Raw genomic sequence first — 72,089 nt, 5'->3', positions numbered from 1 at the left:
GCACTTGTAGCTCATTATGACTTAGAGTTGTACCAAATGGACGTAAAGAGTACATTTCTTAATGTAGACACTGAATAAACAATATACATAGTGCAACCAGAAACCCTTGAGTCTCAAAATTCAAAGCACTTTGTATGGAAACTTAAGAAGTTCATATATGGTTTATAATAGGCATCTCGCCAATGGTATCAAAAGTTTTATCACGTGATAATCTCTTTGAATTTTAAGAAAAATATTGTTGATTAATGCATATATTTCAAGTTCAGGGGGGGCAACTTTATTATTCTTATGCTTTATGTAGATGACATTTTACTGGCAAGCAGAGATGTAGGTTTATTGCATGAAATTAAGAAATTTCTATATAGTAAAGTCGGAATGAAAGATCTTAGTAAGGCGTCCTTTGTTCTAGGTATAAAGATCTAAAGAAATCATACTAGAAATATACTTGAATTATTACCACTTATATCAATAAGGTGCTAAGTAGACTTGGCATGCAAAGTTGTACACCAGAAAAGAAGCCCGTGGCAAAAGATGATAAATTTAATTTGAGTTAATGTACAAATTGTTGTTCATCTTGTACTCCTAAGATACTTAGAACAAAACAGAATTTGGAAAAATAGAAAGAAGATCAAGCCCACTGAATGCACAGTGTTCCCTTAAGGAAATTATTCCCCTCTTGTATCTGAGGTTTGATTTGGAATATGTCCTCCCAAGATAGAATGATCTCAATCACCAGTGTATTGATACCCAAAACGCTGATGTCAGCGAGCCATTCAACGACAGTAAAGTACATTTAGAATACTAGATTTAGTAGTAGAAGAAGAAGTCCAGAAATTGGTTCTTTTAAAATGAGAGGAAATCGCTCAATTTATTGAAAACAGAGGGTAGTGTGAAAAGGTTCTTATTGTGCCTTACCGGAAAGGTCACAAACCTTTGAAAAGTCATAATCTTTCGGAAAGGCCACCACCTTTCATAAAAGTCACAACTTTTCATAAAAGTTGCAACTTTTCATAAAAGTCACAACTCTTCATAATAGTCGCAACTTTTCATCAAAGTCACAACTCTTCATAAAAGTCGCAACTCTTCATTTTCCATTCACATCTTTTAAAACCCAACAATCCCCCGCATGAATGGGGAATGACTCCAAGACAAAGAAACTGACAAGTATGTGTACTTTACAAGCAAGAATTAATTGCATCTGGATAAGTAGGTTTCCCCTTGGACTTTTCGTAGTGAACATATGTCGGATATACTCGGTCAATCGGTAGATGTGATATCTTTGAACCGTCGAGCTTTGGTGTATACCTAGACAACCATATGTCACACAATTAACCCTTTACCGTTTATGGTTCTTACGAATGTGTTCGTTTCAGCCATGAACACCTCCTAGTTTCATGGGTGTAGAGAGAATAAGCTTTTGACAATAATTCTCTTTGAAGCGGCTTACACTTCACACCCACATAGGTGATTTCTAACCGTGTTATCGCGTAGATACACTATTTGGTCAAATCTGCCAAACTTAGCAAATCATTAAAAACATTAAGCTTTAGTAACTCATTAACAAGCCTTAATGTTGTATCCTTGTTCCTGAGAATTGTCTTAATTATGAGAATGGATTGAGTTTGTTGACAATGCCGAACCGTCAGTCACAACTTTGTTTTCTCCTTGAATCTAGCTCTTGGGATCTCCAGTCTACTAGATAGAGTTTCCGCCATGATGACTTGTCCTAAGCCGTAAACCCATTCCCTTAGATGATCTTTAAACTTTCTCTCTAGTTAGGCCTTTTTGTAAGTGGATCCGAAACAATTATCCTTTGACTTTACATAGTCAATTGTGATAATTCCACTAGAGAGTAATTTTCTAATGGTATCATGCCTATGTTTTATATGACGAGGCATTCTGTTATACATCATGCTCCATGCCCTACCTATTGCATCTTGACTATCAAAGTGTATGCATACTGATGCCAAAGGTTTGGGCCAAAAAGAATATCTATCAAGATTCGGAGTCTTTCAACTTGTTCACCTATCTTATCTAGAGCACCTAGCTCAAAGATCATTGTAGAGCTAGCAATACATGTCTTTTTGGAAAATTTCCAAGATACTGCTCATCCACCAAGAGTAAATACATATCCACTTGTGGATTTTACTTTATTTGATTCCGGTGATCCAATTTGCATCACTATATCCTTTCAATACCGTAGGATATTTGTATAATGCAAGATATAGTTTTGAGTATGTTTTACCTTTAAATACCCCAAAAATCTTTTCATTGTCATCCGATGAGTTTAATTGGAATTATTTGTGAACCAACTCAGTTTATTAATAGCACAGGTTATATCGATCTGATCGCGTACACTTTTTGACATACATCATACTTCCCAATACTCTAGTATAATCCAATTGTGAGTCACTTTCACCTTCATTCATTTGAAGTGCAAAGTTCAGATTATTGGAGTCTTGACAATATTAAAATCCAAATATTTGAACTAGTCAAGTACCTTTTCAATGTAATGAGACCATGACAATGCTAAACATCTTGGAGTTCTAAGGATTCTTATACCTAAGATCACATCAGCAGCTCCACGATCTTTTATATCAAAGCTGCTTTCTAGCATATGTTTAGTAGCATTTATGTCATTAGAGTCTCTACTGATGATCAACATATCACCAATATACAAACAAACAATGACCTTGTGATTTCAATGTAAACAGATTTATCACGTTCATCATTCTTAAATCCATTTACCAACATAGTTTGGTCAAATTTCTTATGTCATTGTTTGGCTGTTTGTTTTAGTCCGTAAAGTGACTTAACAAGTTCGCACACTTTCTTTTCTTTACCAAGAACCACAAAACCTCTTGGGCTATTCCATGTAAATTTCTTCCTCTAATTTTCCATTTAAGAAAGTTCTTTTCACATTCATTTGATGAATTCGGAGGTCATATACCACAACTAATAATATTAGCATCCGAATGGATGCAATTCTTGTTACCGACGAGTATATATCGACAAGCTCAAGACTTTGTTTTTGTCTAAAGCCTTTGACACAAAGTCTTGCTTTATATTTGTCAACAGTTCCATCGACTTTCATTTTTCTTCTAAAGATTCACTTTGAACCCAAAGGTTTATTTTCTAGAAGAAGATCAATTAACTTTCAATATGGTTACTCAAGATTTCATCAATCTCACTATTTACACCATCTTTCCAAAAGAATGAGTCTACATAAGACACAAGAAATGTTACAAAATCATATTCAAAGGAAATAAATGTCCTTTGACATTTACTATGCCTCTGAATCTCTTTATTAAGTACATTCTCCTTTTTCCTTTCCAAGGTCTTTTAGACCCTTCACTAGACTACTCAAGTCTAATTTTACAGTCCACAGTCATAGGTCCTATTTAATCCTTTTAGAAATAGGAACTTGAACTTTGGCTAGATACCCCCACACTTTGAAATATTTCAAGTTGGATTTCCTTCCTTTCCATTTCTCATATGGAATAGATTGTGTCCTAAACAAACAAAATTGCTTTCTTTCTGAAAAGACAAAACTTTTTGTCGTTCCCTTTTGCAGTAAGGATAGTTCCTCCACACAAATTTTGTGGTAAACCCAAACTTATAAATAATGTATCCATCATTTCTTTCAACGCTCGGTTTTTCATTAGATTGAGGTGAATAGGGCAGCAGTTTGATGGATAATTCCACTTTCCAAACATATTTCTGCACAAGCAGATTTATACTCTCCATTCCTATCCTTCTTATCTTTTTCCCAACTGATTTTCAACTTCGATATTATATTGTCTAAACATTTCTGTTGTTTCATCCTTATCATTCAGCAAATAGACATAGTCATTTCTAATACAATTGTCAATGAAAGTTATAAGATACTTTTTTCCACCACGAGATGGTGTTGACTTCATATCGCAAATGTCAGTGTAAATCAACTCTAAGGGATTAGAATTCCTTTCAACAGATTTATAAGAATGCTCAGCATACTTATACTCCACACAAACATGACATTTTTATTTATTGCACTCAAAGTTAGACAAAACTTCTAAGTTGATCAGTTTTCCTTACAAGGTTTTGTAATTGACATGCCCCAAGTGTTCATGTCACAAACTTTGACTCCAGCAAGTAAGAACAAATAAAAATTTTGAGTTTGAAAAGCTCTTCGCGAGGTAGCTTTTTTCTCACTAATATTTTGTTCCTATTTCTTACAATTTTGTGTGATACAAGCATTGTTTAGAGTCATCACCTTGTCAAATGTCCTTTTCAGAGGGAACTTTCCATAACTTTCAATTTGATTGTTATAGAACTACGCATGAGCAAAGTTTCATCGGGTCCAATAAAGGCAATATAGTCCAAATGTTTCTTTTACAGAACATAACAAATGACTATTCACCAATATTCATGTCTATGCAAATACTTTTATTATAATAGACATATCTTTTCATGAAAAATCACAACATTTTAAGTGACACTTTTTCATAAAAGAACACAATTATTTTGAACAAGTATATATAGAATTTGGTAGTTTCATACTAGTCACACCATATACTAGTAATAGAGAAACTCAACAACCACAATACAAAATATACTCCAAGAATTTTGTGGGTCTAACATAATACAAAAGTATCATTGAATTTCATATCTTTTGCTCCAAAATTAAATTAGACACCAAGTCTAATTTTATGTTTATCATAAGCAAAGAACCCCCACATTTTAAATGTGATCTTAAAAATATTTTTCAAGTATTTGAAAATAGTTTTTCCACATATTTTTCCAAACTATCAAAATGTCATTGGCACTATGAAACCTCTTTTGGAAATATTATTCTACAAAAGAATTATATTGCTTCAATTCACTTTGACAATCTTTACATAGTGTCAAAGTTCATTCCATAGAGGCACAAAATCACAAACTCTAAGTCACTGGTATTTTTCCATCTATCACAAATAGACATACCACTTAGTATTTAGAATACTAACAATAAAGATAGTTTTTTGTACAATGTAGTTTCTATATAACAGTGAAGTTTATAGAAAGTCAAAAGTACAACATCGACTTATTATGTGAAGTTTTCATATTTTTCAAACCAATTGCATAGTCTGATTTATCCAGAGTAGTAAACAACAAAAGTTTTTAGCCTACAAAAATCAGACACAATCAAATTTCATATGGAGTATAAAACTACAAAAGTTTTTTCTCTCCAAACATAATTAAACATATTCTTTATCACATAGACATGTTTTTCTTTTCAAATAGTCTTCCAACTATAACATTTTGACATACTATTTTATCAAACAAAAATGTGCATCTCTCATTTTGAAAACTAAAGAATTTTAAAGGCAACACTATTTGCCAAGCAAAATTCATTCCACAACAAATGGTTTGCAGATCTTTTTCTAAAGATACACATGATAAAAATCAAAATTGTTAACTCTTAGAAACTATTTTTCTCCTTAGATAAATAATAAGAAGGTTACCTGGTGTAATCTTTAAACGGAATTGCACCAATTTTTCTGTACATTCTCATATCGACCTTGCTAAACAAAGCACCGAATTCTGGAGAAGTAATGCATTAATCTTCTATTTCCATGATCTATTTCTCTCAATCAGTAGAATACAAGAAATGCCAACAGTATAATAATTTCCTTAAGATTGTTGTTCATCTTGTATTCCTAAGATACTTAGAACAAAACAGAATTTGGAAAAACAGAAAGAAGATCAAGCCCATTGAATGCACAGTGTCCCCTTAAGGAAATTATTCCCCTCTTGTATCCGAGGTTTGATTTGGAATATGTCCTCCCAAGATAGAATGATCTCAATCACCAGTGTATTGATACCCAAAACGCTGATGTCAACGAGCCACTCAACGACAGTAAAGTACATTTAGAATACTAGATTTAGTAGTAGAAGAAGAAGTCCAGAAATTGGTTCTTTTAAAATGAGAGGAAATCGCTCAATTTATTGAAAACAGAGGGTAGTGTGAAAAGGTTCTTATTGTGCCTTACCGGAAAGGTCACAAACCTTTGAAAAGTCATAATCTTTCGGAAAGGCCACTACCTTTCATAAAAGTCACAACTTTTCATAAAAGTCACAACTCTTCATAATAGTCGCAACTTTTCATCAAAGTCACAACTTTTCATAAAAGTCGCAACTCTTCATTTTCCATTCACACCTTTTAAAACCCAACACAAATTTAGATATAGAGAATAAAAGAGATGGACAAACTCTCATGTGCATCAACAGTTAGAAGTCTCATGTATGCACATGTTTGTACGCGTTCAGATATAATGTATATAGTAAAAAATGCTGGACCGATATTTAAGTAACTCAAAAATGGATCATTGAAAAGCAGAAAAACGGATTATGAGCTATCTTCAAAGAACTAAAGATCGCATGCTCAATCATCAGGGGCCTAACAACATAGATGTTGTACGATATTTTGATTCAGATTTCGTTGGATGTCTTGAGAGTTGGAGATCCAAATTAGGTTATGTTTTCATATTGACAGGAAGAGTTGCTTCTGAAAGAGTGTGAATAAAACATTAATATCTTCTTTTACCATGGAAATCAAATTTGCAGTCTGTTATGAAGCATCAAATCAAAAAAATATGGCTAAGAAATTTTATTAGTGGAATACAAATAGTCAGCGGTGTAGAGAGACCATTGAAAATTTATTGTAATAATAAATTTGCTAAGGTATATTTCAAGAATAATCTAAATTTCTCAAAGTCAAAGCACATTTGCATTAAATCTCTAGTTGTGAGGGAAACAATTCAGAGACGTCTTATGTCGATTGATCATGTTAGTACAAACTCGATGATTGCAGATCCGCTCACGAAAGGTTTGCCGCCTAAAGTGTTTCATGTGCATGTGGCACATATAGGTTTATGATGAGTCACTTTAGTAGGAGTTTTGGATTTTATTTATGCTTTTGACATGTTAAAGTTTATTTTCTGTAAAGATTAAAGTTTTATGAAATTTTTTTTTTTTATTAATAACTTTTAAAAATAAAGATATTAACTTTCTATTGTGATATTATCTAAAGTCGAAGAAATTGATTTTGGACTATTCAAATTATAAAGTAGGACCAGTAGGAAATAGATATGACATAGATCCTTTTACACATATTTTTTATATTTGATTTATGTCACTGTATTACTGATATTTGTGATTATTGATGGGTTTAGTTACAAATATGTGTTACAAAATTTTCTTTGATCCTATATTGGTATTATGATGGACCAAATTGTTTCGAGATATTTCAATTAAGGTAGCAAAAGTTTGTGCACAGTAAAATTTCATCTATGTACGGTTCAAAAATATATGTGGTCCAAGTGAGAGATTGTTAGTAATTTATATTTTATGAATTCACATATTTCTATTTCTATTATATAGAAATGTGATGGAGAGGACGATCACTGGCAAAACAGTTATTATACCAATCGTACAAGGGCAAAAATATAATTATGATTTGTTAGCCATCATACAAAAATTTTATGTTCATTCTAGAAGCTTTACTTCACTCTAGAAGTATCTTCATCTCTCCACTCTCTCACTCTCCGCCATAAAATCTCATTACAATGTGAGTATCACTGAAACCAATCGAATTCAAACACAAACCACTACTACTCAAAATCAAACACCCAACCCCAATTAATTTTGACTTCGACTGAATCAACCCTTCAAACGAATCTCGAATCACTCATTTTTATGAAAATTCTCTAATTTTTTTAACCAAGGTATGAATTGATGCTTCCTTTTTGGGGTTCTATGGAGCAAAATTCTTTTCACTTTCTTAGTTGGATATTATGATTCTATCTTGTATTTCTTTCAATTCTATCTCTATTAATGTTTATTTTGGTCTTTATTAAGGGGATTGAAACTACATTAAAGAGTTAGTTTGATCAAGGTGGAAGAGTGTGTAAATTGACTGGAAACTACATCGGAGGAATTGCAACTGGGTAAGTATTAGTGTTTCTTCAATTTTGATGCTTTGTTTCAGATCTTTTTGAAGTGTAACCTGGTTGCTTCTTTGATGAAAATGTTTGTCCTTTCATAAAGACAATAGATACTTATTTATTCAAATTTTTATTTAGCTGTCAGAAAATTGAATTAAACAAGAAGCAATTTTTAGCCAGGTTGAACCAACAACTTGAATAGGGATTCTTCTTCATGTTCTTTTTTCACTTAAAACTTTTATAGTACTTCTTAATGTTAGTGTATGCGCTTTTAGGTCAAGAGGAATTCTGCATTCTAATCTATTTCAAAGTCCAAACGTTGCTACGGAAGCTTTGAATCTAGCAAGCTAAAGAATTTTGCATCTACATTGGCTTGAAAACATAATACGATTAGGAATAAGATAAGAGTTTTGTTTAGTGGCATATTTTGATTATATTTGAAAGTTAATTTGGTTGAAACCTTTCAAATTGCAAATGATTAACATGTCTCAGAAGTCGAGTCATCCAATTATAAAATATCAGTTTATCTCATAAACATTGATATGTTGTATTAGAGGCCTTGAACTTCTCTTTTGCAACTTGTCAATCAATGCAAACTTCTCCTAGATGAAACATATGTATCTTTAAATTTATAGCTCTCTAATTTCTATTTTTGCACTCCTCAGTTTTAGACTTCTTTAGTTGACAATTGTTGTTTTCTTGGTTTTTGAAGGTATATCTAAACGCCTCGCTGCTATATGGTTTCTGAGATAACAAAAAGTTGACTATTAAGTTAGGTATTGTATCTCCAACACATTTGAAATGATAGATAAAAAAGACTTTGGATTTTGAAGTTTCGAAATGGAGTTATATGTCATTATTCATTGTAGAGAAATTAGAAACTATTGTTTTACGAAGGGGAAGAGCTTGTAAATAAGTTGGCAAAGTTGGAAAGGGATGTCAAAGAATGAGAAGGCGCAAGAATTGACGCTGCGACATTTTTAAAAACTGTAAGCTCTTGAACTCTTTTTGATATTTTTTATCCTAAATAGCAGTAGATTTCTTAATATTTGTTTAGGGTACTTCATTTTTGCAACTGATCGTTGAAATAAATCTCTTATATCTCAACCGCTTGCTGATTATTTGATTTTTATGGCTCTCATTGTTAATATTGTCTTTGTGAATTATGTTGTTCCTCTCTTTTATAATTGAAGATATTGAGAGTGGTAATCAAACTTGTTATAAATTGTATCTCACAATCTTTTCTTTGATCTCATATGACTAGTTCTCCTTTGCACTTTATCGGGTGTGGTTCTCCTTGTAGAAAACTGATATGTTTTTAACAATGTGACCGATAAAAACAACTTTAGTACACTGGATAGACAACATGCAAAATTATAAGTTACCTATTAGAGATACTGCTTCTCTTCCCTTCAAATCTATTGTCCAAAAATTTAATTTTATCCAATTTCTATTGTATAACTAAAAAGAATATTTCAGGAAGTTCCTTCAAGTATAAGAACACTCAGTTATTACAAGTGTTATTCGACAACTTTGAGTTAACAATGCATAATGCATGTGCACAAAGGATATGGGAGTTTTCCTTGCTTAATGTTTGAGTACATTTTCTTTTTGATACACGAGAATGAAATTCAAGCATAAATCTGATTATAATCTAACAAACACTATATTATTTTTGTTTCCCCAAATCTAAAGGCAATTCCTGATATGGGCTATAAGAGTTGTAAACATCTATTTCACAATTTTTCTTTGTTTCATTTAGAAGAAAACTTTGAATCTTTAGCACATGAAATTAGTAACTGCGATACTTGTAATGTAACAAAATATGCTTCAAACTATTCGGTGTATGTCTATACAAAAGGCTATCAATCACTTAATGCTATTAAATTTTTGTCCATTATCATTGTGAGTTTCACCCACACAAGTGAAATGCTTCAATTTAATGGTTAGTCTGAGGTAAAATATATTTCTGATGTCTTGCTTGAATTTATAATGCTTTTAAAATAATTTTTTCCACAGTCAATCACAGTACAATTGTCTTTAATGTAAAATGTAGACATGGTTAGCATTTTGAGGTGAAACCTTTTTATTTTGATGTTGATGCTATATACTTATATTCATAGAAGACTTATCAATGAGAGACTTGATTATATCTCTAAACTTCCAACCTTTCTTGGCCATGACTTCAAAATTATTGGATAGAAGTGTTTTTTGGGCATGCAGTGATAAAAGAGAAGAATAAACATAAAGCTTGATTCAGTGTCTTTACACAAAAGTAACACATCTTTTAATTATATAGTGATATTTCTAAATCTTTTAAAATTACTATTGATTTAACATTTTAGTTTGTTTTCACATAATAAAAGAAAATTTTGGATATCAAAATTTGATCTGACTTCATGCTTGCCATAAGAAAATGTAGGCAATAATAAGTTATAAGTATTGAACATTATCTTGGGATAGAATGTTTGGTTACTCTACTATACAACTACATCAATGAGTTTGTCTTTGAACACAAATTTGATGACCTTATTTAACAAGAAAGTGATGAGATTAAGAGCCTATTTGATTTAGCTAAATGTTTGTTGATAATAATAGCAGTTTGTAGTTATATTTATATAAAAAAAACCCGTAAAGCACAACTTTACCCTTGGTCATTCCACTCTTCATGTTTCTATATAGTAGAAAAGTCCTCTGTTAAACTTTACTAGCCTGTGCAAATTCTATACTTATAAACTAAATTTCTGAAATAGTTTATATCCATATTTTTGAAAAATAGTAACCTGACATGATACCTTAGTCACAGGGATTATCGGAGAGTTTCATTTTATTGTTGAGTTAGACATATCATGTAAATTACACTTCGACAAAGATACTATAATCTTATGTAGCCATATTCTTTTTATTTGATAAGTTGAAAGTGATGTAAGTGAATCTTTTCGTTGGATCTCGATATGCGAGCTATATTTGTACTATATAGAACGATGAGATTAGTTACATGTTTGTTAAAAGTGAATAATTTATAATGAGGGCATTTTAGACTTATACTACGTGTCTTTTCAGATGCGCAGAGTAAGAATGTAGCTATGAGCTCTTTTGGAGTATGATGCGTCTGCTCGGCATTTTATAGGAACAAAAGGACTTTCACCAACTCTTGATTTTTAATGGATAATCTAGAAAATTGTTGGCAGGTAAGAACTGTAGCTTTAGTAAATAAATCTTTTTTGTTCATATCTTATTATGTTTCTAATATTTGAATCTTGTTTTGTGTTGGTGTCTTCACTGTTTCTTATTTCTCTTCGAGTGTATTTTTATGAACTGATTTTATTTTCAAGTTTTTATTCCTTTCCATGAAATATTAAAGCTGGAGTAAGTAGTTCGCGTTGAATGAAAGAAATTTTTCAGCTTATCAAGACAACTGCAACCACTTAAGGATACCAACTTCTATTCTTTTGGAATATACATAGAGCATCTGCTTAAATTTACTGGTAATGATTCGAGGCATTAATAGATTTTAGAAAATGAATTTTGTCATATTTGATGCGCTATCAACTTCTATTCTAATGAGAAATACAGGGAGCATTTGCTCGAAGTTATCATTGGAAAATTTGATGTTGTTTCTAATATTCTCAGTCTGATCCCACAAGTTGGGAATGTGGAGGATGAGGCGTACGCAGATCCTACCTCTATCTTTGCAGGATAGAGATGTTGTTTCCGGTAGATCCTCGGCTCAAAAAAAGCATTTTTAAGAACAGGTTTGATAAATACAAGAGTAAAAAGGCTATGCTAAAAATCATTGTATTCGTTCTTCATGTGTACTATGTTCTCTTCTTTGAACTACAATATCAAAGTAGTTGTTCTCTGTGATGTCTGGATTATTGATTAATCTTAATAAACCGTTAAATGACTAGAAGCCAAAAAATTTCAGTTGATTAAAATGAAACTAAAAAAATTGTTTAGGTAGGACAAACAAAAATATGGATGAAGTACATATTGTTTCTAAATTTTTTGGTTAGCCTAATTTAGAGAGTAGCATTGAGAATCACTCTCTTCTAGCAGCTGAAAGGTGGTTACAACTGTATGATTTTTTCTTTTGCAATTTGTGACAATTTACTTTGGTAAATGACATACCATTGTTAAATGAAAGTGTTGATATGTTACTATTTGAAACTGAATATGATGAGGCATAAAATCTTTTGAATTTTAGTCTTTAGTTTGCTCAGACATCTGTAATAGATTTATTTATCTTCATGATATATTTGCATCAAATTGGTAACTCAGTAATTTAATTTCAAGGGCTTGCTGAATACTTGCAGAAATGTCCACGTGTTATGTCTAGATTAAGTTTAAAATACCGTGGAATCAAACTGTACAAATATGCATGATAGGAGGTCTGAAAAGGGCAGTAGCTCAGAAAGAAGTGAGATATCACTTATCCCTCCCTATAGCTTAAACATATCCTATATTATCTTTTGTTTTTGTTTTTATTGCAGCTTTGAAACTTTCTTCGAATGGTATTGCTAATGGAAATGCGGCTTTCATTCCATGGAATAGTAACACAATAAGAATTTCCCATTCAATGTCATTTGGCAATGATGATGAATCGTGGAGGTAACTTCATGGTTGAACAGTTTGTCAGGCTTCATGGTGAAGACATATTGCAAGTTCATGACTTTATCCTCTCCTCGGGATCCAGTTTCAAAATGTATAGAGGTTGTTGATGTACTTAAGTTGAAACTATGATGAATTTATTTATCATGCAAGCCTAAAAAATCAAGAAGCCTAAGTTCATTTGTGAAAATATTCATTGTGTATCATTTGAGTTGAATAACTTGTATTATATGAAGACAAATAACTATTGGAAGAACCAATGAAGTTACTACTATGATACAATGTTATGTTAAGAAATTGCAGCAAAAGCTTGTGATATATTTTTTACTTCTGACTGTAAGTTCTTATTTCCTATTTCTTGTTGCTTCAGTAAGTAGTAAACTATATATATACCAGTAGGATAAATTCTCTGATAAACAGAAGCTTATCTATTTCACATATTTTTTTTTTAGTTTTATTATAAAATGAAGCTTATAAGTTGTTTGGAAAGTTGTATAATGGAGATAGAGATAATAACAGAAAATTAGAAAAACTAAAGCCAAAGTGATTATTGGAAATATTGTAAAATATAAATGTTGTGCCTGTGCTCAGCACAGGCCATACCCTATCTAGTATTAATATATTTGTATATAGATATGTCATCATTTAATGGAACCGATTTTATAATCTAATAAAGTGTTAAACTATTTGAGGCTAAAAGTAAATTTCAATGAATATAGGGGTTAATTTAAATTAGAATAAACTCATAAACTTTTTCATATGTCTAATGGAGATTTATTGAAATGTGTCTTTTTAACTTGAAAAAGAATGGTCCCTAAATTGGAAGAACGTTTTTTTTTTTTCTCCTCTCTCCATCTCTAAAAAGAACAACTAAAGAAAACAATCTTCAAGGTTTAGAAAATCAAATTCTTCAATAAAGTAATTACAATGGAACACGGTTAGTTCACTTTTCATTCTTATATATTAATATTTATATTTAGTGATTCACTTGAGATCTTGGATAAATTGCTTAAAATTATCTAACACGTTTATACTATATTTAATCCATTGCTGATGTGAGTTTCACTAAAATGCATATCATCTAATTAGCTATGTATTACTATTATCTATGTTCTTTTGGTAATTTAATACTTAGGTGTCATGGAAGTTGTTGATGCCACATGCTTGATTTCTACCATGTAGATTTGCTTTGCTATAAAGGTTGTAAGTATAATTTTTATTACTAATACAATTTTGACACAAATGTAATTTTTTGTCTAAATGTCTTCAGTTAATATAGTTTGGCTATAGCCGGTGCTTCAAATTAATTTTTAATATTAAAATTATTTTAAAAAGAGAAGCTATTTTATTATAAAGAATTAAATAAATTTTATTTTTATTAAATTAAAATATACATATTCAATTTTTTAACAATCTTATACACAAATAAATAATAATAATAATTAAATATTGATATAATCCCGCAAAAATATTATTGTTATCTTTTTGTTTCTTATCCTGCAAAATAAATAATATGTAAGCATAAAAATAAAAAAAATTATGAAAAAATAAGAAAAAAATCTTAAATGAAACTTAACCACACTTATGAGATATTTTAATTAATTAATAAGGAATCAATTGGTGTATATATATATATATATGGAAGAGATATTTTGATATCGAATAAAATAATTTTCTAGTTTTGTTTCCACTTTTTTGAAAAAAGTAAAAATATTTAGCTTCATCCCAACAATAAAAAAATTATTTAGCTTTCATTTAAAAATGATTTTACTGATTTATCTGACACATTAATTTTTTATTTTTTTGTAATTTTCTTTTAACTGTTTTCAATGTCAAACAAACTCTTAATATTGATGTCATAGCAAAGGAAGAAGGGCAGTCAATAGCAACACAAGCATTAACGGCTAGATATGACCGTAAACGACGAGTACAAGTAAATATTTTCTTATAATTCTCTTTTTTTTCCTTTCCATGTCATTTTTACGATATAATGTAAAAATAGGATTTATTTCTCAAACCTATATATGTTTCTTTCTCTTATTTCTGCAGAACAATATACGTTTTTAAATGTTTAAATTGTTACTTGAAATATTTATCATTTCATAAATAGTACTATACTATACTTTATGTAAATGAAGTTGGAGGTATTAATTTTATATTTGATGTAAAGGTGGTGGAAGTATTTTCATTTATTAAGGTTTTGAAAACTTTTCACTTTAATATAGCTTTGTCAACTCTAATAGATCATTTTTTCACAGTAGTTTTAAGTGGCTCAAGTCATACGTAGCCCTTAAAGTTGTTCGTGTAATTCACTTAGATACTTTAATTAGGACTAGTACCTATTGATCACCTCTACTTATTTAGATTTGAATTTTTTGAACACTTTTTTGACAATCAGCTAAAAAATATAAATGTGTGTAATACACTTGTGCTGACATGACAAATTGACAAATCAGTGACGTACATGTGACCTTTTGAGGAAAAAAAAAGAAGAAATGAAGGAAAACAGAAGTTGCAGTGGAATCAACTACAAAACTAATGATGAACAACTAATTCATCTCATGTCTATGGAGTGGAGACATCAACTTATCTCTGAGCAATCAAATAATTTAACTTATTGATGATCAGTAGAGAAAGATTTACAATTCAAATGATTTAACTTATCGATGGAAATTCTTCATTTCAAAATGCCATTCCGTCCAGCCACCATTGTCGCCGTCACCTTCCAACCCTTTTAATTCAACGATTTTATTTTTCAAATCTGATTTTTCTAAAATTGAAAATTGCAAATTACATATATATAAAAATTAATCAATACATGAACCACCTATAATTTTTTAGATACCAATGAAATCATTGACTACATAATCATCTAAGCAAAGCATGGAGAAAGGTACGTAGAAGGAGAGGTTATTTCTTCTTCTTTTTTTATTATTATTTTAGATCTGATTTATTTGGGTACAAATATAAAGAAGAAAAAAAAAGAAAGGAATTTAATGAATAAGATTGGCGATGGTGGTGGCAACATCGGCGGCAGCTATGGAAAAGGTGGTGGTGTTGAAGAAGTTATGACTAATGAAGAAGGAAGAAGAAAGAGAATAAACAAGATAAATTAAAAGTACCCTTCTAACACTAAATGTAGGTGATTTGCACCTTCTTGCCATGTGAGCAAAAAGTGTTCAATAGGTATTTGTTTTGAATAATAGAAGTGTTCAATAAGAACAAGTGTTAAATAAGGTATCAAAATGAAATGTGCAGACAACTTTAAGGGGCTACGTATGACTTAAGCCTTTTAATAATTTATGGTTGAATCAAAAAGAAATTTCTAAATAGTAAAGACTAATTTCATTTTACATGTCCTTAATTAGTTAATATATTACCAATATGGATTATGGTGCAATGGTGAAACTATTTTACCCTTATTTACAGGTCTCGGGTTCGAGTCTTGAAAATCTCAAATAGACCCTGCAGTGAGCGATCCGAATATAGTCAGTGCTCCGAATACTAAATGGGAAACAAAAAAATAGTTAGTTATTGTTAGCCACACAAAATCGAGTTATTTTAATAATGAAACACCTAACCGACTTGTGACTTGTTGCAGGAAAAGAAATCCAAGAGAGACGAGTCAAGCACACAACACTTAAGGAAGGAAAGAGATAATCTGCTAACTGATACAAAAACGAGTCAAGCACACAACAACTAAGAAAGGAAAGAGAACATATGGTAAATTAATCAAGGGAGAAAATCTACTCAAATCAACCAGATAAGGAAATATATAATCTGCATCAATCAAAGGATACTCTCAACGAAGCAAGATCAACCAGAATCCAAGACTAGTAAGGGAGAAATCGAAATCAAGGGATGCAGTCAAAATAACGAGATCAGTCAAGCTTCAAGATTACAAGGAGATCATCATACAAAGGAAAAATTTGATTTGCTCAAGCACATATCTATATGGATATGACTTAGAAAATCAATTAGAATCAAATCAAAGAGTCAATCAAATATCCTTGATTCAAATACCCTTGGGTTTCTGTAAAAGAGCAAAGTCCTCCAGAGCTATATAAATCTCTCTCAGCCATAGTTGTGAAGTGCACACTTCACTTGAACTTGTACTATTATCTTCTATTTTATTTCATAAAAGCATTGTATTCTTATAAGTATACAACTGAAAAAGAAAAAAAAAAAAGAAACTGAGTGTAGGTTATACGAGTTGAGGCTATGTCAAAGTAGAAATTTTGATTTGCACATCAGACAAGATCTACAGTTGAAATACCTAATGAGTCCACAAATTGGACTCATTTAGGGCTTTATTTTAATAGAAATAGTGTCCTCAAATGCTTATTTATTCTAAATATCTGATGAAAAGACTCAAGTTTCAGGTATTTGAAGTATTAGTGGAAGCATGGACACTTAGGCGCAAAAAGGAACAAAAAGGCTGAAAAGAACAAGGAAGTTGAAGCCTGAGCATTGCCAAGCACGCTTGGCAATTGAGGATGTTATAGACGAGGCAGTGGCAAATGTTAGCCATTTAATGCGCAAAAATGAACCCCTTGAATTTGTACTTGCCAATTATGATGAATCTGAAGTTCAGGGTTACGAGGAAATGGTAGCTGCTTTATCAGGGTTACGAGAATATTCAAGGAATCTAATCAAGTTGGATATCAACCTGAAAAATAGAGAAAGTCCTCCTGCAAAGCCATCAACAGAAGAACCACCGAATTTGGAGTTAAAAGCCCTACCCTCTCATCTCAAATATGCATTCTTAGGAGCCAATAATACTTTACTGGTAATTATCGCCGCCGATCTGCTTGAAAGGCAGGTGAAATTTCTCATTGAAGTACTGCAGAAGCATATAAAAGCTATTGGATAGACAATAGCCGCTATAGTAGGAATTCCTCCTGGTATATGTACTCACAAGATTCGGCTCGACAATGAATGTAAACCTAGTGTGGAACATCAACGAAGATTGAACCCTCTAATGCAAGAAGTGGTGAAAAAGGAGATCATCAAGTGGCTAGATGCGGGAGTGATCTACCCTATTGCAGATAGTAAGTGGATAAGTCTGGTGCAATATGTACCGAAAAAGGGAGGTATAACCATAGTCCCAAATACAAAAAGAGAATTTGTGCCGACAAGACCAGTGACTAGGTGGAGAGTATGCATGGACTACCGAAAGCTTAATTCATGGACTGAGAAAGACCATTTTCCAATGCCTTTTATGGATCAGATGTTTGACCGGTTATCGAAAAGAGGGTGGTATTATTTTTTGGATGGGTACTCTGATTACAATCAAATCTCTATTGCGCCGGAAGATCAAGAGAAAACCACTTTTACTTTCCCTTATGGAACATTTGCATTCAAAAGGATTCCATTCAGGATATGTAATGCCCCAGCAACATTTCAGTGTTGCATGCTGTCTATTTTTGCATAGATGGTCGAGGACTCTATGGAGGTGTTCATGGACAACTTCTCAGTCATAGGGTACGTTCGAAGAATGCTTGACTCACTTAGGCCAGGTACTCCAAAGATGCGTGGAAATGAATCTGGTTCTGAATTGGGAGAAATGTCACTTTATGGTGAAAGAAGGTATTGTTCTTGGGCACAAGGTGTCACGAAAGAGGATGGAAGTTGACGAGGCAAAAATTGAGGTCATTGAGAAATTACCCCCCACCGATTTCAGTAAAGGGTGTTCGCAGCTTCTTGGGGCATGCAGGATTTACAAAAGGTTCATTAAAGACTTCTCAAAGATTGCACTCCCATTATGCAAACTCTTAGAGAAGGAAGTGAAATTCCACTTTAATGATGCTTGTGTGGCTGCATTTCAGTGTTTGAAAGAGAAACTAATATCCACCCTGATTATCATCAACCCTAATTGGTCTGAATCTTTTGAGTTAATTGTGATGCTAGCGGTATGACACTGGGGGTTGTGTTGGGACAAAAGCGCAACAAATTGTTTCACCCAATCTACTATGCAAGCAAGACTCTAAATAGTGCCCAACAAAATTATACAGTCACCAAACAAGAGTTGTTTGCAGTAGTCTATGCATTTGAAAAGTTTAGGGCATACTTGCTAGGCACCAAAGTAATCGTACACACTGAGCAAGATGCACTCCGTTACTTGATGGCAAATAAAGATGCAAAACCATGATTGATTAGGTGGGTACTACTATTACAAGAATTTGATTTCAAGGTAAAAGATCGAAAAGGATACGAAAATCAAGTGGCTGATCATTTATCAAGGTTGGAAGCAAAGGGGAATGTTGAGCATGAGGTTTACATAGACGAATCTTTCCCAGATGAATGCGTGTTTGCAATATCCCTCAAACATATGCCATGGTATGCAGATTTTGCAAATTACATTGTGTGTGGGCTGATGCCGGATGAGTTGACCTTTTACCAACGGAAACGATTCATGTTCGATGTTAAAAAGTACTTTTGGGACGAACCATACTTGTTCTGAGAGTGTGCTGACCATGTCATCAGAAGGTGTGTTTCGGAATAAGAAGCGGTAGAAATTCTCCATGCTTGCCATACATCTCCAGTGGGAGGTCACCATGGTGGTATTCGTACCGCCATTAAAGTTCTCCAGAGTGGATACTACTGGCTGTCACTCTACAAGGATGCACATGAGTTTGCAAAAAAATGGTCTAAATGTCAGCAGCAAGGCAGAATGTCTAGAATACACGAATTATCTCTCACTTCTATTTTAGAGGTCGAGCTATTTGATGTATGGGGGATCGATTTCATAGGCCCATTTATGAGCTCGTTTGGAAATAAATATATCTTAGTGGCTGTAGATTATGTTTCCAAATGGGTGGAAGCCATCGCACTTCCAAACAACGAAGGAAAAAAATGTTGTCCAATTTCTGAAACGCTACATCTTCGCAAGATTTGGCACTCCGAGAGCAATCATTAGCGATGGGGGATCCCACTTTTGCAATAAGTGGGTCTTAATGGCACTGAGTAAATAAGGGGTGAAACACAAAGTGGCAACCCCATATCATTCCCAAACAAGTGGCCAAGTCGAAGTGTCAAATCGGGAAATCAAAAGCATGACTGGTCTAGGAAACTCGATGATGCACTATGGACATATCGGACTGCTTACAAAATACCTATCGGGATGTCTTCATATCAGTCGGTTTATGGTAAGGCTTGTCATTTACTCATCGAGTTAGAACACAAAGCATTGTGGGCATTGAAATATTTAAATTTGGACTGGTCAAAAACTTCAACGGAGAGAGTAGAGCAGCTGAACGAACTGGATGAATTTAGACTCAGATCATATGAAATTTCAGCCATCTATAAAGAGAAGATGAAGAAATGGCATGATGCTCAGATACTCGCGACTTAGACTCTTCCCCGAAAAGCTCAAATCCAAATGGTTTGGACCGTTAAGAGTAACGCGAGTGTTCATCAACGGTGCCATCGAAGTTGAAGATCAGGAAGGACCTCCATTTACAGTGAACGGTCAACGTCTGAAGTTGTATATGGGGGATTGTCAAGAGATTTCGTTGGTTGAAGTGGTATATTTGGAAGACGCCTGAAGGCGCTGCTGCGTTGTGCCGCGACGTTAACTAAGGCGTTGTTTGGGAGGCAACCCAAAATCCCTTTAATTGCTTTATTATTATTATTATTATCATTATTTATTTCCTAGTAATAGAATGGTATGTTGTTTGTGCAGGTGAAACTACGCGAAGTGTTTGAAAAAGTGAAAAGTGATGGCAAACAAAAGAAATTGTCGGCGAGTCGCCGAAGGGGTCGGCGAGTCGCCGAAGGGGTCGGCGAATCTGACCTTATCCACCATTTGACTCAAGACATCGTCAACACTGAAGTCTGTAAAACTCGGTGAGATTTGGAGATTATTTGCGAATCGCTGACCATTTTAACGATCACGATAGTAACCGCCGTTTGGACCTTCAAAATGACTGAAGATTAGGTAAAACTCGGCGAGTTGAGTGCTCACTCAGAGAATTGCCAAGAGATTCGGCGATCAGAACTAATGTCGCCGAATGGGCGAAAAATTGGACAGTCTTTGCTAGCCAAAGGTTTAAAAGTTTCAACTTCATCACTTTTCCTCATTTTTTTTATCAGCCCGAAATCACACCTACACACTATTTTTAATATCCCTACTCTTTTAGAGTATTTCAAGTTAATCGATCTGTACGGGGAATAGGATAACACTGCTTCCTAGCATTTCAATAACCATCTGAGCAGCGCAAAAGCCTCACTTTGATTGCCTACATTGTGATATCTTGTTCTCCAATGCATCGAGTGGAGTTAATGTGCGAGGGGTACATACCTTTGGAGCAGCTCATGATTTTGATGAGATGATTAAGGCTAACCTCGTTGCAGCAGGTGAAGCAGAGAACTAGAGTCAGGAGGGGGACACACCGGGCACTGATGCCCAGACACATGGAGCGATGACTTAGTCAGGATCCCCTCCTTACCTCTCTCTGTCTTCCTTAAATTATCATGTTAGATATCTTGTCATGTGCATCTGAGGACAAATACTTTTTATTTATGGTGGGGTGAGGCCCACTTTTTGTGTGCTATTTGTGACTCGTGTTTTTGCTTATGCATTTGGGACTTTGAGCTATTATCGTGTTAAATACTGCTTTTCTCTGAATGTTTGAGCTTGAGGCTCCGCTTATTTTTAATTGCAAAATGATTTTGACCCTTTCAAAAAAAATTGTTTTTTTTGCATATTTCTGCCACTTCTCATGTGTTGAATGTGGCTGTTCTTTTGCAAAAAAATTAAGTCTCGGTTTCAATCAATACCAATGACTTAAATAGTGCTTACAATCGAACGAACATGAATGTACGGCTACAATGAGGCCAAATGAAGTTGCATAGACAATATGTAAACTCTTTACATCTCGTTGTGATTAGCCATTTATCAAATTGATTCTTTTGTCATGATCGTCACATACTAGAGAAAGTGTGTGATCTTGTTTGACTCAAGTGTCGATGCCTTGTGTGATGAGCTTACTTTGAACCTTGCATGAATAAACCTAGAATTAGCCCTGTTAGTCTGATTAATTTAGTAAGGTGTCCTCTTGAAATGATCTGAGGTAACTTTTGAAGAGTGTGAGCCAAATTTGACATATACCTCTTTTGTGGCCTACCCGTGAGCATGTGAAACTCTCTTGAACACCCTTTGAGCCTTACTTTTCTTTGGAAGAACCTTGATGCACCCTACACCTTACTTGACCCACTACCTATAATCCTTTTGATTTGTGATTTAGCGAATAGCCAACTTAGGCCAAAAGTCTAAGTTGGGAGTGTGGTGAAAAGGAAAATGATAAGTCAAGAAGTGCAAGAAAAGTCCCTCTTAACCCATGGTGTTGCAGAACAATGGAAACCCTTCAAAAAAAATTTAAAAAGTTATGGAATAAAGTACAAAAGAAATCGGGTTTCCAAGCAATCCATGAAGGTGAATAAAGAGATTACTTAGAAGCACTAGAAAAAGAATTGATAAAGAAAAATAACGGAATGCCTTGAGAACACCACATCTCATGAGGATGAAAAGTCACTGAGCCTAAATGACCATACCTTTGCACTCAGCCCCATTACAAGCCTTAGAAAGACCTTTTTGATCTTGAGTGAACCGAACCAAAGATCAATTGGAAAATAAGGGCAAGCCTATGGGTGAAAACATGCATTGTGTTCCTCTTTTTGAGTGTGAGCGTTGCATCTGATTCCTAATCTTTAATTGACTAACCTCTTTGTGTGAATAAGGAATCATTCTTTATGTGAGGGCATTTAGATACTTTTTGTTGAGCTTGAACTTGCACAAGTAGCAAGTATTGCGAGCATGAGAATCTTTGGTATTGGTGTGTCACAATTTGAATCTTTGAGTGCACAATTGATCTTTGCATGAGTAATTTGAGTCTTGTTGTGTATGTTCATGATTTAGTCTTGTGTATCACTATTTGAGACACCTTTTTCAATGGCTGAACTTGAGTTTGCTTGAGGATAAGCAAAAGTTTAAGTTGGGGGTGTTGATAAGACTACAAATTAGACTCATTTAGGACTTTATTTTAATAGAAATAGTGTCCTCAAATGCTTATTTATTCTAAATATCTGATTAAAACACTTAAGTTTCATGTATTTGAAGTTTTAGTGGAAGCATGGACACTTAGGCGCAAAATGGAACAAAAAGGTTGAAAAGAACGAAGAAGCTGAAGTCTGAGCATCGCCAAGCACGCTTGGCGATTCGCCGAAGGGACGCACTCCGCCCTTTGTTCCAGTATGCAAAGCCTTGAAGGAGAAGGATCAAAAAGGGGATGAAAGGAGCAGTTGGCATTTCACCGAATAGTTCCGCGAAGCAGTACTATGTCTCCCAATCACACAGAGCACGGCGATGTTGAAGGCTAGTGCAAGAAGGTGATCAACTACACCAAATGGTGAATCGCCGAGTTAATCGGCGATTTCGACTAACCTCGTCGAGCGATCTGCCAACACTATTTTCTGAAGTCTATAAATACTAAACTCTTTATTAATTTTAGGAGAGTCGAACCATTATTAGAATTGTTCACAATAGAATAGTACTTTTTGATATTTTTGCTCTAAGCTTGGGAGGGTTTTGGAAACTTGAAGGAAAAGAGGGTTTTCATCTTCAAGATTTGGAGTTGGGTCTCTTGAATTATTCATTCTTGGCCTGTAACAAAACTAAAATCTTCATACCCATTTGAATGCAAGCTCATTTAGGTATAAATTTCTATCTCTTGTTCATGTCTAGCTAAAACCCCCATTCTTGGGGTGTGATTTAGCAAATATGTGTTGATATTATTGTTGGGTCTTATTTTCTTGTAGGTTAGATGTATTTTAATGGTGATTTCACGTAGTGGTTGTGGTTTAATTTAATGGGTTTGTAGTTGCAAATACAAAACCACCCATGTGTTTTCGGCTTGCTCGAGAAAGAGGTGTGAAACCAAGACCGCTAGACTGATGGCCTAAGGAGTGGGTCGACATGAGGTTCAGCCCGAGAGGGTGAACCCTAGTCCCATATCCTAATACTCAGCTTGAGAGAGTGAGTGGGGTAAGGCGTAGGCTGGCTTTCATGCGGCAAATGGGTGTCCGAGAGGAACCCAATTGAAACGGGGTAAGTTGCCCGAGAGGGAACTTATTTCCATCTAAAGCTTAGCCTAGTCACTATTAGCTTGAAAATTTCCTATCGAAATCATGTACTCAACGATTGATATCAATTTATATTGCGGTCACACCCCAAGGACTTCTCCCCATACTTGCTCTCCCCTTAAATTTTGTTGTTTTTATTACACTTGTGACAAACCCCCATTTGATATTTGACACTTTTGTGTCACCCACTTTAATTTACTATGTTTTTACTCGTTAATGTCTTAAGCTATGACTAATTAGAACTAAATTTTATTTTTCTATTAATTTTCAAAACCACTCCCTTGGAACACGACCCCAACCCTTGGTTGGGTTACTACATTATCGACGATCATAGACACTCGTACCATAGGATAGTGTCGTTGGTCACGATAAGCATCAATACCTTGTACCACCCAAGTTCTATTCAAAGCTCTTAAGAAAACCCTTGAAACCCAAATGGACAGGAAGAAGGCACCACATCGGTGTTTTGAACCACTTATATAAACCTTTCTGCGTTATTTACTTAATGCATTTGTTATCTTCATATATTTGTGTTACTAACTTTCAGGTGAGTCGACTGACTAATTCACGAAGTCGACTGAAGGATTTTTATAAATTCACCCCCACCCCTTCTTTACTTTCAATTAGTACTAGAGCAGGTTTCACTAGTAAAGTGTTTAACCACACGTGAGCAAAGATCCAATGGCGCACTATCAAATTCCTAGTGCTTTACTTCAAGATGGACATTCCTCAACTCGACCACCATACTTCAATGGCCAACACTACTCCCACTGCAAAGATAGATTCAGAATTTTTGTCTCCTCAAATGACCATCAAGCAGGGATTGTGAACAAGAAGGGTCCAAAGCCCATTCCTGGACTTACATGAAAATATGCCAATGATAAGATTTGATCCCGAATCTTTTGATATCACAAAGGAGCAACAAGAGCTAATTCAAACTAATGCTAGAGTTATAAATTTGTTATATTGTGTAGTGAGTGGGGATGAATACGACAAGATCTCAACATGTGAAACTGCAAAAGAATGTGGGACAAGCTAGAAGTGACTTATGAAGGAACCAGTAAGGTAAAAAAAGCTCGGATCAGTTCACTGGTTAATGAATATGACATATTCAAAATGGCTGAAAATAAAAATGTAAAAGACATGTTCTCGAGATTTAGAAAAATTGTCTGCGAACTCAAATCTCTTGGAATGGTGTACTCAAACGGATTACAAGTTAGAAAACTAATCAAAAGTCTTCACAAAGGCTTGGGAAACTAAAGCAGTTATTCTTGAAGATGGAGATCTGCAAATAATGATGTATGATAAATTTTGTGGAAACTTGATGGCCTATGAACAAAATCATATTAACACGTACATCAAAGATGATAAAAAGAAAACGGTAGCCTTTACATTCGAGACATCTAAGGTCGGAGAAGAAGTGTATGAATATCAAGACGAAGGAATGACTCTCATAAATCGAAGAGTCAGACAAATGCTTAGACAAAGAAAGTAGAAACCTCAACAGGAATTTAAAAATAATGAATTCAAAAGAAATGATGATCGTTGCTACTATTGTGGAAAACCAGGACATATAAAACAAAATTGCCCAGAACGAAGAAGGATAAACAATCGAAGAAATGAAGATCCAAAAAAGTTTTGGATCTTGGGATCAAGGAGAAACATCCGAAGATGATCATGATGAAACTGTCAATATATGCTTCATGGCATTAGGTGAATCAAGTGAGGTAAGACCTTTTTATTGTCCTAACTGTAATGATTTACAGAACTCTTTAGACATGGTTGTTGATGAATTACAACAAGTTATTGATGAATATAATAAGATTGCTCAAGAAAAGAAAGATTGACATATTCTTCTCGAAGCAAGTCATATTGAAGTCGACTTACTAACAGAAGAACTGGAGGAAGTAAAAATGCAGTTGGAAATCTCCTAGTCATAGCTCTGTCAAATATAACATAACGACTTTCAACAGGAGAAGATCTCCTAATCATAGTTCCAACAGATCCAACAGATCTATATCTAACTCTTTCTCTCACTCTCTTAAAACTTCTGTTAAAATTACTTGCTATACTTGTGGTGAGCTTGGTCACAAATCGTTTAACTGTAGAATATTTTTTTTTGGAAAGTGGATTTGGAGACCAAAAGTTACTAATCATCAAGGACCCAAAAATACTTGGGTAGCTAAAAGAAACTAATTTCTTTGTTTTGCAGGAACAGTCTAAGAAAACCTACATAAAGGGAATATGGGTACTTGATAGTAGATGCTCCAGACACATGTGTGGAAATAAAGAAAACTTCAAAACTATCAGAAATATTGACGGAGGATTTGTAAGATTTGGGGACAATGCTAAAAGAGAAGTAACATGAGTAGGAACTATCACTCTCAGCTCATCATGTGATTTAGTTGAGGTGTATTTGGTTGAAGGACTCAAACACAACCTTCTCAGCATTAGTCAACTATGTGATGCTGGATTTCAAGTCACCTCAACAGAACAAGTTGCATCCTCAAACATCCTGAGAAAAAGATTACTCTCGTCGAATATCGAGTAAACAATATATGTGTTTTAAATAATGTTGATGTCCCTTCTATTACTTGTCTTACTGCAGTTACAAGTGATCCTTAGTTATGGCATTGAAAGCTTGGACATGCAAGCATGCATGCTCTTGAAAAACTATCTAAACTCGAACTAGTCATTGGCCTACCAAAATTAAATTTTGAGAAAAATCATATTTGTGATGCATGTCAATTTGGTAAGAAGACTCGTTCATCCTTCAAAGGAAGGATATTGTAAGTACTTCTAAACCCCTTCAGCTTCTTCATACGGATCTCTTTGGTCCTACTCGAACTGTCTGCATTGGAGGTAAAATATATGTTTTTGTAATTGTTGATGACTTCTCAAGGTTTACATGGGTAATCTTTCTCACTCACAAAAATGAGGTTGCTAACTTTGAAGTGTTTTGTAGAAAAGTTCAAAAAGAAGAGGTTATTTTATTAACTATCCACAGTGATCACGGTGGCGAATTTGAGAATAAAGCCTTTGAAGATTTTTGTGCTCAAAATGGTTTCACTAAAGATTTCTCTTCACCCAGATCACCTCAGCAAAACTGAGTAGTAAAAAGGAAAAATCGTTCATTACAGGATACAACAAAAAGATGCTGCTAGATCGAAAATCCTCCTGATCATTTTTGGGAAGAAGCTGTAAGTATTGCTTGTCATATTCTCAACAGGTGTCTCATCAGACCCATACTAAAGAAGACTCCTTATGAACTCTGGAGAGGAAAGAAACCAAACATCAGTTACTTTCATCCTTTTGGCTGCAAATGTTTCGTCCATAATAATGGTAAGAACAATCTTGGTAAGTTCGATCCAAGAAGTGACGAAAGGTAATTTCTTGGGTTATGCACCTCTTAGCAGAGCTTTTAGAGTTTTTAACAAAAGAACTTTAAGTGTTGAAGAATCTGTTCATGTGATATTTGATGACACTAATCAAGAGTACATGAAACTGAAGTTAGTGACGATGAAATTACTTCATTCAAACCAACTGAAGATATCTCAAAAGTCACAATTGAATCTAAAACTAACCAGTCACCTACTGCAGAGGTGGAGTCAATTACCCCAGCTGACAAAGCCAACATTCCTAAAGAATGGAGTCACAATGCCAGCTACCCTGAAAACTTCATTCTCGAAAAACCTAATGACAAAATCCAGACAAGATCTTCCCTCAGAAAACAAGCTTCATGGCTCTTGTATCTCAAATGGAACCCAAACGAATCAATGAAGCTATGGAAGATGAGTAATGGATACAAGCAATGAAAGAAGAGCTTGATTAATTCGAAAGAAATGAAGTGTGGACTCTTATCGAAAGACCAAAGAATTGCTCAGTAATTGAAACCAAATGGGTGTTTCGTAACAAGTTGGATGAAAATGAAAAAGTCATTCATAACAAAGCAAGGTTGGTTGCTAAAGGTTACTCCCAATAAGAGGTATTGATTACGATGAAACTCTTGCTCATGTAGCAAGGTTAGAATCCATTCAAATTTTGCTTGCATATGCATCTTTTAAGCGTTTTAAACTTTTTCAAATGAATGTAAAAAGTGACTTTTTAAATGGTGTAACACCTCGTATTCAAAAAGGCCAAATTTCAGTTTCTCCAGATGTTGCAGGTGCCAGCCACGGAGGCCAACCATGGCCCGTGGGTTGAACCACGGACTGTAGGTGGGTACGTGGGTTGGCCACCCTTCCATGCTATTTGAGGCCAAGGACCACGGCTCGACCTACAAACCGTAGGTCATACCACGGTCCGTGGTTCACTGGCCAAAAATATGATTTCTGATCACCATCGACGGACGTGCAGGATGAACCGTAGGTCAGTCCATGGTCCGTCAATGGGTGGCCGTAGGTCAGGGTCCTTTTTCCCAAAATCTCTGATAGATCGACGGTCCACCAGGACGGACCGTAGGTCAGACCACAATCCGTCGACTGGGGTCCGTCGGTCGTGGGCTGGCAGTTATTTTTAGGAGCAGTTAGGTCTTTTCCTAATTAATTCCTATACTATGTCATTTTGCCTATATTTAGGACTCCTATATAAGTTTTTTTAACCCCAAATTAGACCTCTTTACTTCATTCTTCACATTCTCAAAAGAAGATCAAATTTCCTCTGAATTATTCTCTCTCTAGAAACTTGAAGAAGAAGAAGAAGGAGGAGGATTCAACTAGGTCTCAATTCCTCCAATGTAGATAAGCAATTGGACTTGAGGTATTGTTGTTTTCATCCATGGATTCCTTTCATTCATGGAGTACCCAAATTCCTCGATTTTCAAGGTAGAATTCCCTAAACTAGCTAGGGGTTTCTTCAATTACCATGGGTTCTTTAGATTAATGTCTTAATGATTGAATTATGTTTTAATATGCTTGAACTGATATAATCCCACAAAAATATTATTGTTATCTTTTGTTTCTTATCCTGCAAAATAAATAATATGTAAACGTAAAATTAAAAAAAAAAATTATTATGAAAAAATAATTAAAAAAATCTTAAATGAAACTTAACCACACTTTATGAGATATGTTTTGATTAATTAATAAGGGATCAATTAGTAAATATGTATATATGGAAGAGATATTTTGGTATCGAATAAAGTAATTTTCTATTTTTGTTTCCACTTTTTTGAAAAAAAGTAGAAATATTTAGCTTCATCCCAACAATAGAAAAAAATGTTTTGCTTCCATTTAAAAATAATTTTACTGATTTATCCGAAACCTTAATTTCTATTTTTTTCTAATTTTTTTTACTGTTTTTCAATGTCAAGCAAACTCTTAATACTGTTGTCATAGCAAAGGAAGAAGGGCAGTCAATAGCAAAACAAGCGTTAACTTCTAGATATGACTAGAGTTGTCAAAAAGGGTCGGTCAGCCCCACTCGTTCCAAGCCTTGCAGGTCAAGAAATTCGATGAGCTAGGACGGGTCAGCCCTTCATTTGAAAGGGCCTGAAAATGCTCAACCCAACCCAATCCTAGAAATGTCGAGGGCAGGGCTAGCCCTTTTTTTAAATTTAATTTTTATTTTTTTTTCTTTTCAAACTTATAATTCTATAACATCAAGAAAATGACAAGATTTCCAAATCAAATATGACAAACAATGGTGTTATTTCAATAGTACAACATGTATCTAGGATACTAGATACGCGAGATACAGGTATCTGGTGTGATGCATCCCAGATACGCGAGTGAGATAAGAGAATGACGAGTGAAATGGGAGGAAGCCGAGGGCACTGAATTTTTCTATGTATCCTAGATACATCTTAATCCACTTGAATAGAGTATATCTAGAACAAATTAACCTAATTTTGAGCCCATGTATTATGAGATACATGTATCTGGACATACCAAAATCTAATAAGATTCAAAATATTACAACATAACACGCATTTAAGTAATTAGCTCATATACTAGTGAGTTGTTGTAAATTATCTTTAAATAAATAGTTTTGGCCCGTAGGCCGGTGCCCCTGACCCGACCCCATTCAAGCCTCAAGGGCCAAAAGCTTATATGGGTTGGGCTTATAAGCCCTAGTTTTAAATGGGTTTGAAAAATCCTATCCCAACCCTAGTCCAATAACGGATTGAGTTGGACTAGCCCCATGGCCTAAGCCCATTTTGACGGCTCTAGATATGACCGTAAACGACGAGTACAAGTAAATATTTTCTTATAATTCTTTTTTTTTTATTTTCTTTCCATATCATTTTTACGATATAATATATAAATAGGATTTATTTCTCAAACCTATACATGCTTCTTTCTTATTTCTGCAGAACAATATACGTTTTTAAATGTTAAATTGTTAGTTGAAATATTTATCATTTCATAAATAGTAGTACTATACTATACTTTTATGTAAATGAAGTTGGAGGTATTAATTTTATATTTGATGTTTCAGCTTTCATATTCAAAGTGAGTAAAGGTGGTGGAAGTATTTTCATTTATTAAGGTTTTGAAAACTTTTTACTTTAATATAGTTTTGTCAACTCTAATAGGACAGTTTTCCACCGTAGTTATAATAATTTATGGTAGAATCAAGAAGAAATTTCTAATTAGTAAAGATTAATTTCATTTTACATGTCATTAATTAGTTATTATATTGTCATCATAGATTTTGGTGCAGTGATGAGACAATTTCACTCTTAATTAGAGGCCTTGGGTTAGAGCCCTGGAAATCCCGAATGGACGCACAGTGCGCGGTCTATATATAGTCGGAGCTCCGAAAACTGAATGGAAAAAAATAGTTAGTTATTATAAATTCATTTTTTTACAAACACGCAAAGTGCGAATAATTTCCCTCTAGTTAAGTGTTATAATACAAATCCTTTTGGAATCATGAAATATTTCTTGAATTCCAACAATGGCTTCACATCAAAAGATGTTCTAATATTCCAGCACAACTTGCATGGAAGGAGATTCTGATAGTATTCAAAATGTGGCGATCACTTTTTATAGTCTTTAATATGATGACACAAAGGTTCTTATTTGTCTTTTAAGTATATAAAAATGATCCACGATAGAAGTTCTCTATGCCTTCCAACTTTAGTCTTTTGTTTTATCTTATTATTTTAGCAATATATTTTGGAATCAAAAGCTTTACATTAATTATCAAATACAAAAAAAGATCCTCCAATTGGGAATGGGATTCATATTTAGATGAGAATATACACGTGCCAGGTTCTTAAACATTCTCCATGCAACCAATGAAGATGTGAAGAGGAAGATCATACATTTGGGTTTTTGTCATTAATTTTTACATATACTCTTATTTGTTTTTTTCTTATTGGGTGCCCCATGTTTGATTTGACAAGATTCCAGCCTTCAAAATCAAGTGTTATGCAGTTTTGCACTTTTTCTGACTTGACCATTTAATGGATTTGTTTATCATCACAAAAAGGGCACTGTTTGAAGCTTCATCCCAAAAAGGAACCAAAAGCATAAAAGCCTTCATGTACTAGGGCTTCTTTTGGGGGTCAGAAAGAAATTGTTTTAGCATAAACATGTAAGAAAAAATTTAAATCTTAAGAATTCGGTTGGGTTTCGAGGAGTGTTTGGACGGACGCTTTTAAAAAGTGATTTATAAATCAAAAACTAAAAGTTATATGTTGGGACATTCAACTTTTGATTTTTAAAAAAATACTTTTTCTGCCTAAAAATGTGCTTAAAATACTTTTTGAGTTATCGAAACACTTTCAAAACTAAAAAAGAAATAGCTTAAAAGTCAAAAACCACTAAAAATATTCATCTAAAGATTATGGTTTTGGAATTATAATTTCTCGCGCGACTAATTATCTCACCTAGAAGGTGAATAAAATAACAATACCAAATTGAATTGGATATGGTGAATATTTAATTTAGAATTCAATTTGAAATAAAATTTATATTGTATTTGAAGAGATAAATCCATATTGCCTATCATATATAATATTATTTAATCACAAATTTCATCCAAAATATCTTATTTATTCCACGTATCAAATCATCCCAAATAATATATAGTAGCATACATATGTTATATTTAAAACGGGGCAAAGCTAAGTGTGAAGGCCATTGTCCTAGGAAAAGTGATTCCAACACACACACACACACACATATATATATATATGCGCGCAGCTCATTGGTTGATGAATAATTGGGATTCAGGTGAAATGAAAAAGCAGTTCATGCTGACTAGGTTGAGCACTGACCCACACAAAATTTTCTTCTATAATTTTTGTGGTTACAAGATACTATAAATCTAATATTTAAGTAAAGCTGGGTAGTGGATTTTACTTTTTAAATTTTCTGTTTTATCGATCATTTGATTTTGTTATTGCTCGGAGCTGTCAATTTTATTTTTTCTTAGGAATTTTTAAAAAGGACTACAGTTTGAACTTAACTAGAAATTCTTGGTTATAACCCATTGCGGCGCTGCGTTCACTATGCTTCATGCCCCCGACCTTCCGCGATCGTGGAGAGACTCCCACAATCACAGAGTTCATTTAACTAGTTTTTTTATAAAGGACCATCGTGAATTCAGCATTAGTTGGTTATTTTCAAATTGAGTTTTTGTGAGTTGTAGAGCTCCAAATTTGCTAATTCTTGTTGCAATTGGTACGGAAGATTTGTGTCTCCGCATTGGGGTGATCATGGAGTCACAAGGAGCATGTATTTGATATAAAATTATTCCCGAAGTGTCACGATCCTAAAGTTACACGTCGTGATGGCACCTATGTTCCCAACCGATAGGTAAGCCAACCCAATAAGTTAACTTATTCAACTTAAACTATGAAAAGGTAAGTAGCAAGCAATATCTCGAATACTAAGTCTTTTATAATAAAATGCGGAAGAAACTGAAATACCCCCCCCCCCCCCCACCCAAGATTTAGTGTCATAAGTACAAGAGCTTCTAAAGTCAATACAAGTCTCTAATTATTTAACAAGTTTAAACATAAGAAATATCTTATTAGAATACCAACACAACCTAATAAATAGAGATAGATGAAGGTATGGGCCGCAGAATATCCAAGCAGCTCACCACAGCTCCAAGATTATCCAAACTCAGACTCAAGCTCTAAGAAATGCGCTCAAATTCGAATACAATCTGCACCACAAAAGAGTGCAGCAAGTGTAGTATGAGTACGAAACCACATGTACCATATATATCTCATTGACCAACAACGAAGAAGTAGTGACAGGAGTATATAAGAAAATAATTCTTTAATTTTACAAGTCCACCTTATACTTTTCAACCAATTTTCCACCAAATATGGATAATCAAAGTCACGTAATGTTCAACACCAATAAAACACATACTCAAACAAAAATGAAAGATGTAATGAGATGCAATGCAATGTGACACCATGAAATGATACGCGTAAAATGCTCAGTATTCTCTCAATCGTCTATACATGATACTCCTCAGAAATATATCGAGAGTTCATGACCCATGGGGGACTCACGAGATCCATATACCGACACGGACGATCTCCACGTGTCTGTGCGGACGACCTCAACGCACTATCATACAATACATAATCCCAGCACAGACGATCTCCACATGCCCAACTTATAATCATAACCAATCTCAACACGGACTGTAACACCCCGCTATTTGAAAGAACTAGAATTATAAAGAAAACATTTTCTGAAAAGATCAACTTTGGAAAGTTTGGCAAGTTTTGCAAAGTGTAAGTTTTAGGTCAACTTCAAACGACCATAACTCTCAGTACATGATGAGTTAGGTGGAAAACAAGATGTAAAATGAAAGGTCTTGGAATTTTCTTTCCAACGCCGCCGAGTTTGCTAAATTTTGAGCTCGTATGAGAGAGATATGCCCATTTGAAGTTGGGTTGTCCAGTTAAGGAAAGTTACCCAGATTTAAGAGGAGTATTTTGATCTTTTCATTACCGAATTAAATCATTTCGTTTTTAGTAAGTTATTTGGGGTCTAAACTGACTTAGCTCAGTTTACGCAATTAAGAATTATGCTAGGGCTTTGAGAGAGAAGAAAAAAGGAGAAAAGTCAAGGCATTCTTGGAGATTTCTTACGGAATCAAAATCGTTTCGCCAAGGGTTGATCCCTAAAGAGGTATGTGAGACTTTCATAGATTTGGGTTCGTTCATCCACGCGCCAATCATGTTTAGTTCAACGAAATTCGTTCTAGAAAGTTGAAAGTTTGATAATCTTGAATTGTGTTCTTGAAATTGACTTTCGTTCTTGAGATTTGATGGAATTGTTGAGTTCTTGAGGAAATCATGTTGATTTTGAGTCATTTATGAATAGATTCTTGTGTACATATACTGGTTATCTGAATCTAAAGAGAATTTGAGAAAAAGAATCGAATTTAGACGAATTGAGGTTAGAAAATGCAGAAGGAAAAAGTCGGGCGAAACTAGCAACCCAGTCCGCGTCGCAGACATGCCTCCCCTTTTTACAGAAGATTTCTCCGTGTCGCAGAGATTTCTTGGACCCCTCTGCCTCAAAATTTATTTCGCGAACAAGTATTTAAATGCATCTCCGCGTCACGGACTTGCTTCCAGACAATGATTTCTTGATCGTTTCTCATGTTTAGTTATCTAAAAACACTCTTAAACATCACGAGATCTTTCCTATCACAAATCACAACCTTGACTCCATAAATTCAAATTCAAGGAAAGTTAAGAGCCACGTCTAGAGAGTTCTTAGAGTCTTTTCAAAAATCTTTTGCAAATGCTTTAAACTTGTTTTAAGACTTGAGTTTTGAGTTGAGTAAAAAGTAAACAGTAAAGTTCATTTCTTCAAAAGAGTATATGGTGACTATGTATTCCCAAAGAGTAAATGTTTTCACATTTAAACAAGAAAGAAAATACCGATTTCCAAAAGAGCCTTTGAGCTAGTTTTCAGTTAGGAGTAAATGTTTTCACATTTAAGCAAGAGAGGAAATACTGATTTCCTAGAGAGCCTTTGGGCTAGTTTTTGAGTAATTATCTCAAACCACAGAAAGAGTAATGTTTTTAAACATATGAGCTAGTTATATTTTGGGAGTAGTATTGAGCACCGATATGGGGGAGAGTTCAGAGAACTCACAGCCCACAAAAACCATGTAGCTAACATGGGTAGAAAAGAGTTATACTTTTTAGATAATTCCTTAGTGATTTTTAGCATAGACTAGTGGATCCACTTAGTAGTTAGGTTCTATACCCTCCGACAAGGTATAGGACAACCCTAGCAGCGTGAGGCAAATGGTTTATCATCATGTAGCTCATAAGTAATGGCTGTCGGTTAGAGAAACTCTCGTAGAGATATTTTGTATTCTTATATACACAGAGTTAATTGTATTTTCATATACAAACATAGTTTATATTGTATCCATGCATACAAACTGAGTTACCATTGTATTTCTAAATACAAAGAGTTGTTATCCATGTTTTAAAAGTTTTTATTGATATTACATTTACATTATTGTTTTATATTGAAATGAGTTGAGTTGAGACCAGGTATGTTCCTTCAGTTCCTTTCAAGCTATGTCTTGTTTTAGTATTCCCCTCGCATGCTCGTACTTTCAATGTACTGATGCTAATTGGCTTGTATTTTTTTATGATGCAGATTCAGGTAACCAGGATCAGTATCCAGCACATCGTTGATCCAATTGAACTTTAGAGTTGTTGGTGAGCCTCCTTGCTTCCGGAGGATCCCTTTTGTTTGCTTTATCAATTTAGTTCATTAAGATATCGTGGATCTTGTCCCGATGTCCATCTTAGTTGTTAGAGGCTTTATAGACAATTACTTGATATTAGTTCATGAGTCTTTTCCATTCAGTTATGTTGAGACTTGAGTTTCCACCTTGGCGAGTTAAACCATTCTAAGTTTTCTATTGAGCTTTTAGTTTACCTTTTTAAGTACTTTTATTAGGAGTAAGTCTTCCGCTAAGTAGTAAGCCAGGTCAAGGGTTTGTTGGGGCCAACAATGATTCTCGAGTGTCAGTTCCACCCAGGGTGTAGGCTCGGGGGGTGACAAACTTGATATCAGAGCACAAAGTTCAAGAGTCTTAGAGAGTCTATGAAGCCGTGTCTGTAGAGTCCTAGTTATTGGTGTGTAGCGTGCCACATCTATATCTAGGAGGCTGCAACACTTAGGATCTATCTCACTTCTTTTATACTCATTTCGTGTAATATTGTTTATCTCTAAAAAGTTTCTTCTAATTTGTGCTTGCGCGTGTCTTTCAGATCATGCCTCCACAAAGAGTTGTCAGAGGTCATCCTGCTAGAAGGAATGTTGAACCACGGGAACAAGGGATACCTAATGCACCTAAAGTGCAACCCTAATGAGAGGTCACTAATGCTGAGTTCTGGGAAGCTATCCGGTTGTTGAGTCAAGCTGTGACCAATCAAGTTGGACAAAAAGAAAGTTGACAGAAAGTGGATGATATTTCGAGGATCCATGAGTTTTTAAGGATTAAGTCGCCAAGCTTCACTAGTTCAAGTGTTACTGAGGATCCATTAAACTGCGTTGAAGAGCTTCAGAAGGTTTTTGAGATTATGCACATTACCATAAATGTCAAAAATTAAAAACTAATTTGAAAAAATCCTAACCTTGAATTAAAGGAGAAATTATAGACAATGGAAAGGGAGCTAGGCAACAGCTAGGGCGGCGGCAGCAGCGGCGGTGGCGGAAGGGGCGGCATCAACGTCTTTGGCGATTTTAGAGAGAAGGAAGAGAAGGAAGAATGGGAAAAATTTGCGTCTGTGTATGCAGATATTTTAAAGAAAGTGACGGACAACGTCTCTTTGTCCGTTGCTTTTCTTTTAAATGGCTGACCAACATTTTGACCAAAAAGTGATGGACTAAGCGACATTATCCGTCGCTTTTTTGAAATATTTGACCATCTATTTTGACCAAAAAGCGACGAACATAAAGATGCCGTCTGTCGCTTCTTTAAAAAATAGTTAATCAATTGATTAATAGAAAGTGACGGACATCGTAGTTATTTTTTAATTTATAAATAATTATTTTTAATAAAAAGTAACGGACAACGTCTCTACCTATATTAGATAATTAATTATAAATTATATATATATTTAGCGCAAAAATCTAGGAAAAAAGTGACGGACTAAGAGATGTTGTCGCTTTTTGTAAAAAAAATAATAATTATTTTTATTAAAAAGCGACGAACAGTATGACAATTGGCTTCGCTTTTAGGTGCAACATCGTCCGTCGCTTTTCCGTCCGTCTTTTTTTTGACAGATTTTTAGTAGTATAAGAAAACAAATGCAGTTAAGAGTTGGCCTAGATCTCTATCCCCTTCGGATATTTGATGTTTCTTGGGTTTGTCTGGTTATTATGGAAGGTTAGTTGAAGTGTTTTCTTTGATTGCTTCTCCATTGACCCAAAAGAAAGTTAAGTTCTTATGGTCGAAAGTGTGTAAGAAGAGTTTTCAAGAATTAAAAGATAGACTTACCTCCACTTTGGTGTTAACTTTACTAGTAGTATCTGATGGATTTGTTGTTTATTGTGATGTTTCAATGATTGGATTAGGGTGTGTTCTTATGCAAATTCGGAAAGTTATTGCTTATGCTCCAAGGCAACTCAAGATTTATAAAAAGAACTATCCTACACAAGATTTGGAACTAGCGGCGGTTGTTTTTGCCTTAAAGATATGGAGACATTATTTGTATGGTGTTCATGTTAATGTTTTCACCGACCACAAAAGATTTCAATATGTGTTCAAGGAAAAGGATTTAAATCTTCGCCAACGTAGGTGACTAGAACTTTCAAAGATGAATGTCCTTTATCACCTGGGCAAAGCCAATGTAGTGGTCGATGCCTTAAGGTTGTTATATATGAATAGTGTTGCACATGTTGAGGATGATAAGAAAGAGTTGGTTCGTGATGTTCACCGACTAACTCGACTAGGTGTTCGGTTGGTTGATTCAAGTGAGGGTGTTTTTGTTGTTCATAATGGTTCAAAATCATCTTTTGTGTCGGGTGTAAAAGCCAAACAAGGTCTTGATATGATTTTAGTTGAGTTAAATGAAGTGGTGCTTCAAAAGTCTGTTGAGCCTTTCTCCCAGGGGAGAGATAGTGTGCTTCGATATCAAGGTCGTTTATGTGTTTCCAATGTTGATGACTTGAGAGAGCAAATCTTATCAGAAGCCCATAGTTCTCGATATTCCATTCACCCCGGATCCACCAAGATGTACCATGACTTACGGGAGGTCTATTGGTGGGATGAGATGAAGAAGAATATTGCGAAATTTTTGGCTAAGTGTCCTAATTGTCAACATGTGAAAGTTGAGCATTAAAAGTTGGGAGGTTTGTCCCTAGATATTTGAATTCCTACTTAGAAGTGGGAAGATCTGAATATGGACTTTATTGTTGGTTTATCCTACACTTGGCGGCAACATGACTCGATTTGGGTATAGTAAACCATATGACGAAGTCGGCTCATTTCATTCCCATCAAGGTCTCTTATTCGATAAAGATTACACTAAGTTGTATCTAATAGAGGTGGTTAGGTTGCATGGAGTGCCCCTATCCATTATCTGCAATTGTGGTACCCAATTTACTTCTCAATTTTTTGTGGAAACATTGTTGTTGTTGCTTTTTTAAAATTTTAGCTTCAAATTTAGTATAATTACAAATAATTAATTATTTTAATAAATAAAAATTATTGTTTTTTGTGGTGCCGACACGTAAGCGCTATCACATCTCCTTTTATATATATATATATATATATATATATATATATATATATATATAATTATTATGGAACACAAAATCAGGTCAATCATATATATGGGCCCATATATTAAGTAATTTCAAATTATTTTAACGAAGAACTGCCTAAAATGTCCTTAAACTATGAGATTTGGTATAATATTGTCTTTTATCCACCTTATAAGTGTGAGTTGTTAGAAATAAGGGTATTTTTGAGCCAAAAGATTGACGACGGAGATATCGCGGGTCGAAAGGTGGACAAAGAATAATTTTATACCAATTCAAATAGTTGAGAAACATTTTAAACTCTTCTGGCCTTCTTTCGAATTTGGCTTTAGACCAAATTGATACATTTGAGCCGCCCGTGTAGTTGCAGGTGTTTATTTTTTCTTTCTATTCTTTAAACAATGACCTAGAAGTCTCTATCTTCTTCAAATTTGTTGAGGTCAAACTACATCCCAAACATCATATTATTTTTGTGAAGCTATTGTATCTACGTTAACAAATAGCCTTCTCAACCGCGACAATACCGCACTAGTTCTAATTATCAGAACATTATCTTTCCACCTAAAGTGGTACTGGCCTAGCCACATATAGTTCAAGATAGTTAATCTAATGCTATTTGTCGAAAAATTATATTATGTATTTAAAAAATTATATGAAATATATATCTATCAAAAAATATTTTTTCACATATATATATTAAATCTTAAATACTCTTAACGAAATTTTTGACTGCTCTACTGAAAGTAATTGTATCTTATCATTTGCCTACAAAAATAACCAATAAAATTTCAGTATTTCAAAACCAAAATATATGCGTAATACACATATTTTTTTTTCTATAAAAAATAACAAAGCAAATCTACATACTTTGGCTAGTTTGATAATGCCCCCCTCCCCCCCCCCCCCCCCCCATCATATAGGTTCCATACTCTTTAAATACATCAACAAATTATATATTAAAGAATCCTCTAGTACAGAACACCTTTGGATTTAATTAGTTTTTCTTGGAGGACCAACTTGGTATTATTTTTATTCTCCTTGTTAATAGTGGAATCCGTGTTTTTAGAGGAAAGGGGGAAGAATCCATGTTCAAGAGATGAGAGGAACAAAAGAAAAGGAGTGGTGGTGTCAACTACATTAATCCGTTATACCCAAGCCAATAATTCAGATGGTTCGAAGAATAAAAGTATAAACCTATGAATAATCAACAAAATACAATTCTAAGGATGTAGTAGTATATAGTTCATAAGTATAAAAAGTTAGTTCTATTACAAGAGACCTCTTAGCACGTTTGAATTTTGAAAGATTGGTCCTGAAACTAAAAAAATAAAATGCTCACAATGAGATTTAAAAGGAAATTTGCCACTATGCTACAACTTGCTTCTTGTTCATAAGGGGGTTCAAAATTAATATATCTACATAAATATAAAATTTTACCTTATATATACTTTGTAATAAAATCCACGTAGGTCTGCCCTTGCCAGTATCCATATTGGAGTCTGACTAAATCGAAATTTGTTTTCATATTGAAGGGTAAAACCTCCCCAAAAAAGTCGAAAAACGTTCGATTAAAGATGAAGAAGTAATTAATATGAACTCCACCATCATCAGTACAAAAGATGTGTGTTGTCTTTAACTAAGCAACAAAATTAATAACATGAAGATTGACCAGGTGTCATTAAGCCACTTGGCAACGAATATATAGCTTAGGTATGCGGTAAAGGATAAAAAAAATAGAATAGTAATTATATCCTGTGTCTCATTTTATGTGAGGTAATTTGACTTGATACAGAGTTTAAAAAAGAAATAAAGACTTTTAAAACTTGTGATAAAAAATGAATGATAGAAATTTGTGACTATAAATTATTTTATTAAAGGTAAATGAATATTTTAAAATTAAATTTTTACTTATATATATATTTTTTTGGGATTGACTAAAAAAGGAAAGTAAGTCATATAAATTAGAATACAAAATAAGATATAGAAATGAAAAGGTAAGATTCGTAGTGAGGTGGAAATTAAAGGTGGGCTAGTGTTTATTTTAATAGCAAGTGTATGGAAAAGGTAGAATTAGAATGAAAATGGGAAGTATAAAATGTTGATAGAAAGGAAGAAAGAGAGAAGTTGTGGTAAGCAAGTAAAGTAAGGTTCAGGTAGTTGAGAAGAAGAGTAGTGCAACAACCTCGAAGCTAGTTCAAACTAGTGGGAGGTTGTCTGCCAAAAAGCAGCCAACACTCAATTAAATGGCTCGTGGTAAGGTTCAAATGAAGAGGATAGAGAACCCCGTTCATCGACAGGTCACTTTCAGCAAACGCCGAGCAGGCCTTCTTAAGAAGGCGAAGGAGCTGTCCGTTTTGTGCGATGCTGAAATTGGTCTTTTCATTTTCTCCGCTCATGGAAAGCTCTATGAACTCGCTACTAAAGGGTAAACATTCTTTTTTCTCTGATTACCTACAAATATAGCTTAATCATCCATAATACTCTATTACTTTACAGTTATCAAGTTATCCGTAATACTATATATACCTTCTATATAAGAAAGTTATTTCTATAAATATCTTAAAACCTTAGATTTTGTTCTTAAGTTTTTTTTCTTTTTTCTTTCCCGTTATTCATTTTTGTGTTTTATGATGGAAGAAGCATGCAAGGACTGATTGAGAGGTACCTCAAGTCAACCAAGGGAGTTGGGGTGGCTGAGGTAGCCAAAGATACACAAGCTCTGGTAAATCTTTTTTTTCTTTAACAGTATAGTTTAATAACATGTTATACATGGGATAAATATACACATTAACAAAAAGTGTTAAAACATTTACTGACATTAAATTCAATATCATTATATGCGATAATTAATTGCTATTAAAAATATTATTTATGATGTAACGTTACTACTATTTATTATAGAGAATTTCCTATATATATATATATATTAATTTAATTGTGTAAATAAATATTTTTTCCTATAGCAATTAAAGTCTCGTTGTAATGTCAATTTTAGCATCAGATGCTGTTTGTAGTGATATATTATTGCATGCATGACACATGGAAAGTGAGAATCACAACAAGATATAATATATTCAGTCGAATAGGGAAGACAACAAAAATTAATTAAGGATTATACTCACTTTTTACAGACAAAAGTACTGCACGGGATGCTTCATGCTTTGGAATATATAATTGCATTATTAACTGGAAAGTATATTAATTTATTTATTTTATTTATATTTATATATATTGGTAATAAGTGATATGAGCCCTTCCTTTGCATTTCTTGCTTTTTGACTTGGAAACTATCTACTCATAAAAAGGTACCCTCTACAAAGAAAAAAAGATCTTGGTTCTGAGGGAAAGGAGAACTAAAAATAAATAGGTGTAGTTATTTTTTAATTATAGTTTTTATCAACAAAATAAAGAGTTGATGCACTTAACTTATGATGATTAGTACTACGTTGTCTAAATGAAAAATTGCTTTTATGCTAGGAAGTTGTATTTAGAAATAATAAAAAATACAAATAGACAATAGTTTTTTCTTATATGTTACAGTAATGAACGAAATTATGTTCTTTAGGACCCAAAAGAGGAGATCAACATGCTGAAGAATGAGATTGACGTACTCCAGAAAGGCTTAAGGTATATATTTATCATTTCTGATCTATCTAACTAATTTTTCTTTGTAGATAACATTGAACCTACCAAACAAAAATGTTGAGAACGATAAAATGACACAAGCCTTCTCTTCATTAACAAAATATTATATACAATCTCCTATGGTGCCTTGATAACTAGCGCCAACTACGATAAAACAGAAAAGATATTAATTGCCTAACATTTAATACCAGTACAACAAGAGACGGAGCTATGTGGGGGTTCGTGGGTTCGGACGAACCACTAGCTTTTCCGTAGACCTGGTATTTTGTATTAGAAAATTAAATACATACATATACCCATTAATAAGAATGATTGACTACTGATCAGTTGTAAGAATGGGCGGTGAAAATGATTTTCACACTAGTGTTGTGGGTTCGAACCCCAGTATCAACATGCTTTGCAATATTTTTCTCTTATGTCCTAAAATTTAGAACCCCCAAACACCTAATCATGGTTCAGCCTCTGAGTAGTGTGCTTGACACCAGTGAGAATTTTAGTGGTGGAGATGTGATGGAGTGAAATGAGCCCCTCGTGAAACTTACTTCCTAAGAAAGTGACAATCAACATTTTAATGCGTTTATGAAAAACAGGATAGTGAGCTATGTGTCTGGTCGATTGGCTATCACAATAAACAACAATGAAATGGTCAATTGAGTAAACAAACTGTGAAGCCAGACCAAGTCACCTACCACCTTTCTCAATGACCTATATATACTCTACTTCTGTTGAGGACAAAGAGATTGTATGTATGTTGTTTCTTTGATTTTCAACTAACAGGATTGTCCCTTAGCTTAAGAATGAGAGGGGTGGTAGTTGAGGCAATCATATTCCTTTAAAACATCCCAAACAAACTTTCTCTGTGAAATGATAACCCCTCAATCTATGCTAAGTATCTCTAGCCCCAAAAGTAGTGTAGTTTGCCAAGATCCTTGATTTTGAATGTGTTGTGCAAATAGATTTTCAGTTGTGTGACTTCTGTTGTGTTTGTCCTTGTTAATATGACATCATTAACATATATAGCTACAAACACCATCAGCAAGGTAGATTTCTTATAAATTACTGCATAATCATGGTGTGAGTGTATCTAATTGTAACGACTCAAAATTGGGAGTCGTTGTGACACCTACCCAATCCAATCATACTAAGTAAACCAATTGTCATACAAATTAAGAAAGTAAATGAAAACGGAAAGTAGAGTAAGGAAACATCTAATAACTCCAAATTAAATCATACTGCAAACTCTCATTATATCTATATAAACGAATATACACTCGATAAATTTCCAAAACCTCAGTGTCACGTGCACATGAGCTAATTAATAAAATTCCATACGTCATTGTCAAAAGTATAAATGAAAAATAAATGAAGATAGAGAGGGAAATGGGTAAGTCTCCAGAGGCTGGAGCTCACCATGAATCTAACTAGATAGACCTCGAATGAATCCAAATCACCGCTGCTAACTCGTGCAGGGATTTGCACCAGAAAAGATACAAAAAATGTAGGGTCAGTACAAATCACCAGTACTTAGTAGACATTATAGGTCGACCGAGCTTAAGCAATTACGATATCGAATAAAGAATACTAAATTTTACCCGCAGAAAATTCCCCAACAGTTTAATATACTCCTGAGATAGAATACACGACCATAGTTCATGAAATTCAATGCAATGCAATGAACAATGATCCTACCAGTATACACCCACTCAAAAGTGGAATATTGTAAGGTAGGACTTGTCACGGACCGAATCTACACCCTGGATGTGGCTGACACTCGAAAATCATTGTTGGTCCCCAAGCAAACCCTCATCCTAGCTGACTACAAGCGTAAGACTAACTCAACCATACATAAGCTTAAAACTGAAATTAAATTTCATTGAACTCAAATACTCAACCTTTTAAAAAGTCTGTACAATATTCAAAAGAAAGTAAATAGAGAAAACTTCTCAACTTTGTCTATCTATGAAGCCTCTACTATTACAGAAGGATATTGGGACAAGACCCACGACATCTCAAAACTACTAATTGTAAGGTAAAGATGAAGCCTCCAGAATATAAGAAGGCCCACCAAAGCTGACTGGAATATCACGTGACCTCAACGAAACGCCCGTTGATGATCCTGAATACCTATAACTGCATAATGAAACGATGCAGGCCAAATGACGTCAGTACATAGAATGTACGAGCATTTAAGGGGAACTCTACAACATAAGTATAATCTCAAACTGAAATAAGGAAGACATAATCACCTTGTCTCAACTCACTATGACTCAAGAATACTCAACTCGACTCAAGAATATTCAACTCAACTCAAGGATATTCAACTCAACTCTGGATACTCAACTCAAACTCAAGATACTCAACTCAAACTCAAGATACTCAACTCAAACTCAAGATACTTAACTCAACTCGAGATACTCAACTAAAACTCAAGATACTTAACTCAACTCGAGATACTCAACTCAAACTCAAGATACTCAACTCAAACTCAAAATGAAAGCAACAATAAAAGATGCTATATACATGAAGCTTTTAAAACAGTAGATAATAACTCAAATGTATATAAAAATATAATAATAAACTCATTATACTTATTTGGAAGATTCTCTAACCGACAACCATCACTGTGAGTTATGTGATGATACAAGATCTCTCCCAAGCTGCAAGAATTGTCCTATACCTTGCCGGGGTATAGGACATCCTCAACAAAGTGGATCCATTAAGCTATGCTTAAAAGGTAATAAAGAATCATCTAAAAAGTTTAACCCTTTACCCATGTTGACAAACATGGTTTATGAGGATTTTGAGTTATCTAAACTCATCCCCATATTGATACTCAATACTACTCCCAATAATATATACTTATCTCATATGTTTAAAAACATAACTCGTCCTGTGGTTTGTGATAATTGATCAAACCACCCTCTTAAAAAAGGCAATTGCTCTTGAAATATCTTTTGAACTCATAACTCATTTAGAAATCTCAGTTTCTCTTTTATCAATGCAAAAATTGATAATTTTGGAATACATAGTCCCCTTATACTCATATTCAACTCATACTTGAAAACTCTTTCTCAAAAACATATCAAAATCATATTAAAATATGATCATTGATGACTTGGGAAGTCATACTGCATAAATATTGATGGTATATCTAAATATCATACTGCTCATACATTGATGACATACTCGATTGTCATACTATTCATGTTTTAAAAACTCTTTTCTCAAAACTCATCTTTACTTTCTCAAATCTCAGTTTAAGAACTCAAGTGTTGGCTTTAAAAAGCTTCTCAAAATTCATAACTCAGCTCATAGGGTTTATGTGGAATTATGGACATGAACGACTCAACTTAGGGGTCTTAATAGAAATATAGAAACTCGGTACTCAGAACTCAAGACTCAAGAACTCGGAACTCATGACTCAACGATAGACTCCTCATCAATGATGCTCAATTCATGGAGTTCATGAGGAATTATAGGCATGAACGACTCAACTCAAAGATCTCAATAACAATGTAGACTCATGAATACAACTCATTCTCATTATCATACTCAAGTACTCAAATCTTAAAACAAGTTTTAAAAGATTGTAAAGACTTCTCTAAATGACTCAAGGAACTTCCTCAAATTTACTCTTAACTCTATCTTTAATTTGAATTATGAATTCAAGGTTATGATTTATGATATATATGATCTCTTGATGATTGAATGTACTTTGGATAATTAAAATCAGGAAGATAGTGAAGATACGCTTTAAAAGAACTCAGATGGGATGAAAAACGAAAGAAGAACGAGGGCAGGCGACCCTGGCGCATTTCAGGGTGCCAGCCCCTAAACTCCAGGACACCATTACTGACGCACTGCAAGCGTGGCGCGCCAGCCCCTCTGCTGCATCTGTGGCCCGTCGCGCCACCCCTTCCCAGAATATTCTAACGAATTTTTTTTCTCAATTTTTTATTCTAATTCACCTAGAATCGATTGTTTTCTTCCAAACTTTCTTAGATTCGTATACCCAACATAAGTAAACAAAAAACTACTCAAATTTCCTCAGGAACAACCCTCAAACTCGAAACCCTCACCTCAAGAACTCATCAATCTTTATTAATAACGAATGAAGAACAAAACTTCAAGAAACTCATCAAAAACTCAATACATGAAATCTCATGGAAAAATTCAATAAGAAAAATCATGATTGACGTGAAGGTGAACTAACCCATCACTATGAAAACTTACATACCTTGAAAGAATTAAATTCTTGGCGAAAATCCTCAAAGCTCACAAAAATCTTGAACACTCTTCTTTTCTCCTCCTGAACTCCTCTCAAAAATTCTAAGCGTGCTTAGGAATGACTAAAACTGATTCCAAGCATTTTAGACCCCTAAAAGATTAAGAAAAATGAGCTAGGCTTGTGGGGGTAAGGAAAAGACTAAAATATCCCTCCTTAAAACGGATGAATTGCCTTAACTAGACAGGCTGCACTCCAACGGGCATATCTCCTTCATTTGAACTTGGAATTTTGCAAACTCAGCGACATTGGAAAGAAGACTCATAGATCTTCGATTTGATAGATCATGGGCCATCTAAAACATTTTGTGCTGAAAGTTATGGTCGTTTGAAGTTTACCAAAGAATAATCTCATAGAGAAATTTAATTGGAAGGAAAATTCCCAACTCAACTTTATGCTATGAAGTTTTAGCGACCTTAACATCTAAGAAAATTTTGAATCACTCGGGAAAAAACTTGAGTCTTAACTTCGAAATTTTTGGGATGTTACAAGGACTCATGGAGGACTCTCGAGGTCCATATACCTATCCGGAAAAGATCCCATGGAGCCTAAAATTCTCTTTCATAAAAATATTGTTTCCATTCAATCAAGTCAAGGATCAATGAAAGGAATGATTATAAATGAGGACGATTAGAAGATGAATGCACATGCAACATATATGAATACAATGAAATTCTCAATTCAAGACACAAGCTACGAGCTTCAATATCAATAAAGTTTCTCATTTTTGCATGTAGGCCACACTTTCTCTTTCATTTTATAGAAGGAGAATACTTTCTTTATAGAATGCTCAAGTTTTATATAGGCTACTTAAGACCACTTAAGATGATTAGAATCATATATTACATCTCTATTTATAATAATAAAAATGTAAAACCAAAGGTCTTGCACAAATAACTAGGTACATGTATCACAATTTACTAGATCCATGTCTTACAAAATCCTACAAGACTTCTTGAAATAACTAAGAGACAATATTGGAAGACTAAACATTAAGGTGTGAATGCATTAATTCCAACAATGTAATGAACAATGATCCTACTAGTATACACCCACTCAAAAGTGGAATATTGTAAGGTAGGACTCATGGGGGACTCCCAAGTCCATATACCTATCCAGAAAATATCCCATCAAGCCTAAAATTCTCTTTCATAAAAATATTGGTTTCATTTAATCAAGTCAAGGATCAATGAAAGGAATGATTATGTAAGAGGACGATTAGAATATGAATGCACATGCAACATATATGAATACAATAAAATTATCAATTCAAGACACAAGCTAAGCTACTAGCTTCAATATCAATAAAGTTTCTCATTCTTTCCCATAGGCCACACTTTCTCTTTCATTTTATTTACATTCCAAATCGTGTATTCTCATTGAAAATCACCTCTCATACATAAAATAACGCATGAATCAGTCCAAGATGAAATATACGAATCAATATTTCCAAGTCTCAAGCCACTCATCGCCTTTACAGTTCAAAAAATTTATTAAGTACTTCAACCCAACAAATCGCCCACCCAATAACACACTTTACATGATAAGTCATCACCCAAACTAAGTCTGAAAAAGAGTAATCCATAACTTATATCTTTACGAATGCGGAGCACCTATAACGATCGTGAATGTGACCTGACTCAACACTTTGCAAACGCAAAGGCAAATTGTTACATGGTCCTACAACTCTTCTTTCACAAAAATTACCAAGGGTCCCACAATTGCGAGGGACATCATGGTCCTTCTTTGCGAATGCGGTGGGATCTTCATGAATAAAAAGAAGGGGATACACCAGATAGCTCATAGCAAAAACAAAAGTCATTCTAAACTCGGAATGAACCCTCAAAACTCTATCTAAGCCCTAAACACAAACCACTAGTGCAAAATGAGTCTTAAAACACATCCTCTGACCATTTAGGTCAAATGTTGATCGAGATCAACTCAAAACTTAAGGAAACTTCAAAATTCAACCAACCGACCAATCCCCCCTCCCCCCACCCCAAAAGCCTCAAGGAATAAACTAAATCCCCATCTAGGCCAATAATCTCCTAGTGGAATCATCAAAACTCAGACCTAACCTTGACAACCTCAAATGTTGACTTTGGTCAAACTTCCAAAGTCTCAGACTTAAAAGGCAAAAAGAAAATCTTCCAATACTCATTTGATCACCTTGGTAATCAGACCACACATCCCCGTAAGTCATAATTACCAATCCAAGTTTATAGGGATGGTTAATCGGGAAAAAATGAAGTGACAATCACAAAATGACCTTGAAGGTTTTTACATCCTCCACTACTAAAACATACATAGAACATAAAGAGATAGGACATACTTGAAAGCTCAAGAAGTTGGACTACTCTGCATGTCTAACTTAGTATCTCATGTGGTCCTTTCCACAAGATGATTCTTTTGAACCTTCACAGAAGTTATTATGCTTATCCAAAATAGTTATAGGCTTCTCCTTAAAAGTCAAATTCCAATCTAATTGCAACACGTCTCACTAAATCACATGGGAACTATTCGAATGATATTTCTTCTATATGGACACATAAAACACATGGTGAACACCCGAAAGACCTAGAGGTAAGTCTAACTCCTAAGCAACCTCACTAATGCGCTGAAAGATCTCGAAAGGACTAATAAACCTCAGGCTAAGCTTGATCTTCTTTCCAAAAATCATAATACCTTTCATAGGTGATACCTTGAGAAAAACCTTCTCATTAATCATTAACCCTAAACCTCAAACTATTTTATTTGTATCTTTTTGTCCTACTTTAGTTGTCAAAAGCCACTCTTGGATCAACTTCACTTTTTCCATAAAATCTCTGAACATATTACTACCCAAAGTCCTAACATTGAAGGCATCGAACCAAACCAACGGAGATCTACATCTCTTATCATACAAAGTCTCAACTGATGCCATTTGGATGCTGAAATGGAAGTTATTATTATACACAAACTCAGCTAAAGGGAAAAAAACTACTCTCAACGACCTCAAAAATTAATGACATAATCCAAAATATATCCTCAAGGACTTGAATAGTTCTCTCTGATGACCATCCGTCTATAGGTGAAATATTGTACAAAGCTCAACTCAGGTACCCAAATTCTTTTGCATCAAACTCCAAAAATGAGATATGAATTGAGTATCCCTATAAAATGATGGAAATAAGAACACTGTGAAAATGACTGATCTCTCATATGTAAATTTGCACCAACTTTTACAAATTGTAGCTAGTTTGGACTGGTATCAAGTGAACAGTTTGGCTAATCTATCAATAATTATCCAAATGCCACCAAATTTCCTTGAAGTTTGTGGTAATCCTACCAAAAAACCAATAGCTATCCACTTTTACTTCCTTTTGGGTATTGGCATCCTATAAATCAGCTCACTTGGTCTTTGGTGCCCATTTTTTACTTGCTATCAATTTAAACACTGACACACATACTCCATGAAATATTTATGCCAACACAGTTCTCTTATCCATCGTTCCAGTATTGGGCTCATCTCATAGAGGGAAAAGCCAAATATAGCCATATCTTCATCCTACACCACTAATTATGTTGCTTGAAATCATGATACATCTTCGCTGCCCCTGTATGGATAGAACACCTACAACTATGAGTCTTATCCATAATCAATTTAGTTAAGTCACACACTTTAGGAACACAAACACGACCCTTAATACTCAAAACTCCCTCCGAATCTAATACTACCTCTCTAGCTTTATACCTAAACACATTGTCTCAACCTTAAATTTTCATCCTCAAATTGTTTAGCCTTAATGAACTCCAAGAGAATAGACTAAGCCTACACTAGCAAGAACCCTCTCATGCTCGAAATATCAAGTCACATCAAATGGTTGGCTAATAACTAAATGTACAAAGCCAAAGGATGCTCCTCAACTAACAACAATGCACGACTACCCATACTTATTTCCTTCCTACCCTAGGGATTCTCTAACACATTGTCCTTATTCGAGTGATAATTTTTTTATCATATCATAGTCCTTGAGAAACTCTAACCACCTAGGTTTTCTAAAATTGAGATCCTTCTTATTGTAGCTACGATGATCGGCGAAGATCTCACAATGAACGCCATAGAGGTAATGCCTCCAAATTTTCAAAGAGAAAACTACAACTACCAACTTCAAATAATGAGAGGGGTAGCTCCGCTCTATCCATAGTATAGATCAAGATGTCATCGATGAACAAAATGATGAATGAATCTAAATGTGGTCGGAATACCCCAGTCATCAACTCATAAATGTCTCTAAGGTATTAATCAACCCAAAAACATTACTATGAATTAGTAATGTCCCAAACGAGTCTTACAGGCAATCTTAAGAATGTCTAAAGCTTGAATCTTTGACTAATGGTAGCCCGATATTAAATCAACCTTTGAAAACATGGAAGCACCCTAAAGCTCATCAAACAAGTCATCAATGAGAGGTACCATATAATTGTTCTTGATAAACAACTTATGTAAGTACCAATTGTCAATACACATCTGGGTAGAACTATCTTTCTTGTTTACAAACATACTAGGAGCAACCCAAGGGGAAACATTAGGTCTGATGAATCTATTACTCAACAAATCCTACAACTATTCTATTAACTCTAACATTGTCATCATATAGGGTGGAATGGAAATGGGTTGAGTGCTCGACTATAAATCAATGCCAAAATTGATGTCATGACCTGGTGGAATGCCTAGTAAGTCTGTTGAAAATACCTCCGCAAACTAACTCATCACATGAGCAAACTTAAATGAGGGAGTACCAACACTAGTATCCCAAATGTATTCTAAGTAAGCCAAACAACCCTTCTCTACCATTCTCTTCGCCTTTAAAAATAAAATCACCTTTTTTGGGGCATGACTAATCATACCTTTCCACACTAACTAAGGAATACCAGGCATTATTAGAGTAATGGTCTTGGCATGACAATCTAAGATAACATGATAAGGAGATAGTCAATTCGTACCTAAAATTACATCAAAATCTACTATATTAGGAATAAGGAGATCCACCCAAGTATCATACCCCTAAATATTCACAACACTAAATAGATACACTTGATCCACTACTAATGAATCACCTATATGGTTGAAACACGAATATGGACGGTAGTGAATCACACATCATAACCAGATGCATAGAAAAATAAGTAGACACATATGAATAATTAGAACCAGGATCAAATAGCACCAAAACTAAAAGATGACAAAGCGAATAGTACCTATATTGATTGCATCTAAAGCCTCGACCTCTAGTCTACCTGAAAAAATATAATATTGACTATGCCCACTCTCGTACAATGTGCATCTATTAAATATTTCAAAATCAGTATGAGCCCCACCTTTAGCATTTTGAGAACCACCTTTCCTACTATCTGAATCCCCTTTAGATAGTGGTGCTGGAAATAGATGGGTCTTAACCTATAAACCCTATTAATCCCCACTCAACTTGTTCCTAGAGCGCTCATTAGCAATGTCCCAATTCACCATAATCGAAACATTCTTTGCTTGACGTAGGCTGATGAGACAAATTAAAATGTTTGTCATGGCTTGTGAATCCAAAACGAGAACCCATAGAAATCTATCTTAAACCATAGGTGCGTGAATAACTACCATTGAAATTTTGTAGTACAGGCTGAATGGGCATACTAGTTTGTTAATCGTGACCTCTTCCCAAGAATTCCTTGCCCTAGATGATGAACTACTAAAACTACCATGTTTACAAACCTCTTGTCATTGCCTTTATAGGCATTATGGCAAATCTACTCAATACTACTCTTAGCATGATCAATCACTTCCTGAAAAGTAGCGCTAATAGTCAATAGATGTTTGATAGACAAATGGAGAGGACTAATTAATCCCTTCACAAACTTCTTAAATCTCTCCTCCTTTGTAAATATGCTCCTCAATGCATGTCTACCCAAGGCATGTAACCTAGTCTTATACTTAGTAACATTCACAATAGCCTTCTCTAGATCATTAAATTGATCCCTCAGACTCCCTCTCATACTACGAGCAAATACTTCCCCAAGAAGGCCTCAAAAAACTAAATCCAAAATATAGAAGGTGAAGTCCTATTATTTAAGAAGTAGTGAAGTATGTACCATGTAACTCAATCAAATAAACCAAGGTTATGGAACCTCTCCTAAAATCTAACCAAGAACTCATAAGCATCCTTCGCAGGTGCACCAGTGAAACAAGGAAGACCCATTCAAACAAATCTATCAAACATATTTTACTCCTCAACTATTTTCATAAGTATTTCCATAACAAGTGATATTGGAAAAACATCCATTCTAGGAGCCACATCAGCAACTGACTGTGCCTTCGGAGTATGAAAGCCTTGAACATATACCAGCTCTCGGGGTTGAACCCCAACTCTAGTATGTGAACCATCGGGGGTGATAGGTAGACTTCATGTCTAAGCCATACCCTCCAATAAACTCATAATGCACAACATAGAATTTAGTAGAACTCTAGTCGCTACGAAGCCCTGTGGAACCTGGTCTATCCCCAAACCTTCCATATGAAAATCCATATCCTCAATCTTAGGCTAAGGTTACATCTCTTTAGCACGGCCCTGAGATGGAGAAATAACACCTGCCCTATCTCTACCATGACCCTGAATTAGGACCCTAGCAGTGGGTGTGGGTGCATCATATTGTATCGCAACTGATCTCGTTCCCACCATGTGAGTGAATGAAATCAATAGATAACTAATTTCATATGATAATGAATCAAAGAATATAATTTTCCTATGAATGTCTCGTAGCTTCCTGAAGATAGATACATACATCACCGTGCCAATCCGGTGAGTAAATATCATGTCACTTGATATACCATCTGTATTAGCCATAGTACTCGTTCCCTTACAAATTTGATTACTTTGTAGTTTTAATTGCTATTGTGAGAATTACTATAGGGATAGCCATGCAATTTATAGCATTTGTCCTTGGTGCATGTGTCCATGCCTCTTATGAAAGTCATTAGTTAAGGCATTCCTACTATTACTACTTTATGAATAGTAATTGTTTCCTGTGTAGTTGTTGTTGTTTCTTGAATAATTAATTATTGTATCCCGGATATGTTGCTGGAATAATTTATCCCAAAAATCTTTCCCATTGGACTCTTATTATTGAAAGTGTTCTCATTCAATGAGGTTAATTCCATTGTCAATCGATTGAATATTTTATTAAACTCTCTTTGTTTCTCTTCTCGAATCAATAGGGAAGATGTTTGTGACATAGAATACTCTCTCTTTAGGATACCTACCTCTTCCCACTGTGTATAATTTGTTCAATTCAATAAGGAATTGAATTAGACATACTGTCATTTGCTCCACATATGCATGTGCAGTTGCAATGATTTTTGAGGCTCAAAGTACTCGGTTGGTTCCATAATTTCATCATCCTTATCTAGTAGCTAGTAATATACATAACTCCTTGTGTGTTATTGTTGATTTACTTTTGAATCTCATACAATTTTTTGTCCACTGGTTTGAGAATATCTATCGTCTAGCTCTATCCAAAGTTCCTTAAAAATTGGCTCAAAAAAGAGAATGATACCTTTCGGGGAATAATCAAACCCATGTTTGAATTGAATGTTGGAGTATAAGTTTAGTTACTTAAGTACCATGCATTCAACTAATTATTAGTTTCTTCTCTTTCTGTTCTTCTTGTTCGTCAATAATGCTATAAAGTTTAATTATCAAAAAAACGTCTCCTTAGCTACATGTATGGGGGAGGCGCTGGAACAATGACACTGGATGAACTGCATTCACTTGAAAAGTACCTAGAAATTTGGATGTATCATATTCGTTCAGCAAAGGTAATAATTTCATCAAAGCAGTATATAATTTGTTGTTGAAATTATTTATTCTAGTACTTTTATTCATGTGAAATGAGAGTTGTTTGATTTTCTAAAACTATCTTGTAGATGGATATTATGTTTCAAGAGATCCAACTGCTGAAGAATAAGGTTAGGCAATATCCAGCTTTTATATTACATTTACAGTGCATAATATGTTGAACAAAGAAGTTTACTATTGAAGAAGATGTCTTTCAATTCTATTTATTATTTTTCTTAATGGGCGTGAAATGAGCTAAGATAACACTTATCTTAGGATGAAGGTAGTATAATTCTACTCGTGTAATTATAATTAGTGAAGTTTGTTCCAATATAATGAGATTTATGGGTTTTTATTTGCGACACGACATCTTCAAACGTGATGTAAAGTTTCTAAGCATATTAGGATTTAATATTTAGTGGTAGTACTTGTTTCTTACAACCTTTAGTTTAATTACTAAAAATGTTATCATGTTTATATTAGGAAGGGATACTGGAAGCTGCAAACAAATATTTACAGGATAAGGTAAGACAACAAAGATATTTGGAATTCCAAATATTCAAACTCTTTGTTTCTCTTTTTTTTAACTTATAATACATCATAAACATTATTATTTTCATTGTGTATTTTGCAGATAGATGAGCAATACACCGTGACTAACATGACACAGAATTTGACTGACTTTCAATGCCCACTAACTGTACAAAATGAGATATTCCAGTTCTAACATATGCTCACTACATAAGCTATTCTTATTGTGAAGCATCTACGTAATTTGGTAAGAAGATGTAATAATGATGATTGAGTAATTTCACTTTGGAGACATGAACATATAAGTATGTTATTATGTTCAATTTAGGTAATATGTTTAGTGTGTGAGCCTCTTTAGTGTATCTTATCTAGTATGGTGCTACTTATTAAATATGTCATCTTATAATTTCTAAGTTGAATCCTTGTTTTGCTATTCAAATGAATCGTTGTTTTGTTATTGATTGGTTAAATGAACTTATTATTCAATTTACAATACTATTTATCATATATATATTATTTAATAAATTAAACTTTTCACCTCCTTGGTTTATTGCAAGCTAAAGAGTACTCCTAAAGAAATTATACATTGATTTAGGAAGCTAAGTAATACTTGAATCAATTATTAATTTATAATTAGGGGAAACTATATAAATAGGCAATAAAATTCAAAACAAATGCAAGTTCATACTCAAATCCAAAGTAATTCCTGAAATACATGTACATTCTCTCATATGTAATTACAGCCCATACCCCCATTTATTAAGCCTGATAATTTTCGCTTAACTGATACTAAATCAGTATCATATACTATATTGATATCATTAAGACTGATAATTTTCGCTTAACTAATACTAAATCAATATCATATATTGTATTGGTATCATTAAGGTTGATAATTTCGCTTAACTTGATACTAAGGTTGATAATTTCACAGAAATAGTTGCGCAGATCTAGGAAACTATTTCTGCCCGATCTTTTCTTCCTTTCCCAAACTCAATTTAACTCATACCCATTGAACTTCTACGGTAAAACCTCTTGAATTCTTATAACCTAGAACAATTTCAGTGAAACCCACCCAGGAACTATCAATTTACTCACTCATCAACAAGATTTTCGCCTCAAGAACTCATCCAAACATCAAAATTCAAGAATGGAGAGCAACACTTCAAGAACACCCATCAAGAACTTAAATTTCTCAATCTTTATGGATGAATTCGATAATGTAAAACATGATTGGCGTGTGGGTGAACGAATCCAACACTATGAGAACTTACATACCTCGATTTGGCAAAACAATCCCTTGATTCGCAAGCAATCTTGATCGTTCTTCCTTTTCTCCTCTTTTCTCTTCTTGAACTCTCTTCTAAAACCCTAAGCGTAATGTAAAACTGACCAAAATCTGATTTGACCCCAAAATATTACTAAAAACGTTTTTAATCCAATGGGATAAGGAAAATACCAAAATACCCCTCATTAGTTCGGGTAACTTTCTTTAACTGGACATGATAACTTTAAACGGATATATCTCCTTCATCCAAACTCGAAACTTAGCAAACTCGGTGGAGTTGGAAAGAGGATTCCAAGACCTTTCATTTGATATCTTATGGGCCACCTAACTCATTCTGTACGGAAAGTTATGGTCGTTTGAAGTTGACCAAAAACTCATAGCTTAGCATAACTTTGCAAAATTTTCAAATTAGTTATTTCCAATTTAGCGTTTTCTAAATTTAGCTCTTTCTAAGGCGGGATGTTACACAAATAAAAAATATCAAAAATGACATTGCAATTTGAACTATATCTTGAGTAAAATCATTATTAACTGCCTTTTGCTTATAAACTTAAGGGATAAGAGTCTGAAAAATACCCCAACTTTGGTCGGATTTGCTGTTGCGATACTAAACTTTCATGAGGACCTATTACCTCCCTAGACTATTTAATACCGTATTTTTTATCCCTGGACTATTTAATAGTGTATTTTTGAAGGTATATATGTGCCCACGTGGACACATTACTATTTATAATTTTGCATTATTTTTTATGTCCACGTGGGCAAAAATATATGTTTAAAATATGGTATTAAATAGTCTAGGGAGTTAATAGGTCCTCATGAAAATTTAGTATCGCAACAACAAATTCGACCAAAGTTGAAGTATTTTTCAGACCTTTATCCCTAAACTTAACTATTGTATAGTATGTCTTCAAGTTGTATTGAAATTAGCATAAGAAAAATTACCCATGGTGTTAATCTTCATCACTATCTACATAAACAAATAAGAACATTTTTTTTAAAATTAGAACAAGAAAAAATATAAGTAGGATCTACTAATTATAGATTACAAAAAACACAATTAAAAAAATGCTACTTCAACAAAATAATACATAGTCTAAAAGAGTAACTTTCAACTATTACTTATTTCTCTGAATGGTGTCCCAATTTTTCTCTGTTACAAAAGTATGAGAGATGAATCATGACCATGGAAGTTTTAAATATGAAAGGTTGATAGTCATGGGTATAAAGATGAGCTTTTGTAATAAATTAATTGTGACTTTTAAAAAAAAAAAGTCAAAATAAAGGAGAAAAAAATGAATATAACTTTGTCTAATTACAGTTACATTTGTAATATTCAGTTGTAATTAGAGTTATAGAGGAGTATTTGCAAATATTTTATAAATTAAATAAAATAAAAAAAGACAAAAAAAAAAAAGGAATCGTGGAAAGATATAAATAGTATAGTATTAATGAGGAAAGAAAAAATGCAAATGAGTCTTTTTCGTGAAATTTCAAAAAGGACAATTTATTTTGGAGGAAAAACGGAAAACAATGAAGGTAAAAGAAGAATTTTAGGAAGATATAATAGTGTAGTATTAATAAGGAAAGAGAAAATATTTAAGTTTACCTTTTCTCTGATTTTTTTAAAGAATAAATTAAGGAAAAAATCTAATATATATATATAGCTAGATAAAAAAGAGGTGATGTGGCACCTCTCAATGGTCAAGGATCTTATTTATCTTTTTGTGGTTTTTTTGACATCTTTTCTAATTTTTTTCAATTATTCTATTTTATAAAATCATCTCCTTAATTCATACCTCTTCATTTTCATAAATCCAATTCAATTCAAATCCTTATTAATTTAGTACTACCTCTGTCCATTTTTAATTGTCATAGTTTTCTTTTTTAGAGTAAAACGATAATAGCTTTGACTAACATTTTACGATATATTTTTTCATCATATTGATATGCAAAAAAAAATGGATTTTATAGTACTTTTCGTATAGTTTTTGAATAACTATTTTTAAAAAAAATAAAATGAATTAATGTAATCTAATTTAACTTTGAAAGTTAGTCAAATTGGCTTTTGAAAAACAACATGACAAATAAAAGTGGACAGAGAGAGTAATGTCTATAACTCCTAACCTTTCATATTCATAACCTTCAAATTATTTAATATACAAATTTATAAATCCTTAAAATCACACTTATAAAAACCTATTTTGAGACATGTTTGATGATTATTTTATTTTCATCTTTTTCTTATTATTCATTTTTTGTCTCTTTGGTTGGTTAATTTTATGTTTTCTTTGATCTGATTTTGCAAGAGAAAGATGTATAATGAAGAATATTAGATATTTTAGCATAGTTTGATTTTACGAGGTAAGATGATTCGACATGCATAATATAACCATCACTTTTTTTCTATTGTAATTATATATTAATGTTGTTTTTTTTGGCTTCTTGATGATACAAATCATGATTATTTTTTTAGAAATAATGATTTGATTTTTTCCTCTTTTGTTTTTCTTTGTAGTTTCTTGAGATTTTTTTCCCTTAGAGAATCTAATTATTTTTATTCTCTTATTCTCTTTGTAGGTGTCACGATCCAGACAGTCGTGAGTGGTACCCACACTAACCCTCTGGTGGGAGAACCATTACTACAAGTCAACTACACAACTTAATGAAAATATAGGCATTTAAAGATACAGAAGTAGGTTTAAATGACAAAAAAAGGGAGTCCCCATAAACTCGAAAGGTTCAACTAAAACAACGAAACATAACTAATGCGAAAATTCAACCCCTAGAACCTGAAAATCATTGTACCAAAACATCTATTAACTAGCAACTCTAAGAAAAGGGGGCGCACCCCCGTAAACTAAACAAAACACCCTAAACAAATAGTCTGAGTCTGAAAAAGTGGACTTAAACAAGAGAGATCCATGGCAGCCTGAAAGAATTGACTCACCCTTGAATCCAGTCACGCTCAAAGTCAACTAACTGAGGTCTGTCAGTAGCTGCATGAAGATGCCCTTTACTCAACAAAGAACAAACAAGTGCAGTATCAGTACACAACCACAGTGTACTGGTAGGATCATGCGACTTGATATACCGTGATTTTACGGTATTTCTAATACATTTCACTTACAAGTTGTGTGTATCTAGGGTTTTATTTGTATTAGTTTTCATGTGGTTTTATCATATTTTGCAGGAAAGATGTTTAGGCGCGGAATTAAAGAGACAACTGACAGAATTGCAGAAAAGGGCATCTACGGAGGACATCTACGGACCGTAGATCCGTTGACGCTCTGTAGATGGTAGTCGTAGACCAGCAGCCAAGGCATGGAAGGCAAATCAGGGAAATTTGACCAAGTGTGGAACCGCGGTGCCCATTGACGGTCCGTAGATTGATCTACGGACCGTACTGTTGATCCGAAGATTGATACTGCGAGGGTTTCAGTACCTGATTTTTGAAGATTCAAAGTGTGGAGCTACGGAAGGGGATTGACGGACCGTAGATCTATTTACGGTCTGTACTGCAGTTCCGTCGTTTGCTTCAGAGAAGCTGATTTTTGAAAGTTGAAATATTTTCCAAGTCCTGGCTGACGGAAGGGAATCACGGATCGTAGATCCATTGACAGTCTATGAGTCAGTCTCGTGGGATGAAGACACGTGTCTGTTACAAACTTTCCTTATTTTGTTTCCCTTTTTATTTAGGATTTGTTTTCTATAAATAGGGCATGTAAACCTCATTTTTGGGGGTTAGACATTATTATTTTATTTTAGTTTTTGACTTGTGAGATTAACTTGCAACTTTTACAATTCTTAAGTTCCAAAGTGCGTTTTGAAGATTTTGGTGTTGCAATTCAAGTTGAATTTCTGGGTTTATTATTCTTCTTACGTAAGTTCATAATTCTTTCATCTAAAACAATGAATTGTGTTCATATGATTATGGGTAACTAAACCCCACAACTAGGGTTGTGGGAACCATGAGCGATTAACAAAGTATGAATAGTAACTAAGCAATACTGGAATAGTGTCTTGCATGCATTGATAATTCTTTCGTTTAGAAGTCTTTTTAACGAGTGCACGCGTTAGAACTCGCCTTGTTGCTACTTGCCGGACCTAAAAGGTAATTAACAAGAAAATAATTATTAACATAGATTTAGTGTGATATTATCTAATAGGCTAGTGTCGATTGGTGCGAAGTAATAACTAAGACAAACATCGATTATGATGTCTATTATGAGGTAAAGGTAAGGGTTAGTAAGTTATACACACGTAGCCGGACCAAGGTGCGGGGTGAAATTCCCTAGATGCAGGACCAAGGATTTATAGATACATAACTTATCACTTTGCATGTAGTACACTAGGAAAGGATTGGTATTACTAGGATTACTGCGTTATGAGCTTGTGGGGAACACGTATACCCTAGTTATTCCTCTCATCTTGATAACAACCAAAAGTGAGTATTGATTACTGATTACTTATTAAATTCTTACTATTTGTTTCACAACCCCCCTCCCCCCTTTAATTACCTGTTTCTGGAAGTAATTTGACTAATTGAATATATTTGTTGGTTAAAGTAAAGTCTAAACCATTTTCCTCGTGGGATCGACCCCAACCTACAAGTTGGGTTCTTTACTTGATAACGATCGCTTATGCTTCTTTAGGGAGGTGTAATTTGAGCATGTTTCAATGTTGAAATGCATGGTTAGACTAGGATATTGTTGAAAATGGTCTAAGATGTGGACTTGTAAATAAAGATTAGCTGAAACCTGGCATATATTACATCCACGATACCCCTTCTACGGACCGTAGATTGGGTTCGTGGGTTGATGCACTTAAAAATCTCACCAAGTGTGAAACCACGGATGTGGACTATAGTCTGTAGATTGATCTACGGACCGTTCTGTACATCTGTGGTTTCCATCTGTGACTAATATTGTTGGCCCTCTGATCCACGGAAGGGGTCTATGGACCGTAGATCGATCCACGGACAGTAGGTCTCCTCCGTGGATAACCACTGTAGCCTCTGTCTGATTTTTTTTTTGGGTCTTTATTACTGTTCGTTTTTAGTTCTAAAGTTTTATTTTTTGAGTGTGTTCTTAGTTAGTTTTAGTACTAATATCTCTTTCACAAGTACGATGACACCCAAGAAGCTTGTCACCTACTCCAAGCAGGGCAAGTCGAAATTTGTTGCCCCTAGCTTCAGGTTGATCGATGAGGACACGGACACAGAAACAGATCCATCATACATTCCTCCAAACACAAAGACTTCTCCCACGGCACCCCGAACCACCAGAAGCACCTCCCAGAAGGTGATCAGCGACGTAGTCACTGTCTCCCAGTCTGATGAGGAGCACACACTGATTGGGTCACCAACTGGGGATGCGTCCAGTTCAGAGGAGGGGTCTATGTCCGGATACGAGTCTGCCCAAGCTTCGGGCTCTGAGTCGAGAAATGCTGCAGACTGTGCTTCAGGGTCCGAATCCTCCCATGCTGCAGGGTCTAGTGCTAAATCAGCCACAGGGTCCGGTGAGAATGATCAAGTAGCCTCGTCTGATGAGGCCACTAGCTCGGAGTCCGTACCTGCATTACAGAATGATGATCCTACTCCAGTAGCTGGCAAGCTAAATAGATGGTGCGTAGAGGGCCAATGGCAGATTTATCGGGATACCAAGATGATAAACGACAAACAGAAGATGGCCCGACTTATTACAGAGGAGCGTAGAGTCCTCACAGGGAGCTTGCACACTGTTCCGGACATCCACTGGCTGTTTAACCTTCACAAGTGTGACTGGATGGCTCGGGACCCAGGGACGTATAGCGAGGAGATTGTGCGGGAATTCTACGCCTCCTATGCTGCCACTCTCCGAGGTTCGATTTCCAAGCGGTCAAAGCCTCTAGCCCAAGATCCTCTAACTTCCACTATGGTCTGAGGTTGTCTGGTGGACATATCACCTGCCACCATCAACCGTTTTCTCTATGGTCCTACCACAGGTTACTCTTGGTCTCTAAACACAGCAGAGTTTGATTACAGATGGGACATCGTGCAGAGTGACACTTTCCAGAGGAATGCTGAACAGCGAGAGGTTGTGATACAATGGTTGGCTAGGTACATTGCTGCAGATGGCGAGCGTGCGGAATAGGTCGCCACTCTATGGTTGGGTATCCGAAAGGCCACATTAAATTTTGTGGCCAAGTTCTTCTGGTTGTTGGTGCGTAACAGGGTGTCGCCTACAAAAGCTGACAACCAACTCACATGGGACAGAGCGGTTATGGTTGCAACATTGGTAGCAGGAGTGGAGATTGACTTTGATTTTTCAATTGTGCAGGGACTCTGGAGTGCCGATCTGGCATTGTGACAGGTTAATCCACCCTACAGGGGCATTAGACATAGGCCTCATTCGAGATGAGGCAAATGTGGCGGCACCTCGCAGAGAGCCCCAGGTTGAGGTACCTCCCTTGGGTGTTGATCTTGTAGACAAAGTGGGGCAGGCCCAGGGCGGTGACCCCAATATACCAGATCACATCGATACTGTCCCGGCCTCCTCTTCTCAGGCAGCTAGTATGGCTCCTAGTTCATCCCGGTCCATACCACAGTTAGGAGCTACTGTTGTCCCGTTAGCCAGAGTACAGAAATTGGAGGCTCAGATGGTCACACTGCTGCATCACATCCAACCTTGGATGCAAAAGTCGATAGCTGAGTTCGAGGCCAGAATGGAGCGTATGATGGAGTGCATGATGGACCGGAAGGTCCAGGCAGTAAATAAGTGTCTTGATGCCTTTGAATTAGGAGTCCTCGAGCGATTAGCCCCGGCCATAGATCTATCCTCTTTGTAGGCTGAGTTAGCCAGTCTCCGGACCGACGTTGATGCCATTCTTGCCGCCCCTATAGTTGAGCCTCAGGCAGCACCTACTGCACTGGCTGATGATACAGTGCTGGATGTTTTATTTAGTGGGACCGCCGAGGAGAGGCGTGAGCCTACACATGCCAAAGGTAAGAGGCACCATTCTAATCGCACTGAGGAGGAAAAAGATCATAAGAGACAGCGTATGCAGGAGAAGGAGGCCAGGAAGGCTTCGATGTTAGATGAGGAGTTGCGCCAGCAGAGAGTGCATGAGAGTGCTGCGGGGGCATCGAGTTCTGCCCCAGTTATAGAGATCTCGCCTGTTATGAGGGACGTTGTGAGCACCACTGATGGTGATGTGATGGATATTGTAGGCACTACTGAGGGTGACCCTACTATTGTTCTAGCGGGCTCCGGGAAACCGGACCCACCTGCTCGTTCATGATTCTTCGGCGCTATGCGCCACAAGTTTGCTTCACCCATTCCACTATCTTTTACTGTTCTTGTATGCATTGGGGACAATAGCATCTATTTTTGTTGGGGGTGGGGTAAATGGATTGTGAGTGATAGGATAAAGTCTGAGTAACCCAAAAACTCATAAATTCTCTCTTGGGGTTTTCTTGCCTGTGTTCTTTTCCCCCAAGCGACTGTTTAATTTCTGTTGAACCGGCATGTGTTAGGATAGTATGTATAGAAGCATGAACATAAATGAAGCAGGATGGCTTACGAAAAATATACCCGTCCAAATTTTGACCTGTGTGCTAGAAATGGTAGGCTAAGACAAGTTGAATATGTTGGCTCTAAGTATGACATGATAATGAATCAACCTGATGGCACGACTTAAGCTGAAACTTGAATTGGGTAATCTGATAATCTGATAATGAAACTATGTGCCAAGTGTGTGTGAGAATGGTTGATTGGTCAAACAGTTTTTGTGCAAAACTAGAACTTGCCCGGTTAGTCCTGCTAAGATAATTCACTCTAGAAACTAGGAGGTGATCATAGGCCCTTGTTCTAATAAGTCCACAAATTGCCTAAATGAAGGATCCTACCAAATGAAATAAATGCTCCCTTTGATCCAAATACTTTGAGCCTAAAAATTAGACTAATTCTTTCTAAACCCCGAACTCGCCTTCCCATAAATCTACTATGTTGGCCCTGGTCCCTCCTTGGACATGTGCACCTCGACTTAGGTGAAAAGCCTAAGTTGAGGGTGGCTAATGTAAAAGGTAACTTCAATCTTGGCCCTGACCCGATATTGGGTATTGTGCACCTCGATTAATGAAAAATCCATAAGTTGAGGGTGGCTATGAAAGAGAAAACCGAAAGAAAAATGGGTATGAAAAGAGTTTGATGTTGAGAAAAAAGAGGTAAATGGATGTGACTTGTTGAAAACTAAAGAAAAAGCATAAAACGCAAGAAAGAAAAAAAAGTGACAAATGGAGAGATTTACAAAACCTAAAGTCACATCCATGGGTGAAAAAAATCAAGGGAAAGAAGGTAAAACGGTAGGAGGAAAAAAAAATAGGGCAGAAAGAGGTTGAAAGCCAATTGTAATGTCAAGGAGGGCAGAAAGTTACTAAGAAGTACCCAAATGTACCACACCTGACCCTGAGCCTACGTTACAAGCCAAGAAAATCCTATAGTGATCCTAGAGTCTAATGTGGGGCGTCTAAGCAGTGAAAATAAGGGCAAGCCTATGGTATTGAGCACTAACTGTACTTGAAGTTGTTTCTGAGAATGAGTGTTGAATGAATCGTTGTACTCAAAGTCATAAGTCATTGTGTGAAAGAAAAGGGAGTTCGTTTGAAGTAAGGGCACTAGTTGCATTTTCGAAAAGTTGGTACTTTGGTGATAGTAAAACAATGTATGTTGTGTGTTGGTTGGTCGATCGTTGTCATAGTTTGATCCTCATGAATTAGCTTGTCGAGTCTAAGAGAACAAATTTTGCACCCGGAAGTGAGTGGGATAAAGAGCCATATGATTGCTTGTGCTTGAAATGCTTGCTTCTATACAAGTGTCGTTTAGAGTCTTAGTGCGTCGCTTGAGGACAAACAACGAATTTAAGTTGAGAGTGTTGATATACCGTGAGTTTACAATATTTCTAATACATTTCACTTACAAGTTGTGTGTGTCTAGGGTTTTATTTGTATTAGTTTTCAGGTGTTATTATCATATTTTGCAGGAAAGATGTTTAGGCGCAGAATTAAAGAAACAGCTGACAGAATTGCAGAAAAGGGCATCTATGGACTGTAGATCCGTTGACGCTCCGTAGATGGTAGTCGTAGATCAGTAGCCAAGGCATGGAAGGCAAATTAGGGATATTTGACCAAGTGTGGAACCACGGTGCCCATTGATGGTCCGTAGATTGATCTACGGACCGTACTGTTGATCCGTAGATTGATACTGCGAGGGTTTCAGTACCTGATTTTTGAAGATTCAAAGTGTGGAGCTACAGAAGGGGATTGACGGACCATAGATCTATCTACGATCCGTCCTGCAGTTCCGTCGTTTGCTTCAGAGAAGCTGATTTTTGGAAGTTGAAATATTTTCCAAGTCCTGGCTGACGGAAGGGACTCACGGACCGTAAATCCATTGACGGTCCGTGAGTCAGTCTCGTGGAATGAAGACACGTGCCTGTAACAAACTTTCCTTATTTTGTTTCCCTTTTTATTTAGGATTTGTTTTCTATAAATAGGGCACGTAAACCTTGTTTTTGGGGGTTAGACATTGTTATTTTATTTTAGTTTTTGACTTGTGAGATTAACTTGCAACTTTTACAATTCTTAAGTTCCAAAGTGCGTTTTGAAGATTTTGGTGTTGCAATTCAAGTTGAATTTCTGGGTTTATTATTCTTCTTACGTAAGTTCATAATTCTTTCATCTAAAACAATGAATTGTGTTCATATGATTATGGGTAACTAAACCCCACAACTAGGGTTGTGGGAACCATGAGCGATTAACAAAGTATGAATAGTAACTAAGCAATACTGGAATAGTGTCTTGCATGCATTGATAATTCTTTCGTTTAGAAGTATTTTTAACGAGTGCACGCGTTAGAACTCGCCTTGTTGCTACTTGCCGGACCTAAAAGGTAATTAACAAGAAAAGAATTATCAACATAGATTTAGTGTGATACTATCTAATAGGCTAGTGTCGATTGGTGCGAAGTAATAACTAAGCCAAACATCGATTATGATGTCTAATATTAGGTAAAGGTAAGGGTTAGTAAGTTAGACACACGTAGCCGGACCAAGGTGCAGGGTGAAATTTTCTAGATGCCGGACCAAAGATTTAGAGATACCTAACTTATCACTTTGCATGTAGTACACTTGGAAAGGATTGCTATTACTAGGATTACTGCGTTATGAGCTTGTGGGGAACACGTATACCCTAGTTATTTCTCTCATCTTGTGAACAACCAAAAGTGAGTACTGATTACTGATTACTGATTAAATTCTTACTATTTGTTTCACAAACCCCCCCCCCCCTCCCTTTTAATTACCTGTTTCTGGAAGTAATTTGACTAATTGAATATATTTGTTGGTTAAAGTAAAGTCTAAACCATTTTCCTCGTGGGATTGACCCCAACCTACAAGTTGGATTCTTTACTTGATAACGATCGATTATGCTTCTTTAGGGAGGTGTAATTTGAGCGTATTACGGCTTAACCATTAAGCGAAACATATATAAGCAGTCACAACATAGTAAACATGACATGTACGGAATATAAACACAGTTATCATTTCAAGAGCAATGTACAAATCCACATTCTTAATAACAAGTAAATATGACAATTCAATGGTCCTCTCGTAGAACCCATATCCAAACTATTAGTGTATCAGAACGTGGTACTCGATTAGTGTGCCAGACATGACACCCGATCTTATAAATGCGTCGGAACGTGGCACCCGATCCAAGTTAGTGTGTCAAAACATGAAACCTGATCCATTCAACACAACCACAATCACAATCATACTCATATGTACATTCTCATAATCATACAATCAAGTGTTAAATCATGGCATACATTTATTCATTCACACTCATCTCATTAGGTTTGATCAACAATGTTTCATTCACATACATACATGCATTACAATAAATCAATTACCAACATACATTACGCAAGCAAGAAATCAAACCATCACCTACCTCGAATCCAAGCTTGAATTCCCTAAGGCACTTGAATCTTCCCTTTCTGGATTCTTCCCGCTTGTTCTAAGTCTACAAACAGTTAATATAAGCAAGGATCAAAAATCAAAGGTCTAATTAACCGAATTATAACAAACCCAATAACCCTAGACCAAACCCATGATTCTAAGGTGCAGCTAGGGCTTTTTCCACCATTAATTGCAGGTCAAAACCTTCCTCCAATAATAATTACCTAAGAATCTAAGTTCTACGGATCAAAAAATGGATTAGAGGAGTAAAAACCTTACCTTTAGCACCAAATTTCATGGAAAACTGCCAAGAATCGCCTGGGATTGTCTCCTAACTCTTAAGAACGAAGTTTGCAGAACAATGACGTTTTTAGGGTTTATTTTTGACTTAAGTCGCGACTGTCACACCACAGTGGGACCCAACCCACCACAGCAGCCCCGCCATGGTGGAATAAATCTCACCCTGGCGGCTTACACGGAGACAGAGAGTCGGAATTAGAGTTTCAAATACCAATTTCACACACACATTCAACCCATGATGTTCAAAAGTCACTCGTTCATGTTAAGACCAGTTTCGGGAGTTCTACTCGCCCGAATTCAATTTTGTAAAGTCAGATGGGTTCCTTAATGTCTTAGCTATCTACTCATGCAATCAATTTCATTATTACACTTCTCATTCATTACCATATTTCCCTAGACTCGCCTGACTCCGATTTCGTCCAAATCTGGACTAGGCTAGGAAATTTCAAATTACTACCAAAAAGTTTTCTGACCCAAAATTTTCCCCCGATGGTTTTTCTATAACAACGGGAACATGTCGTTAAAGTAGGTTTTGGAGAATTGAATTATGTTATGTTGAGAGCAATGCCCTTCTTCCTCTTCAACTCATAACTAAATATTTTGTAAAGTTTTTACTTGATTAGTTAACTTTATTTTATAATTTTTGTTGTTGTTGTTATAAGGTTAAAAATAGAAAAGAAAGTGCTACTCAAGAAAGTATGTAGATATATTTTTTTAGTTATGTTGATCAATTTTTATTAATTGTAGTGATAGAATGATAATATAAAGTTAATTTATAATTTTAAAAATACAGTTTAATTCATAGAAAAAATGATTATTAATATATAAATTTGTAGTCTTCACATTTTTTTTATTATTATTGTTAAAAGTTCTCAAGTTTTTGAGATATTCAAAGATCACTGCTATGATCTGTTGGCTCTGAACTCAAAATGTAAAAGTATTTGGTTAGGATAAAACGATTTAGAAAAGTGATATAACACCTTTTTTTTTGCCAATAATCATATTTATCTCTTTTCTCATTTTTTTGACAATTTTTTCTGTTTATATATTTCTTATTATTGTACAAAAATGAATATGTCAATTACTACTCCTTCATTTTTTTAATATTCTTTAATAGAAAATTTTAATTGTCTTTATTTTTCCTACTCTTTTGATGATCATAACTTTTAAATTATATTAATAGTCATGTTCATGATATCATTTAATTGTCTTTATTTTCTTATTTTCATGATTTTTTTAGGATCATAAATCCTAAATAATATTAATAATCATGCTCATGATATTATTTGATATTTCATATTGTTATCCTATAAATAGAGGTATTATAAAACTAATCAAATCTATGTGTATATATATAAAAGAACTAAAAGATAATTTCTTTAACTCTCTTATTTATTAAGAAAAACTTTAAATTTTGTCATTTAATTTTCTTAATAACAAATTTGTATTTTAAGTGTTAAAGAAGTCATATATATTAATTAATCTTCTTCGTGTGAATTATATATAACCATTTCTATTATTATTATGTAGTAATGAAAAGTGATCAGCTTCCAAAATTGTATCATATAAACAATTACAAAAAAAAAAAAAAAAAAACTGATACCTCAATGAAAAATATGGAAGAAGGAAGAAAAAAAAAGAGTCACCTAATATTATATGCATCATTTCTAATAATAAAGTCAAAATAATGTGGAACTAATGTAGAGAACATAAATCTCTCTCTCTCTCTCTCTCTCTCTCTCTCTCTCTCTATATATATATATATATATATATATATATAAATCTGAATCTAGAATTGCTGATGTGGCATGCTTCTAAGGCCTAGAAAAATATTTATCTTTTTTATGGTTTTTTTGTACCATTTTTCAATTTTAAAATACAAAAAAAAAAAAACACTTAAATATTGAAGATAGTCACAATTAAAGTCATTCAATTATAATTACTCTAATGTACGTTATCTATCTTTTCATAGACGTATGTTACTAATTTGCTAACTATAAATACTAAAACAAATGTCATACACTGCACAATATTTTGTCTTTTTCATTCATAATATCCTTTCTATTTTTCTTCTTTTTATTTTGCTTCTTTCATTTGAAACTCTTTTTCCAAGAAGTTTCTTTCTTCTTTTTCCCTTTTTTTTAATTGTTTTTTTTTTATTTTAGCATTATTAGTGTTGTCTCCACAATTATTATCGTTGTATGTAATTTTCATGCCTGATTTTTATTTGTTAGAATATGGGAGAGAGCAACATATATACGACCTTATTTGTGAAAGGAACTCGTCAGAATCTAGCTTGAAGAATATCAATAATTAGCGATATATCAAACTTTATCTACATGTATTTTTCTGTTGCAAGCTTGTATATATATAGTTATAGTGTGAATTCAATTTTTATTTTTTTTGTTTTGCTTCTTTTCATTTGAAACTCTTTTTCCAAGAAGTTTCTTTCTTATTTTTCCCTTTTTTTAATTGTTTTTTTTTATTTTTGCATTATTAGTGTTGTCTCCACAATTATTATCTTTGTATGTAATTTTGATGCCTGTTTTTATTTGTTAGAATATGGGAGAGAGCAACATATATACGACCTTATTTGTGAAAGGAACTCGTCAGAATCTAGCTTGAAGAATATCAATAATTAGCGATATATCAAACTTTATCTACATGTATTTTTCTGTTGCAAACTTGTATATAATTATAATGTGAATTCAAATGTAACAAATCTTATTTTTCTAGGATAAATGTCGTGTTATAAATTTAAGAAATAAAATATTAATTTTACATCAAGTTATTATTATTATTATTATTATTATTATTATTATTATTCACAAACAAAACCTCTCCTTATACGATTTCTAAATGTTCCCAAAATAAGTAATATATTAAAAAAAATATTATTTCTTTCATCCCAAAACAAATGATATATGAATAAAAATAAAATCTTAAAGAATATTCTTAAAGCTCCTCACACTTCCTATTATTTTTTTAGTTTTGACAAAGTTTTCTTCTCTTTGACAAGAGAGATTTCTATAATATAAGAACTCTTTGTGTAGTATAAATCAGTTGATTTTTTTAATCTTTTTTTTGTTGAATTTATAGAGACCTAATGGAGTTATCATAATGATAGGAGACATTGATTTTCGAAACATGATTTTGGAGATTCTGAATAAAATAATCAAAAAGAAAAGGAGAATTGAATTAATTACCCAAAAAAAGATATAATTAGTAAGACATATTTTATTTTACCTAGGATAGTCATTCTAACAATAATATAATAAGGAAATAAGGAGAAAAATCAAAAGGGGAGAAAAATGTTATTAGGTTTTATAGTATTATTTTTTACAAATATCCAAATTTATTTTAAAATCGGAGTTATAAATGCATAATTTAATTAAGATAAATTAAATTATAAATCCTTTTGAAACTGAAAAAATATTTGGATGAATTAAAATTTTAGAATACTGTAACTAGGGTTACTTGAGCCACAACAAATAAATCAAAATTATACTTATAAAAGAGGATGGTATTAATATTTGATGCTTTTAGCTTTTAAAATATGAAATATATTTATAAAATTGGGAAATAATAAATAATACCTCTCAAATACTCAAAATTTAATTTAAAATCGGAGTTATATATGCATAATTTAATTAAGATAAATTAAATTATAGATCCTTTTGAAACTGAAAAAAAAAAGGATTTGGATAGATTAAAATTTTAGAATAGTGTAACTAGGGTTACTTAAGACCCAACAAATAAATAAAAATGTACTTATTGAACAAGGAAGATGGTGGTATTACTTATTAATGTTTGATGTTTTTGGCTTTTAAAATATTAGAGATATTTAGAAAGTTGAGAAATAACAAGGAAAATAATAAGTAACACTTCTCTTTCATCAAGAATTTTATCCACTTTTTTTATTTTTTTATTTTTTAAATGTCATATTTCTCATAATTCACACTTCTCCATCTTCATTATTTTCACTCTTAATTAGTAATAGTCATAACTCACATTAAATTATCGTTGTTATTAAAAAAGTTATTTACATATCATTTAATTTTAACAATAAGAATGTATATGCAATTTATATTATGTTGACACTAATAAGAACTTTATATATATATATATATATATATATATATATATATATATATATATATATATATATATATATATTTGTGCTTATGAATTTGATGTTATATTTTTCTTTTTATACTTATAATTATTATGCAATCAATTCTTTTTATTTATTTATTTTTTTGCATAATCATGTTTGAATCAAAGCAAGATTCACATGACTTCTGACTGCATTTGAATTGATCAAGACAATATTCAACAAATGTATCAATTTAGTTTTTATTTTTCATGCAATGCACGTTCTTAGAAATTAGTATTATTAAAAGTGGAAAGCCCCCAAGTTAAAAGTTGATTTACAAAAATGTCCTTATAAAGTTATAAATCTATATAAATATATAAGGGGTATCTTCAACCCGCTGATGTGGCATGCCTTAATGATTAGGAAATATATTTATCAATTTTCTCAGATTTTTGGAGGTTTTTTCCTATTTTTTTACGTTAATGAAATTTAATTAATTAATTAAAGTTTTAAAAAATAGAAAGACACCATTTAAAATTATAATGGCAGCCCTTAACCATTTCCTCAAATTAAGGCTATAATAATTGCAGATATCGTTTAGAATTCTAAATCCACAATTAATGCCTTTCAGCAGCCTA

General features: G+C 34.2%; 1 protein-coding gene across 2 annotated transcripts; it reads left to right on the top strand.

The window, feature by feature from the left end:
- The first annotated feature begins 40,594 nt into the window (after window positions 1-40,594).
- On the top strand, window positions 40,595-55,131 carry LOC125809254 (agamous-like MADS-box protein AGL12). Of its 2 annotated transcripts, none has more exons than XM_049488920.1 (7): window positions 40,595-40,868; window positions 41,084-41,165; window positions 42,009-42,070; window positions 54,120-54,219; window positions 54,328-54,369; window positions 54,722-54,763; window positions 54,873-55,131. In XM_049488920.1, exons 1-7 carry the CDS (start codon window positions 40,687-40,689, stop codon window positions 54,963-54,965), a joined length of 603 nt encoding a protein of 200 aa, XP_049344877.1. In that variant the 5' UTR covers window positions 40,595-40,686; the 3' UTR covers window positions 54,966-55,131. The 2 variants fall into 2 exon arrangements, with proteins under 2 accessions (XP_049344877.1, XP_049344876.1); XM_049488919.1 differs by having other exon boundaries at window positions 41,081-41,165.
- Window positions 55,132-72,089: the final 16,958 nt, after the last annotated feature.

This window comes from Solanum verrucosum, unplaced genomic scaffold (genome assembly GCF_900185275.1).
Source record: "Solanum verrucosum unplaced genomic scaffold, falcon-dt-bn FXZP01000062.1, whole genome shotgun sequence".
Lineage (NCBI taxonomy): Eukaryota > Viridiplantae > Streptophyta > Magnoliopsida > Solanales > Solanaceae > Solanum > Solanum verrucosum.
The sequence above is the reverse complement of the archived record's forward strand: the minus strand, read 5'-3'. Positions and strand labels throughout refer to the sequence as shown.

Bases quoted from the DNA above. Each gene is read 5' to 3' on its own strand.
- LOC125809254 (XM_049488919.1), top strand. From the start codon at position 40,687: ATGGCTCGTGGTAAGGTTCAAATGAAGAGGATAGAGAACCCCGTTCAT. The intron at 40,869-41,080 runs GTAAACATTCTT...TTATGATGGAAG, and splicing joins TATGAACTCGCTACTAAAGG to AAGCATGCAAGGACTGATTG. The intron at 54,220-54,327 runs GTAATAATTTCA...ACTATCTTGTAG, and splicing joins ATCATATTCGTTCAGCAAAG to ATGGATATTATGTTTCAAGA.